This window comes from Capsicum annuum, chromosome 6, assembly GCF_002878395.1.
Source record: "Capsicum annuum cultivar UCD-10X-F1 chromosome 6, UCD10Xv1.1, whole genome shotgun sequence".
Lineage (NCBI taxonomy): Eukaryota > Viridiplantae > Streptophyta > Magnoliopsida > Solanales > Solanaceae > Capsicum > Capsicum annuum.
Window position 1 is genome coordinate 214,384,050 of NC_061116.1, and position 72,089 is coordinate 214,456,138.

Consider the following 72,089-nt stretch of genomic DNA (forward strand, 5'->3'; position numbering starts at 1 on the left):
TGTTTGTGGGAATAAATGTTAGCAAGCTTGATGTGTTGAAATAGTACGTGCTAATGATTTATGATAAGGAAGACCGCAAGGTCAAGGTCGATTATTGTTGTTATGAAGTTCTAGTGTACTAGTGTTTCTTGATGTTTATTTCATGGTTTTCAAGTGAGTATCATGCGTAAGGTTGGGTTGTAAAATTATGTTTAGCACTAAACATTAAGTTTGAACAGTTGAAGTTCATAAAGGTGGATGTCATGATTTCTTGATCAATGATGTTAGTTATATGAAAGTGATCTAATAGGATTGAACGGTGTATGAAATGGATTAAGTTTAAATTGATTCGTAATGAAGTATAATGTTGTAGGTATGGTGTTGAAGTATGCCAAGGTGATATGTGGTTGCGGCATATTTTTCTAAGACTATTACATAATTTGTGTGGCTAGTGGTACTACTGAATTGTTAAGTGGATAAAGACTAGTTAGATGGTATATAGTGGTCTAAATAGTCATGTTAAGTGTTAGAATCTAAGTTTGAGTTTTTAAGGTTGAACCAATAGAAATAATTTTGCAAGCATTATACTATGACTATTGGTGGCTATGGAAAGATACAGTGTATACTAGAAGGTAGTCATTTGGGTTAAGTCTACTATATGCATATATTGTCATTTTTTTTCTTTCAGACCCTAGAGTCCAGTAAGTGTAGTTCAGTTAGAATCTAGTAAGGGACCTCCCAAACTCTAGATGATGACTTGAAGCTAAGGGGGAGATAATATAACGAATGACCAAGTAAGGCTCTCAGATTCTAGTAGTGATGTAGTATGATTTAGAACATCAGAAAGTGAGGGTGAATCTTTACCCAATCCTTCCTTAGTATTTTTTTGGTTATTTGGATGCTTACTCATGCCTTACGATCCAGTTCTGTGATAGTAGTTCATGATTCCTGTATATGATAGAGAGTCACGAACTCTTCCAGTTCTGAGATAATGGTTCTAGTTCATTCAAGTAGTCAGAATCACATTCCTTATGTTGTGAACTCTAGTTGAGGTCATGCAACTCATGACACATGTACTCACTCTTTATAGTATGCTCAGTCCCGTATAAAAATCTTTTCATGTGTCAGGGTCTTATGTTTCAACCTTTTTGTGACCCACCCTATGCAATGATAGTGGTGATGATGTGAATGTTCTTGTTAATGGAAGATCATAGTATGCTTGTTTAGATACGGCCATAAGTATGAAGTAAGATTTGGGGCCAAGTCTTTGATACATGTGATGGTTAGTGGAAAAGTTTGTGTGTGTATGTTTTTAGGATAGCGCGTGAGAGTTATATTGATAATAGTTTTGAAACTATGTGAAGTATGTATTTATGGTTGTTTGCCTTGAAGTTAACAGGTGGTTATAAATTAGGCTTCAATGACATTTCGAGATTGTAGTGGAAGGTCGCCATATGCATTAGTGACTTCATATTAAGAGTTCAGAGTAGTCATTGAAGTGGTAAGGCAAGTTATACTTAGTATGTGATTTCTAAAAGAGGTATAGAAGGAGGCATCATATGGTTTAGAATAATACCGTGGTGGAGCATGTTGTATTTTTGTGATTTAGAGTTAGGCTTGATCGCGGTGTAAGGATTAAGCTATTTTAGACATTAGTAGAAAAAAATATTGTCAATGCTCATATGAGAATTTTAAGCTGAATGGAATGAATATGGTATTTATAGGGAATAATATAGTGAAGGGATATTCGAGAAGTATGGTAAGCTTGAAAGTAAGAAGTTGTATTGCCAAAGGTCTGGTAATTCTATCCTAATTTAGGAGTTATATGTCTATATTCCAGACTACAGAGTGGTGTCATTGTGATGATTCCTTAGTGGGTATCCTGTGTAATCCATACCCAAGATTCATGGCTCCTTATTACCTCTAGAACTTCCTTAGAGAGAGTGTTGAAGAGAATACTCCAGTTAAGTATGAATGTCCATCATAATTCAGTCTGTATAGTCATTAAGTCAGTTTAACAAGCAAATTCGCGTGGCTTGTTTTCTCGTCGTTTCATTTATTCATGCTACCCGAAATATCAGACATGCTACTATTCCAAGATAGAGTATACTAGTAATTGCGAGTATAGATCAGTTCATGTGTCTTGCATTAGATTCAGATTCCAGGGTTCAGTTATGATTCAATTCATAGGTGACCTGTGCATCGCCTCAGTTCACCGAATATCTTACTGAATTGAGCATTCATAGAGGGACATAGGATCCCAAGGGGGAGATACCTCATTCAGTTGCATACATAGATTCTTATTACAAGCCTCGCATTAGTAGTCATTGCGTAATCAGTCATACATTCATAAGTTAGTCCTGTAAGATATGCGTGCATTAGAAATACATGTTCAATAAAAAAAGTTCAGCTTATCCGTGTATTTAATCCTGCGTTCATGGGAGCAACTCACACACAAATCCATGCATCAGATATACATGTTCATTATGAGAATTCAGCTTATTAATAGCTTCAGTCGTGTATTCCATGCATCAGATATGCGTGTCCGATATAAGAATTCAGAATATCAGTAGTTCCAACCATATGGTCATGTTTCAGATCAGTGTATTTTTTTATTAGAGGACATGTCGTGTCCACGTTATTCCATATCTGTAAGGCTTCAACAAGTTGCTACCCATCATTCGGGGACGAATGATCCCAAGGGGGAGATAATGTAATACCCCGTAAAAGTCGTGCATGGATTAGCCTTTAATAGAGTGCCCTTAGACTTAAACACTTGAAAATTTTTCTAAGTGCAATGAGGACTTAGAGTCATTTTAGCTGGCAATCTTAGGGATACAAATTTTCAACCTTCCCAACATCCATTTTTAGATTTTCAAGTTGCGTTACGATCGGTCAAACTCTTAGTACATCTCGAATAAATTTTAGAATTTTTTGGAACACATAAGGCTGCATTTGGATTTCAAAACATATAGGCTTCTTGCCCAGTTTTCAACATTTCAGGGTCAACTTCAAACGATCATAACTCCCTGTATATAATGAACTGTGTGAGATATAATATATCAAACGAAATCTCTTTGAGTCCTCTTTCAAATTCAGTTGGTTTCATCCAATTTGAGTCTATGAGTAAAAAGTTATAATCTATTTACTCCAGCCTACCAAACTATCAACTAAGGGACAGATTTGACCTTAATTGTTCCTTAGGGGTATTTTGGTCATCCTCCACCCCTATATATACCACCAACACGGGATTTAATCCCTCAAACACCAAAATATTATCATATTCATCTAATTATCTCAAGAACACTCCTTAGGGTTTCAAACTAAAAACCCAGTTAACTAAAGATTTAGCCATGGATTTTTGAAACCAATTACATATTTGGAATCCCCAAAACGTAGGCATCAAGAAGCACCTATCATATTCGCATATAGAGGTACGTGGGGTTATCAAAAAATCTCATGGTTCATTAAATTCATGTTTTACAAATGGGGGTTTGGAAACTACGAATATAATTATGTTTTGAACGTTTCTATAATATTGAATTTGGTATTTAGTCCTACTTCCAAACAATTTGACATATTATATATGTATATGCGTGTGTTTCGAAAAGGTGATATTTTGAGAGCATGAATTATATGAAATCCCTCTTTTGATGTGAATTTGTTTTGAATGTGCATCTGATGTAAATTGTTTGAAAACATCTTGAAAAGCATGATATGAAATGTTTGATAATAGATATGATTTTGACTTGAAAACGAGAGGGTTATTTGTGTTGACACATGTTAAATACAATGGTTGAATGAGAAGATTAATGTGATGTTAATGGCTTACAAGTCGGGTATGACGATACCCTACAGAATATGATATGTGATTGAATCAGATGAAATTTGAATGCATTGATTTTACATGAGATAGGTGGATGTCCGAAGAAGGCATTTGAGTGTAAGGGCTCATCGCTGGAAACCGTGTTTTCCGACACGGGAATTTGGTACCAGGCTAAGTGATCTGAGTACTTGACTTTATGTAATTCCCAAATTGGGATTACAGGTACGAGCTCGGGCTAAGTGATCTTGGGCACTACCATTGGGTCGAGACACCATTCTGTGTGATCTTTTGTGTCTTCCCCTCATGTATACTCTAATCTCGGTGGCAACCGGGGTTTGATAGTTGGTGTAAATTTTTTAGGGTATTCCACCTAGCTCAGCAGCATTTCATTATTATTGAAAACAATTACATTATGCCCATGTGTTTTCAAATGATTTGATATGAAACTGCTTTATAATGGCTCTCACCTATATTGTGTAAAAATATTGTACTTCTGTTTTTATTTCTCTGCATACCAGTACTTTTGTATTGACCCTCTTCCCTCCCAGGTTCAGAGGCACAGTATAGGGGTCCAGATAACCAGTAGATTTCTTCCGACAGATCGCAGAATCAAGTGGTGAGCCTTCTATATTTCGGAAGGCCTGACGTCTGCTATTTCATTTATCATTTATTAGTTTTGGGTCTGCTGGGGGCCTTGTCCTAGTTTTCAGATAGACATAGTTTCAGTCATGTAGTAGAGATTTCGCAGATGGTTTTAGAGATGATGATTTAGATTGTGGGACACTATTCCCCATTTTCATTTTTATATGATTCTTGACCATGTTTCCGTTATATTGTGTATCTTCCGCATTTCTTTTGTCATGAATTATGTGCATGATTATCAGACAGATAGGGGTGTTTCAGGCCTTTATGGTTCCGAATGCTCGTCAAGGCCAGGGCCCCGGTTTGAGTCGTGACATAAAGTTACTTTCTTCGTTTCTTCTTACTTGGCCTCTTTATTAAAAGTAGTTGTTTCACTTTACTTGTCCAATTCATTAAATCAAAAGAAGTTTTATTACTTTCTCAGTTTCATTTTAGTTGACCTTCTTTCTAAAAATATTTGTTTCAATTTAGTTGTTCCTTTGATGAAATCAAAAGAATTTTAATATATTCTTTTATTAATACCCTTATCATTAAATGACTGAACAAATTGTATATATTCGAATTTATATTTTCAAAGCATAATTAATGAGGCTAATTTGGTAAAATAGACCTCTAATAAATATTTTTCTTAATAGATGTGCCAAGTCTATAGGATCAACTAATACGAAACGGAGGGAGTATATTCTTTCAATATTATTCCTATTATTTAATGACTGTATAAAGTACTAATAGTTAAATTTATATTTTCAAAGAATAATTAGTATGGTTAGTTTAGTAAAATAACCTCTAATAAATATTTTTTAAAAGAAGTGTCTAGTAAAATGGAATGAAGGGAGTAACCTTAATGATACTCTCTCTGTTTTATTTTACTTGTCTGAAGTAGTTGTTTCAATTTACATGTCCAATTTATGAAATCAAGAGAAATTTGTTGAACTTTTTTTTTATCCTTTGTATTAAATAACTATATAAAATAATAAAATTAAATTTAATGTTTCAAAACTTCATTAATAAGATTAATTTAATAAAACATAATCCTAATCAACACGGGCCAAGTAAAATGAAATGAAAGGGAGTTCAAAAAATCATGCACCTAGGATAACTAAAAGTCATTTGAATCTAGACACTAAAACATTTATGGTTACTATTTTCAACATATAATACGTTATTGCCTCATATCTCATGCATAATTGTGTCTGTGTAGGAAATGTATTAGATGAACAGGATCAAATTAAAGAAGAATGATCGACGGACTCATCTAAGGACCTCGTGAAATGAGATAGATAGATGAGCCAAGAAATAAGAGGAACTTTAGAGCTGACCAAACTCGTCTGCTGTTTGTGCAAAGCGTGAACTTACACAAGTCAGGAAGAATTGATTCTACGAATTTTAATGGACTTATTTGAATTATTCCCACACATCTTAGGTCATTGAAACACACTAGATAACATATTGAGGATATTGGTAGCAAGAAACACGAACATATTCTTTTGGAGGCAAGAACATAATGAAAAGCGGAAGCAATATGGGAATTCGACTTTCACTTTCTTCCCTTCTCTACTTGTTCTTTATGAAATTATTTGACCTAAGATCCTTATCCTAGGTTTGATGGAACCTTTTGTAGTATGAATTCTTGAATCATTTTGGAGTCTAGGTTATAGTTGAACAACGTCATTTTGAAGCATTAAGAGATTAATGACTAAGATTTAAAAGTGGAGGTTAGACATCACAAAACTTTGACGCGATCTAATTAGTGATCTAGATCATTGCATGAATAGACTAATAGGTTAGCTAGTGTAAATTCGAGAGAATTACCACACTTGGTCGAGGATATTTGTAGTAAGAAAAGATTCATGATAGATAAAGATTAATTCGGCTAGATTACAGCTAGCATAACCAGAACGAATATAACAACCCGATAAATCATAATTCTAGGCCTCCTTAATCTTGAAGTCAACCTCATTCTCTAATTAATTGATGTTAGTTTACTGCTTTATTATTTACGAGGTAGTTTAAAAAAAAATCATAATCTGAAAAATAAAATAATTGTTGGAACATATTTTCTTAGCTAGTATATCCAATAACTTAAAAATCAAACTTAAAACAGTCACTTATCGTTTTTAGGACGGATTTTGAGTTAATCAATGCGCAATATCATAACCCAAAAAAAACATAATATGATATTTATTTTTTATCCTCAAAATAGCTGACTTCATCTATAGATTATAAATAGGATAACTGACTTCCATTTGAGTGGGCAATCACTCTTACGTATCCTCTACATGTTGTAGCAGCTATTGTGATTCCATTTGAATCTGCTCCACCCTAATGGCTTTGTGATTCTCTTAGCATTTCATCTTTATGATTAAATATCCTTGACATTGTGCTATATAGATTTTCCAGCTATTCTTCTATGAGGTTAATTTTGAGTCACTTTTAGATTTGACGACCAGACAAGTATTGAGTATCGAAAACTAGGCGGGAGATGCTTCAGTTGTTGCTAATTCTTCTATTACCCTGTCTCAAGAGACATCTCAGGTTAGTGGTTAAAACTTCCCAGGAAATGAGCCGCTTCCTTCCCCTTGTTATTCATGAAAACAAGCTTGACAGCCTTGAAGTAGATTCAGCTACAAATATCCGCAGCAATAATGCGCTGATGTTGGATTGACTATCGAGATCCCCCCGCTTGGCGGAGACCTGGACTCTGGCGTAGAGGGAGGCAACACAAAGTCATTGGCTGAATTACTTCTTTTGGCCTTCTTGCTATCAGCTCACAGACTGATCCATGACATAACTAAAGAAAGTATTTATTAACAGATGTCGGAGGAAAGACAGCGGACTAGAGAATCAATGCCTGCTTCAACACCAGAGATGTCCTCAAAATCTGCAGCATTTAAGGAACAAATTAGTGCTGCAATCATTGATGGACATGAAAGTGAAGTTTCATTTGATAACTTCCCGTATTACTTAAGGTAGGCCACAACACCACATGGCATAATTCAATTACCATTGTATATCTGGAGTTCTACTTAGTTTCCTTTATTTTTTATTCATTTTTTGCTCGTGACTTTTTTGATCTTTTACACATTTCCTGTTTGCTACTACTTATTTCTTATATTCTACTACTAGTTAAGAAGTAAGAAATATTTTCACTATATGCCTTTTTTTGGACATGTTCTAGTTCTGTTTATGTTATTTATTAGTGAATTAATTAATTTTGCATAAAAAATAGTTGGGATATAATTTCTCTGTTGCCAAAAAAAAAAATTAATCCATTGAACTAACGGAGTTAAATTTAAATAGTGGCTTCATAAGAGGAAATATTGCATATAATTTTGTTGGTCTCAACTGTTACGTTGAAGCTAAAATGCAAGGCAAACTTTTATAAATTACTTCAATAATAGTAATGTATATAAGAGCATTAACAAATTCTATACAGTGGTATGAAAAGGTTGACCGGTGCTTTAATCCTGGTCCAAGTGACTACTTCTGTGTTTGTATCCGAGTCAATCTTGATTCTTGTTTCTGTATGATATTTATGTAATTCTCAAAAAAAAAAAAAGTAAGACACTAGTTTTAGGGCATTACTTTCTTTCTACACTTGGAAAACTTGGAAAATTGTGTAGGAGCCAATTATTATACTAAGGTGGTACATTTAGAGAGTTAGGGCATCTCTTGTATAAGCGTGATGATTGGATTGGATTATGAAAGGAACTTTTGAAAGTACAGTTTGGATTCCAGTGGCTACTCCATTCCAAATATGAATTAAATAGTAATGCAAACCTGTTGTATGGTGAAGAGATGAAGAGGAAGGACTTAGTGTTGGGTTCAATGTGTGTGTGAATGGAAGTGGAGGAAAAGTTAGTGAAGGAAAATAGAGTAACCAAAATGAAAAGTGTACTCTTATATTGGAAAGTTCACTAATTCTCTCACATTGGTGGAAGAAGAGAACTTGTAAGTGTTTATAAAGAGGAACACCAACTCCACATGGATAGTGAGGCAAGAACAAGCTGATGCCTCGTGCCATCATCGTTGCTCGCTCGGCTTCGAATTTATATTTGATGGATGAGATCTAACGTTTTAGACGAATTTTATTTGAAACTTGTTTTACAAGTGAAAAATTTAATCCAAAAATCTGATATAATTATTTTTCTTCAAGTGCGGGTGCGCTGCACCTGCTCACTGGAATTCGGACAGTGTCAGCTACTGCCGCAATTCCAGCACAGACTGGGCGCAGGTGATCTGACTATACTGAAAAAGGTGTCTTTCTACTGAACCAATGCATCCTTTCTGAAAGGACACATTAAAGGCTATCAGTACCTGATATATTCCTCAGGTATAGACATGATTTTTGATAGCAAAAACACTCTTCTTCTATATAAAAACTTTGTGATCATTAAGCTATTGAGTGAGTTCGATAAATCCAATAATTTGAGGTACCACTATTGTTCGAATTGAAAGCCATTTTATTCTGGGAGGAAGATTCCATTGCCTCGGGTACAGTGAAGGGAATTATTCCTTAAGGACACTCCGTGAAGTCGGGGTACTTGGCTTTACATTTCTATTTCATCTCATTTCTGAAATATAACACAATTCTTGGATAGATTATTCATAATCTTGTGTTGAAGGTGTTAAGGAACATCATAAGCGTTCTTTTCTTAGACTTGAACTTGTATTAAAATTGTTGTTTCATATATACAGGTTCTTGTACCCAAAAATATTGAAAATAACAATCTTAAGGAATAATCTTTCAGAATCTGTATTGCTTGTTTTCTGAAGTTTAAAGCTTTAAGATTTCTACTCCGTTTGAACTTAACTAGTGATTTGAAAACATGAAATTTTCATCACAAGTCAAAGATAACTCGGTTGACTATTGAAATTCATAATAACTTCATCGTTAAACTAGAAACAACAGGTGTTTAAAGTTGGTGCAACTTTTTAATAAGTATTTAGATATACTAAAGGTACTGTCTTGTGGCGACAGGAAAATGATGACTTATAGTCAAGTGCATGATGCTTCAACGACTGTGGGGGCAACTAGTATTGCCACAACAAGTCTTACGAATGCTTCGCCGACAATGGCACCAGCGGAGAAACCCGAAAAGTTTGCGGGTATTGACTTCAAGAGGTGGCAGCAGAAAATGTTCTTCTACCTCACCACTCTTTGTCTTCAAAGGTTCACATTTGAGGAAGCTTCGGAAGTGCTCGAGGGAACCTCTGAACAAGAGCGATTTGTGATTGTGGATGCTTGGAAACACTCAGATTTCCTTTCCAGGAACTACATCTAGAGTGGTCTCCAAGATGATCTCTATAATGTGTATAGTGTAACAAAGACAACAAAAGAGTTATGGGGAGTGCTAGAACGAAAGTACAAGACATAGGATGCCGGGATAAAAGAAATTCTTCATTACAAGATTCCTGGAGTATAAAATGATAGAAAACAAGCCTTTTATTTCCCAAGTGCAGGAACTGTAAGTGACCAACCATGATCTCCTTGCGGAAGGTATGATTTTTACAAATACCTTTGTTGAACAATTTAAAAATATTCTTAGTATTCACATGAACTTTATTGTAGGTTAAGAGAGAAGTTACCACCTATGTGGAAGGACTTCAAGAACTATATGAAACACAAATATAAGGAGATGTTAGTCAAAGATCTGATTGTAGGACTACACATTGAAGAAGATAATAAGACTGTGAAAAGAAGGTCAAGAGGAAATTCTGCAATGAATGGAGCAAAAATTGTAGAAGATGACCAAAACTACTCTAAAAAGCGAAAGAAAACTTAAAATAAAAGCAATCAGCCCAAGAAGAAATTCAAGGAAAAGAGCTTCAATTGTGGCAAAATTGGATGCAAGTCTACAGATTGTCATGCCCCAAAGAAAGGGAAAAAAAGGACCAAGAAAAACTGGTTTATTCCAAGAAAGAAGCGGATGTTCTATGTGCTATGCTTTTTGAATGTAACTTGATGGAAAAATCCTGCGAATGGTGGATGGATTCCGGTGCCACCCACCATGTTTGTGCTAACAAGGAGTTATTTTTTATGTTCGCTCCAACTCAAGGAGAAGAAAATATATTCATGGAAAACTCTGCTACTGCAAAAGTAGAACGAATAGAAAAAGTGTGCTTCAAAATGACTTCAGGCAAAGTGCTGACACTCAACAATGTCTTGTATGTTTCGGAGTTAGGAAAGATCTTGATTTTTATTTCACTTCTAGAAAAAAATGAATTCAAATGTGTATTTGCTTTCGAAAAAACTGTACTTAGTAAAAGAGAAGTGTATGTAGAAAAAGGCTACCTCAATGAGGGCCTATTCAAAATGAAGGTAATGAATATTGAAATAAATAAAAGTTCAATTTCTTCTTACTTGCTTCAGTCTTACGATTGGTGACATGAACGATTAGGACATGTTAATTGTAAAAGATTATAAAAATTGATTAACTTTGCAATTTTATCAAACTTTGAGAGCAATAAATCAAAGTGTCATACATGTGCGGAATCAAAGTATGCTAAGCATCCGTATAAGTCTGTTGAAAGGAATTTAAAACCCTTAGATTTAATACACATTGACATTTGTGATATGAAGTCAACACTATCACGAGATGGAAAAATGTATTTCATAACTTTTATTGACAATTGCACTAGATATTGTTATGCTTACTTGCTAAATAGTAAGGATGAAGCAATACATGCATTTAGGCAATACAAAACTGAAGTTGAAAATCAGTTGGAGAAAAAGATCAAAACTATATGAAATGATAGGAGCGGAGAATTTAAATCTTCCTTCGTCAAAATATGTGTAGAGAATGGAATTGTCCATCAAACTATGGCCCCGTATTCACCTCAATCTAACAGAATTGCAGAAAGGAATAATCAAACTTTGAAGGAAATGATTAATGTCTTACTTATAAGTCCAGATTTACCGCAAAGCGTGTGGGGGAGGCTATTCTTACAACTAACTGTATATTCAATAGAGTTCCCCATAGTAAGACACAATCAATTTCTTAAAAAAAATGAAAAGAAAATGTCATGACCCAAGCCGAGGCCCTGGCCGCGATGAGCATCCCAAACCATGAAGGCCCGAGCGCCCCTTTCTATCTGGCAATCAGGAACACCATCATATACAATAAGAAAAAAATACAGAAAAAGTATTATAAAAGAATCATGGTAAACTTTTATTTTAAACTACTCAATACTGAAATGAGTTCGTAAAGATCAACGACATATAACTCTAGTCTGCGAAATCTCTACTGACTGAAAATAACCTCTGTCTGAAAACTTAGACAAGGCCCCCAATCGAACCATGAATCAAAATATAATAAAAATAGCAAGTTATAATCCAGACCTTCCGAAGTAAGAGAGGCTCACCAGCTGCAAACTTTTGACAAGTCAACCTACTACTTACTAGAACGCTGGGACTGCGTCTCAGAATTTTGAAATATAGGGGGTCAATATAGATGTACTGGTACGTAGAGCATCCAAAATAATGTAATTTTTTATATAACATAGGTGAGAGCAAGTCATAAAAATATAATACATGCATAGTTTAAAATCTCATGGGCTATCTCAAAAGTTCTTAAAACAATCTTGTCAATGCAACTCTATACTTTGTATTACTTCTGAGCTAGGTGGTATACCCTACATATCTGCTACCCCACCGGCTATATGGGTTCCTTCCTTAACTCGGCGGCCAATCCCTTAACCCAAGTTTGCCGAAAGAGTTAGAGTATCTGAATCTACTACGCCACAGGGTCGTCGCCAGTGTACAATAAAAATATACCCGTATTGGCAAAACACAATTTTAGGCAATGAATTTTATTGATTATGCCTTCTTCAAGTAACCACCTAACATCTGTTAAGTCCATTTTTATTCTGTTCTACACATGCATTCTTTTTAAATCAAATTCTGAAATTCTAAGCAAAAATCTGTATCTGAATTTCGTATTGTCATACCAAGACTTGCAAGTCATGTTTTCTGAGCCATAAAATTAATATCACAGTCTCTTCTTTCAAAATATAAAGTTTTGACCACCATACTTCAAGCAAGAAGATTCAAACGTCAAAATATTTATCAAGTTATGCAAAAATTACTTTTTTCAGCATTATATCAAATATGTGGTGGTCATGAAATTTGTGATAAAACATGCAATCTTCTTAGTAAACATCTTTAACCTTTAACACCAAGTTAAACACCCTGTCTTTGACTTAAATCCATAATCAAGTCATAAGCGAAATCAAGGCATTTATATTATGATCCCAACAATACATTTTGAATAAATCAAATCTTACAGAAAAGATGCTTGTAAACAAGAGAGGGATTTCTAATAGTTCGTGCTCTCAATTCATCATTCAAACTCTTCAAACACATAAATATATATATACATATATACATATATATATATATATATATATATATATATAAGATTCCAAATCAATTTGGGGAAAAGGCCTCAAGACCAAAACACTAATATCATTAAAGAATTCATAATGCAAAATTTTAGTGTAAATTCCAAAACCTATTCAAGAATTCATGATTTCAAAATGTTAAAAGTTGTTGAATAATTTTCTTATGCCTAAGTAGTTTTAGGAAAACCCCACGTACCTTAGATTACTTAGATTAAAGAGTAGAATACGGATCTTGATTTGTTTTTTTGGAAATCTTGGACTTATGAGTTTGATTCTTGATCTTGAAGGAACCCTAGTCTCCATCTTGTTCTTGAGAGTGGAGAGGATTGAGATGCTGAAAACTAATAAAATATGAATTATGATTCTTAGGGTATGATATAATTTAGTTGGGGAGGTTTCTAGGAAGGGAAACTACCAAAATACCTCGTTAAAAACGCACTTTTTGCTTGTTTCAGCCTCAACTGACACCTCTTAGTAAAATGGGCATAACTTCTTACTCCGATATTGGATTAATGCGAAACCAATGGTGTTGGAAAGAAGACTCAAAGACCTTTCATTTGATATATAACAATCCTTCTAATTTGCTATATACAAAAATTTATGGTCGATGGAATTTGACCCTGATCTGTGGCCAATCTGCTCCCAATCGGCTGAAGCAGATGCAACACAGATCAAACCAGTATAGTCTGCTCCTGATCTGCGGCCAATCAGCTCCCAACCTGCTGAACAGTTTAGTCTACTCCTGATCTGCGGCCAATCTACTGAAGCAGATGCAACACAGTTCAAGGCAGATCGGATGGAACACTACACTTTGCAAAGTCATAACTTTTTTCTGGAGTATCGGATTTAGGAAAAATTAGAGGAAAGCTACTTTGGAGACCTTTCATTTGATATGTAGTAGGCCCTCTAATTCATTGTCTAAAAGAAGCTTTGGTTGACGAAAGTTGATCCAAGTTGAAGTGTACACTAAAACTCAAAAATAGAATTGTTTTCAACTCGTCTTAGAGTTAGGGGATTGTTGTGACCTCAATTCATATTCAAAGGTTTTCCCACACTATAGAAGTGATCACCACACATATAAAAACAAGGAATAATTTAGTTTGGGTCTATACGTGTATGAACGATGGTCTAAATTCTATCCCGAAAGTACGGGGTATTACATTATCTCCCCCTTGGGATCATTCCTCCCCGAATGATGAGTAGGGACTTCTTGAATCTCTAAAAGTGTAAACTAAAGAACGTAATATTGATATAAATATTTTTCCTCAACATAAATATGCAAAGTCATCACACGATCTTCATTATAACCCTTAAGGAAATGGGTAATCACAAAACTTGAGATAACGAAACTTGACATCGACATGATCTTGGCATAAATAAGATTGGTACAAGACATAAGATAAGATTCTTGCAGGGCATAAGGATATTAGTATTTCCATATTACAAGATACAACGAAAAAACTTAAACTTAGTGACACCACTTGTCTATACTCCAACATTAAATAGCATACTTCACACTCGCCAACTTACGACTCCCTAATCACACATCTCGCCACAAGAATTTGAGTCCTACTTCTTAGTACAGTGATACGGGACAAATGGCCATCTTATCTTTTGATGACATCTTTAGAGGACAATATATAAAGGATCAAGACTAGGTCACAATGAGAAGAAGAGGGTATGCATCTTCAAAACTGAGGGGTACTCATGTTCTTTACAATGTTGATCCGAGAAGGAGTGTACACTCCGGAAAGGTGACCATTTGTGGGATACCGGGCTGCCTCATTGTGTTAAATGATAGGTACTATAGAAACTACATTGTTCCATCCATGGTTGATTACTTGGGGTTATTGGGTTATTTTGCGAGCCTTTACTTGTTCCATACTTCTTGGACAGGTTTAAGGTTACCGAGAGGCTAAAAGTTGTCTTCTCCCAATTTAATTACCATGAGGAGGTGTGGTATGATGTTTTTCCCATAAGCTATGGTCATGTGAGCTTGGGCGCCGATTGGTTTGCACAACATAATTTCCAAATATGCAAAATTGGCCTAACATTGTACGAGACCAATGGGGAAATTTCCTTGAGACGTACATTCTGCCCTGACCACAAAAAAAAGTTCCTACCTACTCCAATTCGAATTATTATGAGAGACAAAATATTGAGAGGAGTAAGGGAGTGAAAGGTGGTAATCCAAGAGTGGAAAAAGGAGAGATTGTGTTGAGCGAAGTGAGGAGATTACCACCAAACCGTGCTAACTTTTGTTGTCCTTCTATTTCTATGGACATTTCTGTAGGTACCAAAATGGCAAGCAAAGGCGACCAATGTCAAAAGGAAGTTGCTGCCCAAGCTTATGGAGGACCTTCACCTCACGGAAAGAAAGAGTCTTCTCAAGATCTTCAAGGTAAAATAGCTAACTCTTACACTTTAATGCATGTGAATGATAATTGTATGGCTAGTAATCCATTGAGTGTGAATATTAGCTTACTTATTTATCAGTCTAATGATTCCTTGCCTCTTGTTGATGATGTACATATTTTGAGTATGGATACACTAGTTGATCCTATTGATGACGAAATTTACTCCTCATGTGAGATCAATTTATGTCCACCTAGTGTTGAAGCCTATATGTTGAATGGAAGTGCATCATCTTGTGTAATGGGTGTTGATCAACTTGTTTGTGAAAACTATCCTCCACTTGAGTATGTGTGTTGTGCTTAATAGGACTCAAGTGAGTGAAGTATTTGAAAATGTTAGTCAACAAAGTGAGAATGGACCCGAGAGCTCTTCTTGGGTAATATTGTGTTTGAAACATCCTTGAAACTTGATATTGATCCTTTAGAGAGTGAGGAACTTGCTTGTTCCAAATCTGTCCATGAGGTAGATCACTCTCTTTTTAGGTATAATGTCTTATTTGAAATGATTTAAACACTCCTAACGAACCTAGTGGTGAAAATCATGGTATATCTTGCCTTAGAAGCTATAGCCTATATACTAACCCACAATGGTGTGACAACATTCCTCTTAAAGAGGGAAATCTCTTCTTGGAAGATGAGAGTACTCTTAAGGGTAAGGAATGTGTAGTTGCGGAAGCTACTTCTTCTTCTACTTTGTGTGATTTCATTGTTAAGAGTACTCGTGGTGATTATTGGGAAACTAGTAGTGAGTAAACCCATGAGAGCACCTTAGTAGACGTCGATTTGAGTGATGCCTTTCTCTACTCTCTATTTTTTTGGGATGATATATATGTTATTGTAGAGAGTATGTCATTTAGTTTCGGTGTAGACCACGGGAAAGGGAAGTGTTATCGAGACCCGTGTCTATGGCCACTTTTCCCATTTAACCCCGGTGCCAAATTTAGAAATGGTGATATTGATGCACCAATCTTGTTGCTTGGTCTACATGATAAGCAAAGTGTCACTCTTGATATATCCTATAACCAAATCCTTTGTACATCTTTTATTGAGTTTTTAATATTCCTTTCAAAGGATTCTTGGTTATATTGCAAATATGTGCAACCTTGGCGTGTTGAGATGACTTTTTATGTTAACCCTAACCCTCATTTCATGAGGATTTTGTATTTGTTTCTCCTCTCTTCGGTTTTGCAAGGTTTGGATTCGAGGTTGAATCCTTTTCAAGAAGGGGGGATGATATGGGACAAATGACCATCTTATCTTTTGATGACATCTTTGGAGGCCAACATATAGAGGCTCAAGACTTGGTCACCTCGAGAATACCAAAACATGCATGGAGGACCCGTTTTGAGCATAACTTAAAGCAATCTCGTGTGTGGAAGATTGCTTGGAGCATTTAAGATGGAGGACTCATGGTTTTATACCTTAATTAATGGCATTTTGGACATTACACATGGTGTATTTACACACCATGGCCGCACCTATCATTAAAGGCAAAGTGGTCTTTTTGTCTTCTTTTGTAATACACTATAAATAGGTCATTTTAGCTCATTTCTTGAGAGATTTTGAATGATTAATTGAAAGACATATTTTATTTCTTTTGAGAGTGTAACACCCTTAGTTGTAGGGATTGGAAAAGCTATTCTTAGCACAGGGCTTGGAAAATCCAATATTGATCTTTGCTTGGAAACGATAGATCTTGAGGTGAGTTCATTCCCTTGGTGGTCACCGTAAGAGTGTGGTTGTGATTGTTACATTCATTAGGGGTTAGTGTTGAAATACACTTGGTTCTTAATCTTGTCATAATCTTGGTGTGACTATCTATCTTTATTTTCTATGCAATTTCCCTTGTGTTTGGGTTGAATCCGTGACTTGTTTAATTGTATGTCATTGTTTCTATTTTGGTGTTAAAATACACCTTGTATCTTGTAATCCTTGTGTTGTTATTGTTAGCCGAAAGTTGCTCTCAAAGAGGTCCTTGGGTTCTAGTTGATTTGTGGACTGTTTTAAGTAGTTTTTGAGCCTTCTCTTGTCTTTCTCGTGTCATACAGCTATGTTGAAGCCTAACTCAGAGTAAAAAGGTGCTAACTTAAGCTACGGGACCTGTAATTTACATCCCTTTAAGAATATTTCTTCATCTTATCACTACCGTCAAACACACTCAAGATTTATTTTAGAGAGTACCAACCACATAGCACATAGGTTCATGTTTTCAGCAACCACAACATTCAAGCCTAATCATTACTACACCCATTACATGGATCTCTCCCCACTAAGACAAACAATTTCAATCACTCTCACAACTATTTTCATCACATTTCTCCTTTTTAGCTACTTCGCACAACAAAAGTTCATCTCCTTCTTTTCCCTTTCACCCATAACCTCAGCCCGAGAATCACATCAAATTTTTCACCTTCAACAAAATCTACTCCCATACCTAACACACTACTACGCTTCGACAACCACCATCATACTAATACATGGAGGGTCATTAAGGGACCCTAGCACGAGCATCATGAAAGAGAGTAACACTATTCGGCTATAACATATACTTATTGCACTACTCAAGGTAGGACATGAGTTGAAGATATGATACAATCACAGAGTGTTTCATATATGAAGTGTCTGGATCACAAGTGGAGAGTCGTTCTGGCATAAACTCAACATAGCATGAGTTCTTAAGACAACCACGGTGAGAAACATGAGAGCTTACATCACTAATCTTATAACATGAGTGTAGAATTCATGAAGTCGAAGATTTAGGCAAGGACTTCTACTCGAAGCTATCGTTTCTCATCTTCAAAGCTGATATAGTCATGAGTTCACACATCTTTATCATGTTGTCTAATCCTGACATAAAATAAATCATTCACATACAAAAATATAGCTTCTTAGAACCAGTCATGATTTGGGACATAAATTTATTGTTCATGAGCAACATCACATAGAGCTTGGATACTTAGAAAACTGGATCACCGAGGGACATTTATTTCTTCTAGTTTGGAAGTCAGGACATGTCATGAGTTACACAGAATGCTCAAACCTTAGAAATAGGTAGGACTTGGATACATAACATAAGGCATTAGTAAAGTGACCCATTATATTGAAGTAGGAGTAGTTTGCTTGAATAGGAATTGCTTCATCATGGTTCTTACTTGAAACCTGACACAACAAGAAAATTTGAGGACAACTTTAACTCATCATATCCCCCTTAGATCAAAGTTATAATACTAGACTTGTGGACATAACCTCTTATCAAATATATATCCATAACTCTCAACATAAGAGATATACCACCATACCCATAACCATTAAACTATCCCGAATAAACTATACTTTGAAGGTCTTGTTTTTTATAAATACTACTCTTTAACTTTTGCTTGCCTCTATAGACATCACCCTACAACCCATACTCACTTAAGCATACATATCCACATACCTTATCACAAAGGGGTACCAATATACACATGAACACGAATCCCCTCCATAATTTTTTTTTATACAAGGACACTAAATTCACTCTAGGTCATTCCCTTCAGATACACTAATCCAAACATCCTAAAAAACCTAAAGTCATCTATTTATTGCTAAAGTTATCATGTGAATACACATCCACACTTCTAGACACACAACACTTCATCTTTAATTCCTTAGAATACTTAGCATTACACCTCCAATTACGTAACAAGCAACTTAACAAAATTTGTAAAACTATACCAAAGACACATATTGCTCACCCATATTTCCTCAATTCAACTCTAAATAGTGCTATACAATAACTCCCCATACTTCACCATACCCTAAGATTCGAGAATGAAATATAGGTACACGTGACAATCACATCACACCTTATCTAACAACATGCTACCTCGGGGTTCAACTTATTCTTTTATACCTAAGCCCTTATCCATTTAATGATTCAAGCACAATTCATCATATATATATATATATAAGGGCTCATCGCTGGAAAATGTGTTTGCCGACACGAAATATTAGTACCAGGCTAAGTGATTTTGTGTACTTGACTTCATGTCATTCCCAAATTGGGACTATAGGTATGAGCCCGACCTAAGTGATCTTGGGCACTACCATTGGGTCGAGACACCATGCTTTGTGATCTTGTCTGTCTCTCCCTCACTTATACTCTAATCTCGGTGGAAACCGAGGTTAGATAGTTGGTGTAAATTATGTAGGGTATTCCACCTAGCTTAGTTGCATTTCATTGTTATTGAAAAACTATTGCATTATGCCCATGTGTTTTCAAATGATTTGATACAAAATTGATTTATAATGGCTCTCAAATATATTTTGTAAAAATATTATGTTTTGTTTTTATATCTCTGCGTGCTAGTACTTTTGTTCTGACCCCCTCCTCTTTCCAACCTCTCAAGTTCAGAGGCCCAGTCTAGGGGTCAAGAGAATCAGTAGATCATTCAGACAGAGTTGCAGAGATAGGAGGTGAGCCTTCTATGTTTCGGAAGGTCTTATGTCCTAGAGCCTTTTTATCTTATAATTACTTTTGGGGGTCTACTGGGGGCCTTGTCCCAGTTTATATACAGTTACTTGACTCAGTCATTGTTAGATATTTTCGCAGACAGGTTTTTAGAGGTTGATTGATGTTGGGGGAACTTTATTTCCCCGTTATTGTTTCTTTTCATCTTTATGACCACATTTCCAAATTATTTCTTTTCTTCCAAATTACTTTGATCTTACGAATTAGTTGCATAATTACCAAACAAATAGGGGTGTTTCGAGCCTTCATGGTTCGCAACGCTCGTCATGGCCAGGCCCTGCTTCGGGTCATGACAAATATGGTATCAAAGCACGATTCATAGTCCCAGGGTGTCTGTGAAATCGCATCAGGTAGAGTCTTATTTATGGGTGTGTAGCACGCTACACATAAGCAGGGGGCTACTAGGCGTTTAGGAAATATTTCCCTTCTTTGTGATTTAGTTCGTGCTTCAAAATCTGAACTCTCCCATAATCAATGATCACTTGTGTTTCAAAAACACAGTTATACCTCCACAATGTATCATTGATTAGAATGCTCAGGTAGATGAGGTCCGTCCCACCTATGGGATGCGGACCCATAATAGGGCTCACACTCTAAAATTTATCCCTACTCTAGGAGTCCCTCCAGTCCCAACCAGTCTGCCTTGGGCTCACGAACTAATGCCAACCATTCCCCAACTGCTTAGGGAAATATTTCAAATGCAGAATTTAGACGGTCTATTCATACGTTGACACAGTTAGTAGCTAACCAGGCTCAATGATCGGAAGATGTTGGGTCTGCATTTGTTACGTTTGAGGCTACAAGAGTCGGACTTTTAATGAAGATGAACCCACCTAAATTCACTGGCACAAAGGTGGAGGAAGATCCACAGGTGTTTGTGGATGAGATGGAAAAGATATTTAAGGTGATGCATGTGGATAAGGTTGAAGGGGTGGAGCTAGCAACCTATCAGCTTAATGATGTTAAAAATCAGTGGTATGCCCACTGGAAAGATGAAAAAGGTAAAAGTGCTGAGTCCATAGTTTAGGGCGAATTTTTGGAAGCTTTCCTTGATCGATTCTTTCCTTTGGAGTTGAGGGAGACCAAAGCTTAAGATTTTATGAATCTGAAGCAGGGGAGTATGATTGTCCAGGAGTACACTTTGAAGTTTAATAAACTAGCCTAATATGCACTAGAGTTGACTAGTAAAATGAGAGCCTGGATGAGGAAATTTGCATCTGGCCCTGCTGATAACCTGGTACTTGAGTGCCAGTAGGCTATGTTGAATAAGGAGTTAGACTTTGCTCGATTGACCATCTATATACAGCAGGTGGAAGAGAAGAAGAAAAAGATTGTTTAATCTAGAGAGAAAGACAGACAGGCTAAGAGAGCTAGATCTACGGACTAGTAACAGAGTCAGTCCCAGAGTTGTAACTGGGGTAATAAGTGGTTGAAGAATAAGAAGTTTTGGAATAATGCACAATTAGCAGCCAGCGCCCCAGCACCCAGACCACCAACAGACAGACAAACTCAGAGTTTTCAGACTCTTCATGGGTCCAAAGCTCTAGGTACACTGTCTCAGGATAGTGTGGCCCAGCAGCATCGTACTTATCCGCGGTGTGAGGTTTGTGGAAGGAATCATCCAGGGAAGTTCTGGTTTAAGGGGAGAAACTGCTATACTTGAGGCAAAGTGGGTCACCTTTAGAGAGATTATCCTTCTACTGGAGTAAATACGGGCGGGGGGGAGGGGGGTAGGGCTAAGTCCTAAGTTGCCTCCACAGCTCCTTTTCCTAAGGGTGCCCCTTCAGCTGCCGGAAGTGGTCGCAGTCGGTTATATTCTTTGTCTAACCTCCAGGAGGCGGAAGCTTCACCAGATATTGTCACCAGTATGTTACAAATCTTTTCTCATGATGTTTATGTATTGCTTGATCTCGGGTCTAGTTTATCTTATGTGACCCCTTATGTGGCTATCAGTTTCGGGTTTGAGCCCAAAGTTATTGTAGAACCCTTCTCTTTTTCTACTCCTGTAGGTGATTCTATTGTTGCTAGAAGGGTATATAGAAATTGTGTCATGTCTATTCATAGTAGGGAAACTATGGCAACCTTATAGAACTGGATATAATAGATTTTGATGCCATCCTTGGGATGGATTGGCTCTATTTGTGTTATGCCACCCATGATTGCAGAACCCGAAAGGTCACTTTTTCTTTCCCAAATGTGACACCAATTGTATGGGCAGGGAGTTCTGTGGAACCTAGAGGTCACTTTATCTCTTATCTTAGAGCTCGGAAACTTATCTCCAAAGGTTGTATGTATCATCTAATCCGAGTAAAAGATTTAAAAGTTGAAAACCTTCCTCTGCAGTCAGTTTCTGTAGTGAATGAATTCCCAGAAGTCTTTCCTGAAGATCTCCCAGGGATACCCTCGATAGGGAGATAGATTTTGGTATTGATGTATTGCTAGACACTCGTCATATTTCTATTCCGCCATATAGAATGGCTCTCGCTGAACTAAAGGAGTTAAAGGAACAGCTTGTAGACTTTCTAGACAAAGATCTTATTCGTCCTACTATTTCCTTATGGGGTGCACTTGTGCTCCTCGTGCGAAAGAAGGATGGGTCCCTTTGGATGTGCATAGACTACCGTCAATTGAATAATGTCACGATTAAAAATAAAAATCCTCTTCCTAGGATTAACGACCTTTTTGACCAGCTTTGGGGTGCCAAGTGTTTTTCAAAAATAGACCTTCATTCAGGTTACCATCAGTTGAAAGTTAGGGAGTCAGACATACCCAAGACAGCCTTCCGAACTCAATATGGTCAGTACGATTTCTAGTCATGTCCTTTGGGTTGACTAACGCCCCAACAGCCTTCATGGATCTTATGAATAGAGTTTTCTGTCAATTTCTTGACTTGTTTGTCATTGTAATTATTGATGATATTCTGATCTACTCTAAGAGTAAAGAGGATCATGCCAATCACCTCTAAATTATCCTTCAGACCCTGAAGGATCATCAACTGTATGCCAAATTTTCTAAGTGTGAATTCTGGTTAGATGCTATTGCCTTCCTGGGGCATATTGTGTCCAGTGACGGGATAAGAATGGATCCCCAGAAAGTTAAAGCAGTGAGAAAATGGCCCAGACCCACGACTCTAACTGATATTCAGAGCTTCTTGGGTTTGGCAAGGTATTACAGAAGGTTCGTAGAGAGTTTTTCATCCATACCTACTCCACTTACTAAACTGACTCAGAAAAAATGAAGTTTGTATGGTCTGACTTGTATGAAAATAGTTTTGATAAATTGAAGGACAAGCTGACTACTACTCCTGTTTTGACCCTTCCCGAGGGTGTATATGATTTTATGGTTTATTGTGATGCGTCCCGTGTGGGACTTGGTTGTGTATTGATGTAGTTTGGTGAGGTCATAGATTATGCATCTAGGCAGTTAAAGTTGCAGGAACGCAATTACCCCACTCATGACTTGGAGTTAGAAGCCGTGGTGTTTGTACTTAGAATCTAGAGGCACTATCTCTATGGAGTGCATGTCGATATTTATATTGACCATAAGAGTTTACAGTATGTTTTCTCACAGAAAGAATTAAACCTAAGACAGAGGCGTTGGATGGAGCTTTTGAAAGACTATGATATGAGTCTGCATTACCATCCAGGCAAGGAAAATATTGTAGCCGACGCCCTCAGTAGGTTCTCTATGGGCAGCCTTTCTCATGCAGAAGAAGGAAAGGAAGAGATGGTGAAGGATATTCACTGCCTTGCAAATATAGCATTACAACTCTTAGATTCTGAAGATGGAGGGGTGGTTATTCATGAGTTAGCTAAGTCATCTCTTTGTGTTGAAGTTAAGGAGAAGCAGGTTAAAGATCCCATCTTGATGTAAATCAAGAAATATGTGGATCAACAAAAGGTTATGTCGTTTGAAATTGGTGGCAATGGTATACTGAGATTTCAGGGTAGGTTGTGCATTCCGAATGTTGATGGGCTATAGGAAAGAATCCTTAATGAGGTACACACTTCGAGGTATGTCATTCACTTAGGCTTTACTAAGATGTACCATGATCTGAAAACCCTGTATTGGTGGAATAACATGAAATATGATATAGCTGATTTTGTGTCCAAGTGTTTGAACTGTCAACAATTGAAGGTAGAACACATAAGGCCAGGTGGTACTTCCCAAGAGATAGCCCTATCTTTATGCAAGTGGGAGATGATACACATGGACTTCATTACAGGACTTCCGAGATCCCGAAAACAGTATGATTCTATATGGGTGATTGTAGATCGGTTGACCAAGTCAACCCACTTTTTGCTTATGAGGACTAACTATTCGGGAGAGGTTTATGCTAAGATTTACATTGAGGAGATAGTTCGATTGCATGGGGCACCAGTGTCCATTATATTTGATTGGTAGATCCTTTCAGAAAGTTTTAGGTACACAAGTGAATTTGAGCACAGCTCTCTACCCTCAGACGGATAGGCAAGCCGAGCATACCATTCAGACCCTCGAAGATATGTTGAGGGCATGCGTCATTGATTTCAAAGGTAGTTGGGTAGATCACCTGCCACAGATTGAATTTGCTTATAATAATAGTTACCATGCCAGCATCAAAATGGCTCCTTTTGAGACTTTGTATGGGAGGAGATGTAGGTCTCCGATAGGATGGTATGAAGTGGGGGAGACTCAGTTTTATGGGCCTTATCTTGTTCATCAAGCGATGGAGAAAGTGAAGATCATTAGAGAATGACTCAAGACTACTCAGAGTCGTCAAAAGCCCTATGCCGATGTTCGGAGAAGAGAATTAGAGTTTGAAATTAGTGATTGGGTGTTTCTCAAGGTTTCTCCTATGAAAGGAGTTATGCAGTTTGGAAAAAGGGGTAAATTGACCCTTGTTATGTAGAGCCATATCAGATTTCGAAAAAGATTCGTACAACTGCATATGAGTTAGAGTTAGAGATCATTCTATGGTATTGCCAGTAGAAGGTATCAAAGTGACAAACTCCTTGTCTTACAAAGAAGAGCCCGTTGAAATTTTAGATCGCCAAGTTCGAAAGCTGAGGAGAAAAGAGATAGCCTCAATAAAGGTACTGTGGAGGAATCAAAAAGTCGAAAAAACAACTTGGGAGTCAGAAGGTGACATGAGAATTAGATATTCCAATTTATTTATTTTGATGGAGGAGGAGACAGAAGGTACTATTCCTATCTTATCTGTCCTATTCCTTTATTATGCTTGAAATCGTGTCTGTCTGTGTCCCACATCATCATTCGGGGACGAATGATCCTAAAGGGGGGATAATGTAACGCCCCACAATTTGGGCTACAATATAGACCATGATTTTAATGCGTTGTTAATACCAAAGACATAAAATCCTATGCCAATATGGCATGTTAATTATTGCTTAGTATGTGAATCCACTCAAGCTTGAATTTATACCATATAGGTCCTTCAACTCAAGGACGAGTTGAAACTATTTCAATTGATTAAGTTTTAGTGGATGTTGTAAAGTGTGTCAGCTTCCATCGACCATAACTCTCTGTATATATCGAATTAGCAAGCCAACTATGTGTCAAATGATAGGTATTCGATTTAGCTTTCCAACGATACCAATTTGGATAAAATCCGACACCCGAGCAAGAAGTTATGGCCTTTCAAAGTGATAAGCGTCGCCTAACCAATCGCCCATGGCCACTAGAAAGCATAGGCAATAGCCTAGGCGGTGCCTATGTAAATATAGGAGATAGCCTAGGTGCTGCCTATGTGAACATAGGCAATGGGATGGGCGGCGCCTATATAAAGAATTGTAGTGACTTAAACACTCCGTGTTGGGGACAAAATGGTCCTTTTCCACCCTTACTTAGCCCTAAAACACGAAATTTAGTTCCAAGGACACCAAAATACATATTCATTCATCAAAAGTGCTCAAAGATTCTCCTTAGGCTTTCAAAATAAAAACCCAAATAGTTCAAGATTTGACCGTAGGTTTTCAAAGACAATTACATATTTGGAATCACCAATCCGCAAGCTTCAAGAAAAATCTATTATCCTGGAAATAGAGTTACGTGGGGTTATCCAAAAATCTCATGAGTGTAGTTTTTATGAGCATGACTGCTTTTAAATGGGGGTTTTCAATCAAATGCTAATATCTTTCTTTTAATATGATTTCTATGTTATTTACGTTATGTCATGGGAATTATTTGCCTATATACTTCAATGGGTGAAACCATGCATATGTGATTTGAGATTTCCCATGGAAGTTTGATAAATATCAATGATAAATTGCTTTCAAATTCCCATGATGATGTCTTGATACCCCATATCATATTGTGATCAACAAAAAATAGTATGAATTTGAAATAAATATTGTTCACTACTTGTAAATGATGAAGCACCTTGGTTTTTACATGGTTATGCATATGTGGAAGTGATATTGAGGACTTGCAACTTGGGTATGACGATACCCTACAAAACATGATATGTTATTGAATCAGAAGAAATTTGAATGCATTGATTTTACATGAGAAAGATGTATGCATGAAGAAGGCATTTGAGATGTAAGGGCTCATCGCTTGAAAACATGTTTGCTGACATGGAATATTGGTACCAGGCTATGTGATATTGTGTACTTGACTTTATTTCATTCCCAAATTTGGACAACAGGTTGGAGCCCAGGCTAAGTTATCTTGGGCACTACCATTGGGTCGAGACACCATGCTATGTGATCTTCAGTGTCTCTTCCTCACTTATACTGTAATCTCGATGGTGTAGTTGGTGTAAATTATGTAGGGTAGTCCACCTAGCTCAGTTGAATTTCATTGTTGTTGAGAAACTATTGCATTATGCCCATGTGTTTTCAAATGATTTGATATGAAATTGCTTTATAATGGCTCTCAACGATATTTTGTAAAAATATTATGTTTTGTTTTGATATCTGTGTGTGCCAGTACTTTTGTACCGACCCCCTCCCCTTTCCAACCTCTCAGGTTCAAAGGCCCTATCTAGGAGTCAAGAAAATCAGTAGATCGAGTTGCAGAGACAAGTGGTGAGCCTTCTATGTTTCGGAAGGTCTTATGTTCTGCAGTCTTTTTATCTTATAATTAGTTTTGGGGGTCTACTAGGGGCCTTGTCCCAGTTTATATACAATTACTTGACTCTGTCATTGTTAGATATTTTTGCAGACAGTTGTTTAGAGGTTGATTGATGTTGGGGGAACTTTATTTCCCCCTTATCGTTTCGTTTCATATTTATGACAATGTTTCATAATTATTGCGATTCTTCCCCATTACATTTATCTTATGAATTAGGTGCATGATTACTAGACAGATAGGGGTGTTTCGGGTGTTCATGGTTCGAAATGCTCGTCACGGCCAGACCCTGGTTTGGGTCATGACTAGAATCAATACACCTTGAAGCACAAACGGACTCTTCTCCAGTCCTTGCATGATTTATAATCTTTTATGACTCAATCAAGAAAGGACCACATCATGTGGATTATAAGCTTTTGTACTTAATTACTTTGAAAAATGAGGCATATCTAAGAATATCAGAGTAAGAAAAAAATTGAGATAACTTTATTTTCATATGGACGACACCATAGCACAACCTAGAGTATGAAAAAGGAACATTCTGACTCGATAGCACCAACTAGAACATGAATAAAGAGAAACATTCCTAAATGCCTTGTAGACTCCTACTTATAAGTGTGTTGCACTACACACCCATAAACAGGACTCTACCCAATGCGATTTCACAGAAACTCTGGGACCATGAACCATGTTCTGATACCAAGTTTGTCACAATCCGAGCTGGGGCCCTGGATGAGACGAGCATCCCAAACTATGAAGGCCCGGGCGCCCCTTTCTATCTGGCAATCATGAACACATTCATATAAAATAAGAAATAAATATGAAAAAGGTATTATAACGGAATCATGGTCAACTTTTATTTTAAACTACTCAATACTGAAATGAGTTTGTAAAGATCAACAACATCTAACTCAGTCTGCAAAATCTCTACTGACTAAAAATAACCTCGCTCTGAAGACTGGGACAAGGCCCCTAATCGGACCATGAATAAAAATAAATAACAATAGCAAGTTCTTATCTAGGACTTCCGAAGTAAGGGAGGCTCACTAGCTGCAAACTTCTGACAAGTCAACCTACTCTTAATTGAACTCCAGGATTGTGTCTCAAAATCCTAAAATATAGGGGGTCAATAAAGATGTACTGGTACGTAGAGTAAATCAAAATAATGTAATTTTATATATAACATAGGTGAGAGGAAGTCATAAAAATATCATGCATACATAGTTTAAAATCTCATTGGCCATCTCAAAAGATCTTAAAATAGTCTTATCAATGTAACTTTATACTTTGTATTACTTCTAAGCTAGGTGGTATACCCTACATATCTGCTACCCCACGGGCTATATGGGATCTGCCCTTAACTTGGTGGCCAAGTCCCCAACCCAAGTTTTCATCAAGAGTTGGAGTATATGAATCTACTATGCCACAGGGTCGTCGCTAGCGTACAATAATAATATACTCATATTGGCAAAATAAGGTTTCGAGAAATGAGTTTAATGGATCATGCCTTCTTCGGGTAAACACCTAACATCTGTTAGGCCCATTTTTAGTCTGGTCTAACCATGCATTCTTTTTAAATCAAATTCTGAAATTCTAAGCAAAAATCTATATCTTTAGTCTATTCTAAATCAGCCATGGCATTATCTGAATTTGGTATCGTCATATCAAGACTTGTAAGTCATGTTCTATGAGCCATAAAATATCATATCATAATCTTTTTCTTTCAAAATATAAAGTTTGGACCACCATAGTTCAAACAATTCAAGAAGATTCAGACTTCAAAACATTTATCAAGTTATGCAAAGATTACTCTTTTTAGCATTTCAACAAATATGTGGTGGTCATGAAATTTGTGACAAAACATGCAATCTTCTTAGTAAACATCTTTAAACTTTAACACAAAGTAAAACACCCTCTCTTTGAGTCAAATCCATCATCAATCCATAACCAAAATCAAGGCATTTATATTATGATCCCAACGATACATTTCGAATAAATCAAATCTTACGAAAACAAGAGTCTTGTAAACAGGAGAGGGATTTCTAATTGTTCATTCTCTCAATTCATCATTCAAACACACACACATATATATATAAGATTTCAAATCAATTTGGGGAAAAGGCCTCAAGATCAACACACTAATATCATTAAAGAATTCATAATGCAAAATTTTAGTGTAAATTCCAAAACCCCTTCAGAAATTAATGATTTCAAAATGTTAAAAGTTGTTGAATAATTTTCTTATGCACAAGTAGTTTTAGGAAAACCCCACGTACCTTAGATTACTTAGATTAAGGAGTAGAATACGGATCTTGATTTGTTTCTTCGAAATCTTGGACTTATGAGTTTGATTCTTGATCTTGAAGGAACCTTAGTCTCCATCTTGTTCTTGAGAGTGTAGAGGATTGAGATGTTAAAAACTAATAAAATATGGATTATGATGCTTAGGGTATGATATAATTTCGTTTGGGAGATTTTTAGGAAGGTAAAGTACCAAAATACCCCGCTAAAAATGCACTTTTTGCGTGTTTACGCCTCAACTGACACCTCTTAGTAAAATGAGCATAACTTTCTACTCTGATATCAGATTAATGCGATACCTATGGCGTTGAAAAGAAGACTCAAAGAAATTTCATTTGATATATAGAAATCCTCATAATTCTTTATATACACAAAGTTATAGTTGATGGAACTTGATCCTAATCTGTGGCCAATCTGCTCCCAATCTGCTGAAGCAGATGCAACATAGATCAAACCAGTGTAGTCTACTCCTAACCTGTGGCCAATCTATTGAAGAAAACACAACACAGATCAAACCAGTATAGTCTGCTCCTAATCTGCGGCCAATTTTCTGCCTATCTGCTGAAGCAGATGCAACACAGATCAAGGCAGATTAGATGGAACACTCCATTTTGCAAAGTCATAACTTTTCGCTCGGGTATCGGATTTAGGCAAAATTGGTACTGCTGGAAAGCTACTTCGAAGAACTTTCATTTGATATATAGCAGTCCCTATAATTCATTGTATATAATAATCTTTGGTCAATGAAATTGACCCTATTTGAAGTGTCCACTAAAACTTAATCGATAAAATTGTTTTCAACTCGTCTTAGAGTTAGGGGATTCTTGAGACCTCAATTCATATTCAAAGGTTTCCCATACTATAGAAGAGATCACCACACATATACTAACAAGGAATCATTTAGTTCAGGTCTATATGTGTAGGAACGATGGTCTAAATTCTAGCCCAAAAGTATGGGGTGTTATAGGAAAGAAATCCAACTTGAAATATTTTAAAGTGTGGGGGTGTCTAGCGAAGGTCCAAGTTCCTATGCCTAAAACGGTTAAGATAGGACCTAAGAAGGTGGATTGTGTGTTCATAGGATATGCTAAAAGTAGTAAAGCATGTCGATTTTTGGTTCATAAATCCGAACATCCGGATATTAGACATGTACAGTCTAGCGGGTGTGTAAAAGAACTCTAGATGAAACAAGTGAGAATGTACATAATGATGAGAATCCAAGACATAGTACACGTCAAAGAATGTCAACTTCATTTGGATCAGGTTTTATAATATTTCTCTTAGAAAATGAGCCACAAATGCTTAAAAACAGAGATGTCATCATTAGAATCATCCTTTTGGAAAGAGGCATTTAATCATGAGATTGATTTAATATTAAGAAACCATACATGAAAGTTGGTTGATCTTCCTTCAGGAAATAAACCTTTAGGTTCTAAATGGATCTTCAAAAAGAAAATAAAAGCAAATGGTACTATTCACAAGTATAGGGCAAGACTTGTAGTAAAAGGCTTCAAATAAAAAGAAGGCCTTGATTAATTTGATACATACTCACCAGTGACAATACCAACGTCGATTCGAATGTTAATTGCCTTAGCTGCGGTATATGATCTTGGCAAACGGGTTTAAGATAAATGAATGTTATAAGTGTGTCTACATTAAAGACACCCTAAATCAGCAAGTCATTCTTTGTTTATATGTGGATGATATGTTGATCATTAGCAGAGACATTTCTGACATAAATGATATAAAACGAATGGTTGAGAGAAAGTTTGATATGAAAGACCTTAAAGTTGCGGATGTGATTTTAGGAATAAGAATCCATAGAACTCCACAATGGTTGGCATTGTCACAGTCTCATTATATCAAAAAGGTACTTGACAAGTTCAAGTATATAGAATTCAGTAATGCCAAAACTCCATTAGATGTGAGCTTTTCACTTCGAAAGAATGAAGGTGAAAACGACTCACAATTGGAGTACGCAACAGTATTGAGATTTTTAATGTATATAATGAATTGTACCCCACCAAACATAGCATGCGCTATTAGTAAGTTAAGTCAGTACATGAGTAATCCCAATAAAACTCATTGGATGGCAACGCAAAGAGTTTTGGGGTATCTTAAATACCGTTAAGACTATGTTTGCATTATAATAAATATCCCATAGTACTTGAAGAATATTGTGATGCAAATTGGATCACCGGATCGAACAAAGTAAAATCCACAAGTGGATATGTATTTACTATCGATGGAGGAGCGGTCTCTTGAAAATCGTCCAAACGTACATGTATTGCTCACTCTACAATGGAATCTAAATTTATCGCATTGGATAAAGCTGATGAAGAAGAAGAATGGCTTCAGAATTTCTAAGAAGATATTTCTTATTAGCCCAAATCAGTGGCACCAGTATGTATACACTATGATAGCTAAGCGACAATAGGTAGGACCGGGAGCATGTTGTACAATAGTAAATCTCGTCACATAAGATACAGACATAGTACCATTAGAGAACTTCTCTCTAGTGGAATTATCACTATTGACTACGTAAATTCAAAGGATAATGTGTCAGATCCACTTACAAAAGGCCTATCTAGAGAAGAAGTAGAAAGGAATGGGTTTAAGACCTAGGAAAAGTCAACATGGTGGTAACTCTACCTAGCAGATTGGAGATCCCGAGAGCTAGGGTCAAAGTGATCAAACAAAGTTGTGTCTGACAGGTTCAACATTCTCAATACACCAACCCATTTTCATAATGTAGACAATTTATAGTAAACAAGGATAAGACTTAAGGTGAAAAGTCTTTAAATGATTATCTAAATTTGGCAGATTTTACCAAATAGTTTAATCTACAAGATTGAACATTTACAAATCACTTATGTAAGGGAGAAGTGGAAGACGCTTCAAGAAAAATGATAATAAAGGTCTATTCTCTAAGCTCTCATGAAATCAGGATATATTCATGGATGAAAAGAACAAAATCGTGAGAAATATAAACAGTAAAAGGCTGGTTGTGTTACATGTGTTGTATAAGTGTACATTAAAGATCGACGGTTCAAAGATATCAAATTTACCGATTGACCAAGTGCATCTGATGCATGTTCACTACAAAAAGTTCAAAGAGAAACCTACTTTTCCAGATGCAATCAGTCTTTGCTAAATGATCGCATACTTGTCGGTAAGTTCTTCAAAATATAGCCATTCCGCATTCATGTAGGGATCTTTGGGTTCAATTTGTGTGTGTGAATGAAAAATGGAGGAAAAAATAGTGAAGGAAAATAGAGTAACCAAAATGAAAAGTGTACTCTTATATTGGAAAGTTCACTAATTCTCCCACATTGGTGGGAGAAGGGAACTTGTAAGTGTTTATACTGAGGAACACCAACTCTACATGGATAGTAAGGCCAGAACAAGGTTGTGCCTCGCGCTGTCATTCGACTCGTCTTCGGCTTCGGATTTATCAATCGATGAGATCTATCTTTTTAGACGAATTTTATTTGACACTTATTTTACAAGTGAAAAATTTAATCCAAAAATCTGATATAACTATTTTTCTCCAAGTGCGGGTGCATTTTGGCCGCCATGCAAATGTATACGCAACGCATCACGAAGGGATGCGACACTTCAAGGGAAAAGGCACACTATTTTACGCTATTGGACGATCTGCGCACGCAATTCAATGACCTGCGGATGAATGTGTAGCACAGATGCTCACTGGAATTCGGACAATGTCTCCTGCGGCCACAGTTAAGGCACAGTTCCAGCACAGACTGGGTGCAGGTGACGTGACTGTACTAAAAAAGGTGCCTTTCTGCTGAACCAATGCATTCTTTCTGAAAGGACACATTAAAGGCTATAAAAACCTGATATATTACCCAGGTATAAACATGAATTTTGACATCAAAAACACTCTTCTTCTATACAAAAACTCTGCGTGATCATTATGATATTGAGTGAGTTCGATGAATCCAACAATTTGAGGTATCGCTATTGTCAGATTTAAAGTCATTTTATCTTGGGAGGAAGATTTCATAACCTCGGGTACAATGAGGGGAATTATTCCTTAAGGACACTCCATGAAGTCGGGGGACTTGGCTTTACATTTCTAGTTCATTTCATTTTTGAAATATAACAAACTTCTTGGATAGATTATCTTGTGTTGAAGGTGTTAAGGAACTTCATAAGTTCTCTTGTCTTAGACTTGAACTTGTATCAAAGTTGTTGTTGCATATATACTGATTCTTGTACCCGAAAATATTGAAAATAACACTTAGGTCACAGGTTCGAGCCTCGAGCCATGCAAACTAAGCCTTGTATTGGTATTTAAACAGAGAAGGATAGAGGGGCGGACCGATTATTCTCAAATTTTAAAGCTACGGTCGGTTTAAGTGCTGGCCCTAGGGGAATTTCTAAAAATTTCAATTTTTAGGTGAGATAGATTGCACAGTTCAAGTTGGTATGAAAACCATACTCGTTCCCACTCTTGATTTAACCAATGTTAATCCCCCATCCTATATTGTACATGCACCAAATATCCAATTTTGGACGCGCAATAGGGTATTGTATGGGCCACTCTGGTTCATACAATGGGCAAACTACAGTTTTTATCCAATGTACATTGCTCTTTTATTAGTTGTTGCCGTTTACCCAGCATTAGCTATGCCTCTTCTTGTTTTTGATGGTTATAGTAATCTCATAATATGTAGCTACATACTTTAAATAAACCTTGGTTTTGAAGAAGATGTCTATATCTATGAATTTGCAGCGAAACTACAAAAAATGTGCTGATTACCACTTTATATTTACACCTAAAGCATAGAGAGCATGATAGGTATACCTCTAAGCTTCCTGCGTTCAACTCAAGAATTCTGCTTTCTGGTCCTGCAGGTTTGTTGCTTTCTCAGTAATCATTTAACTTATTTTGAATTGTTATTAGTTATTTCATTTCTGTCACTAGAGTGTTTCGTAGATATTAATCTAAGGGTACTGATCAGTTCAGCTTTTGTTTTCCAGGATCGAAAATATATCAAGAGATGCTGATGAAGGCACTTGATCGTTATTATGGGGCTAAACTGATTATTCTTGATAGCCAAGATTATTTGGGTGTAAGATAACATTACTAATTATATTTTTTAAGAACATTACAAAATTACAACTTATTTTTCCTTTTTTGTTGTTCTTGACCCCCCCTTGAAGTACTACTAGTACCCCTAGCATTTATGATGCACTTCTCTATAAGTGCACTTTGGTAGTTATTAAAGGGGCTGCGGAAATTTTCTGCGCCTTTTGAGTTACAAAGGGAAAAGATCTATAGAGGAGCTATGGACTATTGAGGGATGCAAGGGGAATCTTTTTTTCTTGTTTTTTTAGTGTGCGTATTGGCGGCGGTGGGCGTTGCGATGATGATTTTGCATGTCATCTTATTTCTCAGAGTTGCTGTCTTTTCAACTAAATCTAGAATCATTGGACTATTAAAATCTTTCGTATCTGTTTCTGGACTTGGTTATGTCCTTGGTCGTGTACTGTTCTTACATTTTTTATTTATGTGGTTAGATGCAAATCATGGATATATTACCATATCGTTCAGGGGCTATCAGCGAAGGCTGCTGAGACAATGAAAGAGTGATATAGTGCAGACAAAATCGCAAGAAAATTGAAGCAAATTCTTGGGGACCTAGTTGACTTGACCGAAGGCAGTGAACCATCATCTAGCCAAACTGCTAATACTAACTCTTTGGATGGGGCATCGAAAAACACCGTCTTTATGGCAGGTATTGTCGGCCTTTTGGTTAGTCCAATTTGAATAATGAGATAAGCATCCAGTACTCTCCCCACCCCCCCCCACCCCCAACCTATGGCCAATTTTGCTACAATACACTCCAACTTCACAGGAGTCCTATTACCCCCTAAACTCAATTCAGCATATTTTTTGTCACCCTTTTGTGCTGACGTGGAACCTTTATTACATAAAATGGGGCCTACATCAAAGGTGCCACGTCAGCTAAAAAGGTTGAAATGATTATGCTAAAATTTTGTTAGGGGATCCCATGAAGTTGCAGTGTGTCGTTGCAATTTTGGTCATCGTTCAAGGGGTACTAGATGTTTTACTCTTTTTGAATATCAAGGAATTACATTTTTTTCCTTCAGCCTTTTCTTTTTACTAATAACTATTTTTGAAAATGTTTAGGTGTTAGGGCAGGTTTGTTGGTTCTACTTTTGATGCACAACGCTCAACTCCTGTCAGGTAAAATTCTAATTTTCTTAGAAATCCAATACCAACTCTTTTATACTTTTAAATGATCTGTACCTTCTTATGTTTGAACAAATTTCGGATGTTATTTTGTGATAGTCTGTTTGTCATCTTTTCCCTTTCAATTTTGGCTTTCCGGTTTCTCATAAATGTAAATAATCATTCTTGAGGCATATCTCTTAATGTCATCCATGGAACTAAGTTATACAAAAAAAAAAAAAAAAAAGAATCATTCTTGATACATATGCAAGTAACTATATGGTTTAACGATAATTCGAGTAATAGACGGGCATGTGATCTTATTGAAAATGAGTATATATGTTCATATCATCCCCTTTGGGGTGTGGGAGTTGGGGGGAGACATAAAAGATGGAAAATGAGTACAGAGAAAGCTACTAGGTCCGCTAAGAGTCTAAGACATTTGCTCCAATAAACAACGACTTAGCTTGTTTATTCAGTTATTTCCAAGAGTAAATATTTCTCCCTCCGTCTCAATTTATGTGACACTCTTTTCTTTTTAGCTAGACCAAAAAGAATGACACCTTCTATATTTAGTCCTCCCTCCGTTTCGATCTGTTTGCCTTAGTTTCTTTTTTGTTTTGTTTCAAAAAGAATGTGTTTTTCCTAATTTGGCAACTCTTTAATTTAAACATCTCTCATGACGCGTTAAGATCACAAAATTAAAGAGCAATATAAGCAAATTATACATAATTTAGTTTAAGATTACTTTCTTGGATTCTGTGTCAAGTCAAACTATGAAAAAACAAATTTTTGCATTTTCTAGAAAGTGTATTATTCTTCATCTCCAGTACCACATGTTGTTCTGCAGCCCATTCATAAGTTTGTAACAACCTGAGGCTGCAATTTTTAACCTTCTCCATCTTGTTCCATTGTTCCAGGGGACCAACATTTGGTACTAGAGGGAAGGTTGTGTTGACTTTCCATGATAATCCATCTGTAAAGGTTGGCGTAAAATTTGATAGGCCTATCCCTTATGGCATTAAATTCGGTGGACTTTGCGATGGTGATCATGGATACTTCTGCGAAGGTACTTTTTGGAATGCCATGGCCTTAAATTATTGCCGTTCGTTTATTAAGTTAACGACATTCCTAATTGCGCAGTCTTAGTTTACTTTCAATGCTTTTTATCATCTCTTCCTCTCAGTTAGTGAACTGCAGTTAGATGAAGCCACTGACGTGGATGATCTGGAAGACTTACTCAACAACACATTGTTTGAGGTGTGACTTAGCTTCTTTCAATAAATAGGAATAAGTTCATTTGAGAACTAATAGTGCTATGTGGGATTTCTGTTTTCTTGTAAACTTCACTCTTTACATTTCATTCTACTTTAAATTTTCAGGTTGTTTCCAGTGAAAGCAGTAATTCTCCATTCATTTTGTTCATAAAACATGTTGCGAAGTCTGTGGCACGAAATTCAGTATCTTATTCAACATTCCAAAGTCGCCTTGAAGGTACTATTTTAGATCATAATGCCCAAGAATAAATGCCGGTGATTATATCTTTCCTGTTATAATGTGTATACAGTTTATTAAGTGGCCTGTTATGGAAATTTCTTATGGATAAAATTTCATGGCTTTAGTAGTTGCTGGTGGCGTATATTACTTATGGGTGCTGTATTTATGTTATGTAATCTGCTTCTGTGCTTGACTATGTGTTTGTGTGGTATCTCATGCCTTGAGCCGAGGGTCTATCGGAAACAGCCTTTCTACTTTATCAGAGGTAGAGGTATGGACTGCGTACATCTTACCCCCCAGACCCCACTAGGTGGGAATACACTGGGTTTGTTGTTGTTGTTGTTGTTGAGTAGTTGCTGGTGGCAAAACTTTGTGAGACTGATGCTTGATCGAGAGAAATGAGCGGTGACTTATTACAACAAAAATTTCAAAAGACCAACTTCAAAGCACAAAAGAGACATTGGGCTGGCTATAGATATCAATGATAGATATCAATGCCTGCATGCACATGCAGTATACACAGACACACACATACACACACATATGTATATACACACTATAGAGCGGCGTACACCCACACTCTCAAGAACTACAACAACAATGACAAACCCAATGTAGTCCCACAAGTGGAGTATAAGAGGGTAGTATGGACGCAGACCTTACCTGTACAAGGCAAAGAGACTGGTTCTAATAGATCCTCAGCTCAAGTAAAACCTTTACAATGCAATTTGAAAAAATAGATAATGGGAGTGAAGAAGAAAAAACAAAATACTAAAGAAAGAATGACCAGCGTTATTAAAAGCAAGAAACACAAAAAAACTCTAAGGCTCGTAGGGGGTGCTACAGTTTCACATTAGTTGGGTATTGGAGTGGTGATTTGTTCATGGACTTGGGTAAATACTCCCCTCATGAGCTAGCCCTTCTAGTCAAGTTATGCCCAATGCCATATTTTTACACATATGGGTGGGGGAGAGGAAGAGTTATGCCCAATGCTTGACAAAATAAGGTCTAAACACGATTTTCCATTTTACTCTTTGCAGTCAGAGACTTGAGGATCACCCTTCACCAATTTGGGCAGCACTTTATTTGATCCCGCCTTCCCGGTATAAGCCCTTCAAATTTTTTAATAATTTTCAATTAGTGCTGAAAATATCTTGTAAATGAGGATGTCGAATTATAAATAACGGGAAAAGAATCCTACTTTACATTTAGGCCTGTGTTCTTTTTCATCTTTTCTTTTTTTGGTCCTTTTGGGCATTTTGGGGGTATTAATTTTGGAAGTGCGCTATGTCTTTTATATTAATCTAAGGCATTTGGATACAAATTACTACTTTCTATGTTTGGAAACTAGACTTATTTTTGAAAAACAGTCTAAAAGGATTTTCGAAAACCATCAGCATGATCTAGTTTTCTAAAAAGAGATTCTTCTTTGATAAATGTCTCAACAAGTATTCTATAAAACCAAACCACAAAATAATTCTAATTCTAACTAATACCCTTTTGCTTATGGCCGTGAATTAGGCCTTTCAGTTCCTTTACTCTTCATTTTAGGCGCTTTTTCCGCTTTATCAGTGGCTTATAGTACTGAATTTTGATACGTTCAGGATAGTTTTGGGCAGATGCATGACAAGGGGAAACGGTCTGCAAGGAAAAATAAATTTTTGATGAATCTTTTCCCAAATAAAGTGGCTATTCACATGCCACAAGTCTGTTGTTTAAATTCTATTGAATTTTATATGATCTTGTTCTTGCTTTAGCAAATCACTGAGTAGCTTTAAGTATTGCAGGATGAAGAACTTTTATCGACGTGGAAACAACTGGATCAAGATGTTGATACCCTCAAAATGAAAGAAAATTTTAATAGCTTGCAAAGAGTAAGGCTTTCTGACCTTTAAAGTTATGAATGACTAATTTTAATACATTTGTGACTCCCCTCAGAAAGTACTAGATGTTTCCTTGCTGCCGGTCAGGAAAAACAAACAACTTCAAATGGAGCTAGCCTTGACTTCCCAAATATGTTTCCAATGCCAGTTGGAACGCTGTGTAAAAACAATAACTTGACCTTACTGTAAAGATCGTCTTAATGTAGCCTTTCCATGTTAAGTAATCAACACTGTCTGTTGTCCCCTTGAACACCTCCAGCTGCTGCAGAAGTTAGCTCTGAAAATGAAATTCCACCCTTGTTGACTCAATACATCTACTATATATTCCTGATTTCCCCATAAATGCTGTCAACGTATTTCCAGCATTCTAAGACTGGGTTACTGCTCTCTGATATTTTCTATTTTAAAAAAAATTGTGTGAACAAGTTGAATGATTGATTTCGGAATTCAATAGATTAAAAACTTATTTATATATGATTGTCGCTCTTATATAGGTTCTGAGTCGGATTGGATTAGAATGCAGTGGACTAGAGACATTGTGCTTCAAAGACCAAAATTTCTCTGTTAAAAGTAAGCTGCTGCTTTCACTGTTTTTCCTTTTTCTTTATATAGTTGTGAGAAGGGGGTTGAGGGATGCGTGGGATACTTTGGATTCTCAGTATAGTTTTCTCACTATGTCTTTTAGATCCTTCAAAATCCCTACCACATCAGTGTCAATCCAACATGATTTGGGTGTATGTGTAGAATCTATACAGTATTTGGTCGTGCTCTATACAGTATTTGGTCGAGCTAACTTATGTGCTTTGATTATACTAATGGCTTAGAACTATAGGTTGATCGGATATTAAGTGGTATCAAAGAGTTTAAGGATTCTAATTTAATTTAATAACTTATATTAATTGTCGAAAATTTACTTACATGCATGTCACAATATATATTGGTTGTATCTTAATATTTGTACCCATACTCCTATCAGTGTCCTCGAATCCTAAGCTTTAGGTGTTGATGAATCTAAATTTTATATGCATTACATCAATGTGAATACATCCAAGTGTTTTTTGCAAAAAGAGCTAAAGTTAATACTGTTTTTGGGTGCTTGACAGTGCAGAGAAGGTTGTTGGATGGGTGTTGAGCCATCACTTGATGCAGAACACTTGAGAAGATCTTGACATGAGGCTAGTTTTATCTCCTGTTAGGTAATAAAAATAGCAGCACGTATCCATGATTTTCTTTGACTGTAATAATTGTTGAATTGAACAATTGCGGGAATCTTTTGTGATTTAACAGCATTCAGTATAGGTTGGAACTCTTACAAGATAAGCAAAATGACACCACTAGCTTGAAGAAGTTAGTTAAGGTGATTAAAATATTCCTTATCTGATGGTTCGCGAAGTTTGTATAAGAAGCTCCTTTAATTTGATAGGCAAATACTAACTTGTGAACTCATGAACAAATTTGTGTCCAACGCAGGATGTTGAGACAGAAAATGAGTTTGAGAAGGCACTTCTTGCTGATGTTGTTGCCCCCAGTGATATTGGGGTGACATTTTATGATGTCGGTGCACTTGAAAATGTGAAGGATACATTAAAAGAGCTGGTCATGCTTCCCTTACAAAGACCTGAACTTTTCTCTAAGAGTCAACTAACCAAGGTTTACATCTGCAATTTATCCATATTTTGCTCGTCTAATTAGATTAGTTTGTATAAAAGCTTGGAAGTATTTGACATTTTTGTTCAAGGATCAATTACTCCAGCTTTGTTTTTATCCATTTGTTTTTCCCACTAAAACAAGACTATTACCTAATAACATTGGTTTAAGTTTGACCACAATACTTCCACAGTTAACTTGAAGATAAAGATAGTTACTTACATTTCTTACTCTTTGGTTTGCTTCCTGCTCATAATATTTTCTCGACTTCATCTGAAAGGTTTGACAGGAAGTTTGTGCTTAGATGAGAAAAGTTACTTCAACTGTTGTTTCTCCTTTTGGAACTTGAATTTTGAAGCATTATATAGAGATTTGTGGTTACTTAAGAAAATTATTGCTCTTCAATTTTGTCCGCAGCCCTGCAAAGGAATACTTTAGTTTGGTCCTCCTGGAACTGGGAAAACAATGCTGGAAAAATCCATTGCCACTGAAGCGGGAGCAAATTTTATTAATACTTTAATGTCAACTGCCAGTTCAGAGGTTTGTGTGCTTGGAGCCTATTTGTGTTCTATTTAGTATAGGTGATGTTGTTCATAGTAGTTTCTTCGCATTAGAACAACCTTGATCTTTTTCTTTTCCAATGCTGCAGTGGTATGGTCAGAGTGAGAAATGCATAAAAGCTGTCTTCTCGCTGGCTAGTAAAATTGCTCCCAGCATTATTTTGTAGATGAAGTAAGACGTTAGCATATTTCTTTGATCTTTCCTGCTTTAAAATTCTATACTTTTTCTGATCCCTTTTGTCTTCTGTTTGTTTATGTGGGTGGCTTTCTAAAGGTTGATAGTATGCTGGGACGAAGGGAAAATCCAGAAGAACATGAGTCAATGCCCAAATTGAAAAATGAATTCAATGTGCATTGGGATGGGTTGCGCACAAAGGATACAGAACGACTTCTGGTACTTGCAGCAACAAACAGGCCATTTGACCTTGATGAAGCTGTTACAAGGCGACTGCCACACAGGTAAAAGAGGAATGACTAATTTGCAGATATTATTGAAGAAATTATTTTTCACACTTTCTTAATGCCCTTTTCATGTCTTTTCTGTACAGGTTGATGGTCAATTTACCAGATGCTCCAAACAGAACGAAAATTCTAAAAGTGATACTCGCAAAAGAAGACTTGGCTCAGGATGTTGATCTGGAATCAGTTGCAAGTATGACAGATGGATATTCCGGAAGTGACCTTAAGGTGTCTTTGCTATTCATGTTTGCTTGGATAAATGACTATTCCTTGTTTCATCTTTCTGATGTTTGAATTTGCTGTGTTTTTCTAATTTAAATCTTTTATCATGTAAAATCTCTGTGCAACCGCTGCATATCGACCCATTGGAGATGTCCTAGAAAAGGAAAAAAAGGTACTACTTTTTTTATTGTTTGATGTTTGTTCGTTGATTGCTTAACTGAGGTAGAAAATAACATGTTTGGCTGTTCCACTGGGTTTTCTCAGTGGTTCTGTTATGGATGTCTATTTCACTTTGTTTAGATAATTCTTCATGGGCTTTAGTGGATCCTTTTGAAGCGTCTTAATTCAAATGTATGTTGCTATTCCTGGATTTGGTGGAGAGGAACTTTCTTCTAAAAAACCGTGGAGTTAAACTTTAACAACTTGAGTTTATGAAAAGAAAAGGCAGTCTGGTGCATGAAGCATCCACATTCTCGCAAGGTCTAGAGAAGGTCGCACTCCAATGGGGTGTGATGTAGGTAGCCTACACTGGCGCAAGTATCAGTGACTGATTTCACAACTCGGGAGAAACATAAGTTTGAGGGCCAGTTCACTTGGTAATTTAATAACAAAACGTATAAAACATGTAACAATATAGAAGGAAAAGACAATATAGATTCTGTGCTGATTAACTTGGCTATTCTATTCTTCTGATTTGAGCTATACTTGCAAGAATGACATAGAAGGAAATTTAGGAGGCCCTTGTGTGTATATATATGTTTGTGTGCGCATGCCTCCTTTGTATACTTGCTAAAACAGGCATCTAATGCTCACATTTAATTATAGGAACAGACCGCAGCTAGTGCTAATGGTGGACCACCTCCAGCACTAAGCAGCAGTGCAGACTTACGGCCACTGAATATGGGCAACTTCAGATATTCTCATCAGCAGGTGAGTTGAAAAATTCTGGCAGTGTCTTTACACTTTCTAATTATTTAACTGCATAAGGGTGTTGACGATTGGAGAACTGTGATCGGCTGTTCTTGTAGGTTTGCCCAAGTGTTTCATCTGAATCCGCAAATATGAAAGCTCTTTCAAGGGAAGCATTACCAGCTCTTTTAACATATCCTTTACATTTTCAAGTGCACCGATATGATCAAATGTAACCCCAATATCACTGGGGGCAATAACATCAGACAAAAGTTTCTTCTCAAACTCGTCTTCTATCTCCACATCCTGCGTTGGACACTGTTAGCATGATGTAAATATATTAATGTAACCATATATTGTTGTATATTAGTGCAATTACATAAATTTAATTTTGTAGTTAAAGAGAATAATAGTGACTTTAATAGAGCGGATTTGGTGGGATAGAATAGCGGATTTAGAGGGATAGAAAAGTTGAACTTTAGGGATAGGAAGACGGAGCTTTAGGGATGTAATCATTGAATATTTTCTATTTAATGGAAAAACTCTCAATATTGAGAGGCATTCAGCAGAAAATTGACATGGTATCAGAGACTTCTCTTGGTTGTCTAGTTTCATAGAGTTCATTTGTGGTTCCTTACAGTTTTTTTGAAAAATTTTGATTTTTTGTTGATTGTTCCTTGGCAATTAATACCTTGGACTTTGATCTTGGTCATTTTGGTTATTCTTTTTGAGTCAGTTTTTCTAGTTTTCATAAATATGACTCCTTATCTGTTTGAATCATTTAGTGTTTGTTTCCCTGGAAAGAATTTTTCCTCATGGGAGTTTCAGTTTCAGTTATTTGTCACTGGAAAAGAACTATGGGGCCATATAGATGGAGCTGATCATTCTCCTACTGATCCTACAAAATTAGGTGAATTGAAGACTAAAGATGCTAGGGTGATGACATGGCTTTTAGGGTCAATTGAACCTCTTATTGTTCTTAATCTCAGGCCTTACAAGATAGCTAAAGCCATGTGGGATTACTTACAAAGGGTTTACAACCCAGATAATAGTGGCCGACGCTTTCAATTTGGAGTCTGAAATTGCTAATTACTCTCAAGGAAGTCTTTCTGTTTAGGATTTTTTTTCTGTATTTCAGAACTTATGGGCTGAATTTACAGATATTATTTATGCCAAAATACCTGGCAAATCTCTCACTGTAATTCAATAAGTTCATGAGTGAAGCAAGCAAGATCAATTTTTGATGAAGTTTTGATCTGAGTTTAAGAGTGTTCTCTCCCACTTAATGAATCATGACCCGTCTCCCTCCTTGGATGTTTGTTTGAGGGAATTACTCCGTGAAGAGCAGCGCTTTGTCACACAAAATGCTTTCAAGAAAGTTGATTATAGTTTTGCTGCCGTTGCTACTCAAGGTAAAGGAAAGGGTAGGGATATGACTAGAACTCAACTCTACAGTTGCAAGGGATATGGTCATATTGCTAGCAATTGTGGCAGGAAGTTTTATAATTATTGCAAACAACAAGGACATGTTACCATAGAGTGTCTCACACGCCCTCAAAACCGTAAGGTTAATGCTTTTCAAGATGGGAAAAATGATTTCACTACTGAGAACTCATCTTCCGGACAAGTTCTTACTCCTGAAATGGTAAGACAAATGATCATGTCAGCTTTTTCATCTTTAGGTCTACAACGTATTGATCTTGCATCTAATTTTTGGCTTGTTGATTCTAGAGCTTCCAATAATATGGCCAACTCATCTAGTATGCTAAAATATATTTGTTAGTATCATGGTCCATCACAAATTTAAGTTGCCAATGGTAGTAATTTACCCATTACCAAGGTTGGGGATATTACTAAAACTTTCAACAATGTTTTTCTGTCACCAAAACTCTCTACTAGTCTTATTTCAGTTGGAAAATTGGTAGATAATTTGTCTTGTAATAGTTCTCTTGTGCAGGATCAGGTGTCAAGCATGATAATTGCGAAGGAGCCTAAAGTTGGACGACTGTTTCCTATACACTTTTCCATTTCTTGTGTTCTATCATTTGCTTGTAGTTCTACACCTAGTAAGAATAAGGTATGACATAAGCACTTAGGACATCCAAATTCTAATGTGTTATCTCATTTATCAAATTCGGGTTTATTGGGGAACAAAAATCAATTTTCCACTGCTTCCTTTGATTGTTCTTGTCACGACCCGAGCTGGGGCCCTGGCCGTAATGAGCCTTCCAAACCATGAAGGCCCAAGTGCCCTTCTCTATCTAATAATTATGCACAATATTCATATAATATAAGAAAGTTTGCGGAAAAAAATAACAAGACGGAACCATGGTCAATCTCTTAACACTTGAACAATTGGAAAATAAATTCTTAGAATTCAAAACATATGACACCTATCTACGAAATCTCTAACATTACAAAACTGAACATATGTCTAAAACAAAACTGGGACAAGGCCCCCAGTCAAACCGTGAATAAAAACAAATAAAAATGTTTAAATAAGTGTGGCCTTCCAGATTAATAAAGGCTCACCAACTGCACACTTTTGTCTTAAAGTTTATGGCTTAACAGGAGCCCTGAACTGAACCGCATACCCTGAAATATAGGGGGTCAATACAGATGTACTGGTACCAAGAGCAATCTAAAATAATGTATTTATATATAACATAAATGAGAGCATTTCATAAAACATTTTACATATGATGTTTGAAAACACATGGGCACACTTTAAGGACTTTGAAATATTTCTTTGAATCCATGATTCACTCTTAATCTTACTTCTGATCTAGATGGTACACCCTACAATCTGTAGTTCCATGAGCTATATGAAATCCACTCTTGACTTAGCGGCCAAGTCTCCAATCCAAGTTTGCCTCAAGGATTGGAGTATCCATAAGAGGAGACACGCAAAATCACTCAACATGATGCCATGATCCCTGATCAAATCAACATGTCATGGTAGTGCACAAGATCAAAAAGCAGGGTTCCTCACCATAGTCCTAATTTGGGACGACATGAATCAAGGTACACAAGATCACAAAGCAAGGTACCATAATCTCGTGTCGGCAAATCACGGTTTCTAGTATAGATCTTTCAACTCGTACTTTTTTTGGGTAACTATCTAACTCTTTTTAAGTCTATTTTTAAAATTTTATAAACGTGCATCTTTCAAAGTTCAAAATCTGAAAATCTGAATAAAAATCTGCATTCTGTTCTGTTCTGATTTACCATGGCATTTTCTGTATTGGTATCATCATACCAAGACTTGCAAGTTGCATCTCTGATCCATTAATAGCCTTTTTATAATTTCTTATTTTGAAACATAAGGTTTGGTACCACCATATTAATAAATCAATTCATAGAACTCTTTCTTTAAACTCCTGTAAACAGATGCAAGGAACTCTCTATTTTCTTCAACATTCAATAGAATAAGGTGGTCCTGAAAAATTACTCAATCACATAAAATTCTTTCTCTTTAAATAAAGTATATAGTTATATCGATAAAACTCACTCTCATCCTATCTAAATCATGTTCAAATACTATGATATTACGATAACCACCTTCAAACCATAAAACATGCATTTCAAATAATTTCCGAGAAGATCATAAACTTCAATTCATTACAAGAGAGGAATTCATAATTTATGCTCTCAATCAAATCTTCAAAACTCAATTTCATACATATACATATGAGTATAAATCAGTTTAAGTGGAAAGGCCTCAAGGCCAAAACAATAATAGCATTGAAACATTCAAGATGCATAATTTAAAATATAGATTCTAAAACCCCTTTGTAATTTCATGCTTGACAAACATTAAATCATATTTAAGTGTTTCAAAATACCCATGTAGTTTTAGGATAAACCCCATGTACCTTAGTTGCGAAGAATTTGTGAAGAAGTTTTGAAAAGATTGCACCTTTAAGCTAGATTGCTCAAACCCTAGTTGTTTTCTACTCTTGAATTATTGAAGGATGAACTAGGGATATAAGGAGAGTTTACACGTTATTAATAAACTTAAATTCATTTAAGGTTGCTTAGGGACGATTTAGGAGTTCCAAAAGACTTAATTGCCCTCAAAATAACTCAAAAACGGAGTGTTTATGTCGCTTGGGCCATAAGGTATGTGCCGCATTGCCCATCGCCTAAGCTAGGATGGGTGGCACATTACCCATTGCCTAATTTAGGCTGGCAGTGCCTAATCCATTGCCTAAGCTAGGTTGGGCAGAGCCTAACATATGACATAACCATTCCAGTAGACTTAGGCGATTTGCTAGGCGATGCACTCCAATTTGCAAAGTCATAACTTTTTGCTCGATTATTGGATTTAGGCAAAATTAGAATCATTGGAAATCTACTTCAAAAACCTTTCATTTGATATATAGTTGGCCCTCTAGTTCATTATATACAAAAAGTTATGGTCAACGAAATTTGACCCCAGTTAAAACGTCCACTAAAACTTAATCGCTACAAATGTTTATACTCGTCTTAGACTTAGTAGATTTTTGAGGCCTCAATCCATATTCAAAGGTATTTCCACACTATAGGATTGATCATCACACATATATTCACAAGGAATCATCTTTTTTTGGTCTATACGCTTAGGAATGATGGTCTAAATTCTAGCCCAAATGTACGGGGTGTTACAGTTCTACTTGTAAATTAGGCAAGAGTAAAATTCTTCCTTTTCCTAATTTTGGTAGTTGTGCTACAAAATGTTTTGATGTCATTCATAGTGATGTTTGGGGTATTTCACCAATTGTTTCTCATGCTCATTTCAAGTACTTTGTGACATTTATATATGATTATATTCGATTTATGTAGGTATATTTTCTTTGTTCCAAATATGAGGTATTTTCCATATTCAAGACATTTTTGGCCTATATTGAAACTTAATTTTCTAATTGTATCAATTTATTAAGATTTGATTCTGGTGGAGAATATATGTCTTATGAGTTCAAAAATTTTTTGCTTGAAAAAGGAATTGTCTTACAACGCTTCTGTCCATATACACCACAACAAAATGGGGTTGTTGAACATAAAAATTGTCATCTTTTAGATGTCACTCATACTTTATTGATTGAGCTCTCTGTTCTATCTAAGTATTGGGTAGAAACTTTGTCTACTGCTGTTTACTTAATTAATAGACTACCATCTAAAGTCTTAAATCTTGAATCTCCATATTTTCGTCTTTATCACAAAAATTCAAGTTATGATAATTTTCATACATTTGGTTGTATTTGTGTTGTGCATCTTCCTCCTTCTCAGCATGATAAACTTTCTATTCAGTCTACTAAATATGTTTTTTATGGGTTATAGTACTTCATAGAAAGGTTTTGTCTGCCATGATCCATGTTCTAATAAATTTCATATTTCTAGGAATGTTGTTTTCTTTGAGAATCAGTATTTTTTTCCTGCTCAGGTTGAGTCATCTCCTGCTTCCCTTCTTCTTCCTACTTTTGAGGATTTGTTATCTTCTTCTAAGAGGTTCAAACCTGGAACTGCTGCACAACTAGAATCTGAGAATTCTTCAAGGCCTACTCCTCTTGCGCCTAATCGGCGATCTACGAGAGTATCTCATACTCCTAATAGGTATGGGTTTTTATCTACTTTATCCACTATTTCTATTTCAACTTGTTACTCACAATCTTCAAACCATTAATGTTGGCAGAAGGCAATGGAGGAAGAACTTTTGGCTCTTAAGGAAAATGACACATGGGATATTATTTCATGTCCTTCAAATGTCCATCCAATTGGATGTAAGTGGGTTTATTCAATTAAACTTCATTCTGATGGAACTCTTGATTGGTACAAAGCTCGGTAGTTGTTCTTGGTAACAAGCAGTATGGTATGAACTATGAAGAGACTTTTGCACCGGTAGCAAAAATGACGACAATGCAAACTATTATTGCCATTACTTCTTCACAAAATTGGACTCTTCATCAAATGGATGTCAAAAATATTTTTCTTCATGGTGATCTCAAAGAGGATATTTATATGAAACCTCCACCAGGTTTGTTCTCATTGCCTACATCAGATGTATGCAAGTTGTGCGGTCTTTGTATGTATTAAAACAAGATCCCAGAGTTTGGTTTGATAAATTTCGATATTCTTTGATACAATTCTCTTTTGAGCAGAGCAAATATGACTCATCTTTGTTTCTTCAGAAAACATCCATAGGTTGTGTTCTTTTTTGGTATATGTAGATGACATTATTATTGCAGGAACTGATTCTTCACTAATCACTAGCCTACAACAACAAGTTAAGGATTCTTTTCATATGAAAGATCTTGGTACTCTTACATATTTCTTGGGTTTGGAAGTTAATTGTGATTTATCCAGTGTGTTTCTAAATCAACACAAATATACCTAAGATTTAATTTCTTTGGCAGGTCTTCAGGATTCCCCCTCTGTAGATACTCTATTAGAGTTGAATATAAAGTATCGCCGGGAGGAAGGCAACCTTCTACCTGATCCAACTATATTTCGACAATCAGTTGGGAGCCTAAATTACCTTACTATTACAAGGCATGATATCTCTTTTCTAGTTCAACAAGTTAGTCAGTTCATACCAAAACAGCCACAATACACAATGAAAAAGATGAACACAATGATTACAAAATTCAGATTCAACAAACACACAAAACAGTCCACTTCAAATCTGAAATGTAAAGATAGATAGACCAAATGAGGCAATAATATTAACAACCCAACAATTGTTACACTCTTGGACCTTTAATACTATAAACAAAACTAATCTATCTCCTACGTAGGAACAAGAGGGAACTTCATATCTCAATGCACCCAACGTTTCCAAGCATGAATCCAACACGAAAGATTTCACCCTCAAGTTGAAAATCCTAGTTACATGAATTTCGGCTATGGGACCCTTTCTCATAAGAGAAATGTTTCTAAGTGTGATACGACATCAATATTTATCCAATTATAATGAATGAAACCCTAGAAGGTTGTATTTATAGTGTATTATAACAATAGTGTGAAATGTCCAAAATGTCCCCTTAGTCAAAGTCTTCAAGTGGTTCCCTTGAAGTGCATTGTATGGACTGATTTTGGAGCCTATTTAGGACTTCCTTTGCACTTCACGTTTACATTCCAAGTCTTGGGTCAATTCACTCTCGCACTCACCCACCTTCGTGGTCGTACCCGTATCAGAAAGCCTTACTCTTTGCAAGCTATTAAAATTTTCCTTAATTCTGAGGGTATCAACATATTGATCCAATTGTTGTTTCCAAGTCGATAAAAGTTCTTCATCCTACAATACTCAAAGCCACTCCGTGACTTGCTAATGCAAGAACAATATTATATAAAATTCTATAGAATTTAAAAAACAGACCTGCGGCATGTGAATAACCACTTTATTTTGGAAAAGTTTCGTCAGATACTTATTTGTTCTTGCAACCTGTTTCCCCTTGTCTTGCATCTTTCCAAGAGTGCTTTAATTAAGATAAAAAAGAGTAAACTAGAAGAAAAAATTTAAGGAATACCCGGAGCATAGCTCTATCGGAACTTAACTCAGCGACTTCAAAAGGAAAGAAAATGGAAGAGCTCTATGCTCACTCAACCATGGGCTTTTTTCGATTCTAGGGCTATGGGGTGAAGAGAGAAAAGATTGGATTGGAATATCTATGACATTGTTATTATTGATTTGAAAGTGGCAATGAGGGTAGCTTGCTTCTAGTCAGAAGCTTTGCGTCTCACACTTTGCTGAGTGGAACCTCTTGTCCCCTCTAATCCGCTGTGTCCTTAGCGTGCATGATCAAGTTATAGAGCCTATTATGGTTGTCGAATGGGCCTCCTCTCCACCTAGGCGAAAGATAGGCCATCAAGCGAGCGAGATTGGATTTTCCGAACAAGCCTCAAGCTAGAATGAGCTCTCTAACCGGTTAGAAAATTTCTTTCATATTTCCCGAAAGTCTTTTGATTGCTCATGACGGAATAGAGATAGATGGAGGTAGGTACTGAAGATGGTTGGTAAGATGCTAGCAGTCTAACTCGGGTAAATAGATCAGCCGGTTGTAGCAGACTTCTATCCGTCAGGGTTTGATGGCTGCCTTAGGTTGGATAGGAAGAGAGAGCTTTGATGACATTTCTAGTGAACCCAAGAAAGGTCTATGAGGCCAGCATAAAAGAACAGAAAGGGAATCAACTTGTCCACAAGCAACTTCCTTTTTTTTCCTTTTGAAGTCACTGAGGTAAGTTCCGATAGAGCTACGCTCCGGGTATTCCTTAAATTTTTTCTTCTAGGTTACTCTTTTTTTCTCTTAATTAAAGCACTGTTGGGAAGATGCAAGAAAAGGGGAAACAGGTTGCAAGAACAAATAAATATCTGACGAAACTTTTCTCAAATAAAGTGGTTATTCACATGCCGCAGGTCTGTTTTTAAATTCAATAGAATTTTATATGATATTGTTCTTGCATTAGCAAATCGCGGAGTGGCTTTGAGTATTGCAGGATGAAGCACTTTTATCGACTTGGAAACAACAATTGGATCAAGATGTTGATACCTTCAGAATAAAAGAAAATTTTAATAGCTTGCAAAGAGTAAGGCTTTCTGAATAAAATTTTAATAGTTTGCAAAGAGTGATGTTTTCTGACCTTTAAAGTTATGAATGACTGATTTTTCACCTCACATTTGTGATTCCCCTCAGAAAGTACAATATGTTTCGTTGCTACCGGTCAGGAAAAACATACAACTTCAAATGGAGACATGACTTCCCAAATATGATCGTCTTACTTTAGCCTTTCCATGTTAAATAATGTTCACCGTCTGTTATCCCCTGGAACACCTCTAGCTGCTGTAGAAGTTGAGTAACTCCGTCAATTTCTCAGTTACTTAGTATTTTTCCGAAACTGAGATTCCACCCTTGTTGACTCAATACATCTGCTATATATTCCTGATTTCCCCAAAAATGCTGTCAATGCATTTCCAGCATTCTAAGACTAGGTTACTGCTCTCTGATATTCCTTTTCTTTAAAATTGTGTGAACAAGTTGAATTATTGCTTTATGAATTAAATAAATTAACGACATGACTTCTTCCTATAACTACTTATTTCTATATGGCTGTCCCTCTTATATAGGTTCTGAGTCAGATTGGATTAGAATGCAATGGACTAGAGACATTGTGCATCAAAGACCAAAATCTCTCTGTTAAAAGTAAGCTGCTGCTTTCACTGTTTTTCCCTTTTTCTTCACATAGTTGTTGGATACTTTAGATTCTCACTATTATATCGTTCAATGTCTTTTAGATCCTTCAAAATCGCTACCACATCCGTGTCAATCCAACACGGTATCGGGGTGGTGTAGGATCTATACAGTATTTGGTCGAGCTAACTTATGTGCTTTGATTATACTAATGGCTAAGAACTATAGGTCGATTGGATATTAAGTGTTATCAAAGAACTTAACAATTATAATTTTAATTTAATAACTTATATTAACTGCCGAAAATTTACTTATATACATGTTGCAATATATATTTATTGGTTGTATCTTTATACTCATACCCATACTCCTAATAGTGTGCTCGCATCTTAATATTTAGGTGTTGATGAAAATCTGAATTCGAGATGCATTACATCAATGTAAATATCATTTATACCCTTCATTTCCAAAAGGAAGAAAAGACAATTACATCATCCAGGTGTTTTTTTTCTTTCTTTTATTTTCTGTGCAAGAATAGATGAAGATAATACTGTTTCTTGGTTCTTGAAGGTGCAGAGAAGGTTGTTGGATGGGCATTGAGCCATCATTTGATGCGGAACACTCAAGCAGATATTGACCTGAGGCTTGTTTTATCTTCTGATAGGTAATAGAAATAGCAGCATCTGATATTCTCCTACGCATGTTTTTTTTTTAACTGTAATAATTGTTGAATTGAACTTTTGGGGGAATCTTTTGCGATATAACAGCATTCAGTATGGATTAGGACTTTTACGAGCTAATAAAAATGACAACAAGAGTATGTTGTATTAGAAGCTTCTTCATTTGATGTGGCAGATATTGACTTATGAACTCATGAACAAATTTGTGTCCAACACAGGATGTGGAGATAGAAGATGAGTTTGAGAAGAAACTTTTGAAGTATGTTATTGGCCGCAGTGATATTTGGGTGACATTTGATGATATCGGTACACTTCAAAATGTAAAGGATACGTTAAAAGAGCTGGTCATGCTTCCCTTACAAAGACCTGAACTTTTTTCCAAGAGTCGATTAATCAAGGTTTACATCTACACTTTATCCATATTTTTCTCGTCTAATTAGATTAGTTTGTATAAAAGTTTTGAAGTATTTCACCTTTTTATTCAAGGATCTAGCTCTTAGGCTATATATTCTGGATTGATGACTCCAGTTCTGTTTTTCTTCATTAGTTTTCCCACTAAAACAAGACTATTACCTAATAATATTGTTATGAAATTTCTGTTGTGTAGTACACAAACTTTGGTACTCAATCATTATCAGTATGCCTTTCAGGATTCGTCATTCTCGCTGTCTTGCATTTTCTAATGCTCTCCCTCCTATGGGGATCTACTTCTACAATTGTCTTACGAAGGTCCAAAATCTTGAATCTCTTTCACTCACTGATAATGTAAGTAGCCTCCCCTCTTTAAGAGTTCCATGATGAACTTACAGCATCTAGAACGATAGGAGGTGATATAGTTGAGGTTATCGATTTCAAGGTTACACAGTCCTGGTCTGTTAATGTGCGTATTAACTGAGAGATCTAATACGTCTACTAGCAGGAAAGGTCTTGTTTATATTCCTGTAAATAAGTTCCTCTATGTATTGTCTACCTGTACGGAGTCTGATGAATGGGAGTATTTGTAACACCCCGCATTTCGGGCTACAACGAACACCTTCATTTCTATGCGTAGATGATCCAAAAGCCATAAATCCTATACAAATTTTCCATTTTAATCAATTATGTAGTCTGGAAAATTGAATGATCTTTCCGTCGATATAAGATTTGCCCAAAACCGATACTTGGGCAAGATGTTATGGCTAATATAAGTCCTAGTTGTAAAACACCGTCATTTTAGTGCTTGGCGCATCGTGGAGGGGGTCTATTTAACAATTGTCAAATTCCAGTAGCCTAGCGCTATTGTGGCACATCGCTCTGAAGTTCCAAGTCCCAACCTGTGGGACAACGTGATGGCTCCGCATCGCGGTGACCCTAAAAATCCATTCGTCAATTTCTTGGTGTGACGACACCAACTCAGATAATGCCATGTTAATTCAGAACAAAATAGAATGCATGTTTGAAATAAGATTCTCAGATTTTGAAACTAGAATGAGGCATGTTTCAGAATAAACTAAAATTGGGCATAAAGAGAGCTTAGGTGGTTTCCTGAAGAAGGCACGATTTCAGACAACTCATTGCCTAAAACTGTGATTTACCGATCCGGGTATATTCTTATATACTGGCCTAGTGCCCTGTGGCGTATCAGACTCAGACACTCCAACCCTTGCGGTACACTTGGGTTAGGGGCTTACCCGCTGAGTCAATGGCGGATTCCATATAGCCCGTGGAATATCAGACTTGTAGGGGAGTTCCACCTAACTCAGAAGTAATACAAAGATTAGAAATTGGCATTGACCGAAAGGTTTTATGATTATCAAAAATGCTCATGTGTTTTGGAATTTATATCCTATATAATGTTTAATGATTAGTTGTCAATTATCTTATTTATATTAAAAGCTTTATTTTGGATTGCTCTATGTATCAGTACATTTTTATTGACCCCCTACCTTCCAGGTTCTAAGGCATAGTCTAGGGGTCCTGGTAAGCAGTAGATTTCTTTAGAAAGAAGTGCAAAGTCCAGTCGGTGAGCCTTCTATATTTCAGAAGGCCTATTTATTTTCAGACATTTATTATTAGTTATAGTTTTGGTCTACTGGGACCTTGTACTAGTTTTAGACAGTTGTTTTAGTCATGTAGTAGAGATTTCGCAGACGGTTTTTAGGTGTTGCTAGATGGTTTTGGATTCTGTTTTCTATTGTTGAATTTCTATCAGACTTATGACCATGATTCCATTTCGTTATATTTTCCACATCTCCTTATTGTGTATGAATGGTGTATATGATTACAAGTTAGAAGGGCTCTCGGGCCTTGATGGTGTAGGATGTCCGTCACGGTCAGGCCCCCGGTTCGGATCATGACAGTATTATAATCTGATATCCAAAACCACCCTATTATAAAACTTTACGTGCTACTTATCTAGCTGGTGGGAATTTAGGCGTGCCTATGGGTTTGTATATGCTAGAGACTGACTCATGGAGACATTGTGGTAGTAAGGATTCAACCGAACATGGACTTGACAGTGGCATATTTTGGAATGGTACAATTCATTGGATTGGCAAATATTTCTCTATTTACTTTGTTGTTAGTTCAGAGGAAGTTGGTAGGATAGAACGGTCACATGCACCTCGGGGACCATGTAACAAAAAATTTATGTATTTTGGGGAATCAGGTGGTCATTTGCGTCTTATTTGAGTTCAGAGCCTATATGCCAAGAAATTCATTGTGCTCGAATTGGAGAAAGATACCTTGATGTGGTTAATAAAGTATCGTGCTCATCTTGCTAAACTGATTTCAGCATTTCCCGAGATGGCTCAACAGACACCATTTGGCACACAATATGTCACGACCTGAACAGAGGCCCTCGACACGATAGGCATCCCGAAACTCAAAGGCCCGAGAGACTCCTCAGTATACTATCATAAGCACAATCCATAAATAAACCAAAGTATGGAAGATGTAATAATATTTAATGGAGATTCATTATAATACAAACTGTGTCAAGAAAATTATAACAATACAATAGTTGAATCTCGTATACGAAGACTCTAATAAAAACTACTATCTAGACCGGGACAAAGTCCCCTGAAAGACTCAACAAATAAGTAAATGCCTTCTGAAAGATGGATGGCTCACCCATTTTTGTCATACCCCAAGTGTTGCACTGTTGTAATGGACCTAGGACTACACCACAAAACCTAAATTATAGGGGGTCAATACTCTAAAGTACTGGTACGTAGAACAATTCAAAAATAAAATATATTTTTATACAACATAGGTGAGAGCATTTCATAAAAATACGTCAACATAAAACATTTGAAAATATATGGGCATAATTACATAGGCTTCAAAACATTTTCTTGAAATCATGACTCAACTCTTCATTTCTCTGCTAAGCTAGATGTACACCCTATAATCTCTAATTCCACAGGCTATATTAAATCTACCCATGACTCCATGGACAAGCCCCCAATCCAAGTTTGCCGCAAGGATTGGAGTATCAGTAAGAGGGACACGCAAGATCATAAAGCAGGGTGCCATAATCCCCAATCAAGTCAACATGTCATGGTAGTGTACAAGATCATAAAGAAAGGGTCCTAACCATAGTCCCAAATTGGGAAGACATGAATCGAGGTACATAATGTCACAAAGCAGGGTACCATAATCCCGTGTTGGCAAATCACGATTTCCAGCATTGAGTCTTTCAACTTGTACATTCTCCGGGTAACCATCTAACTCTATTTAAGCCTAATTTTAGCCTCTTAAAAATATATTTCATTCTTAGAAACAAATCTTTCTCATTCTGGTAAGGGCGCATCACAATAGGGTATCGCCATACCCAAACTTACAAGTCATTCTGTAATACCACGTACTTCTACCTAGCTTAAACTATTCCAAAAATATCAAAGACTTATTTTAAAGATGAATCCACTTTTACACATGTGGTATTTTCCAGATTTTCACTGTTTTCATATGGGAAATTCAAAATGCTTTTCATCGATACTAAATTCGCCCAAATTCGACACTCGGATGAAGAGTTAGAGCCATATTAGTAAGACAATGTCCCACCTGAGCCATCAGCGTGTTGCAGAGCAGGTTAAAATCCAGTGAGCCTCCGTGATTATGATGTGTCACGCTAGGGCTCAAATTGAGGATTGTCCTTTTTCCAGTGTCTCAGCGCTATACGACCGCGTAGCAGTGAACTTCCAGGTCCCATCCAGTATTGCAACGCGATTTCACTACCTGCACCGTCAGCCCAGTTCCTAGTTGGCAATTTCCAGTGACACAGCGTGATAGCACCGCATCGCACTAGCCTGTCAAATCGGGACTCGGAAATAAAATATGCGCCAAGGATTAAAAGGGTCAATTTCTCAACCATATATAGACCCAATAACACGTGATTCAGCCATATTTTATCCAAAATATAGGGTTTCCCTCAAGTTTTTCTCAATAACAAGCTAGGGTTTTCAATTGGAGATTCCTATTCAAGACTCAAATTCAAGAATCTCTTCGTCAGTCTTCATAGACTCAAGAACTAAGGTATGCACAGTATTCTTTCATGGATTCCTTTCATCCATGAAGCCCAATAATCAAGTTTTAATTCTTGTATTGTGAATATTTTATTGTGGGTTGATTATGTTCATATGATTATGATTGTATGATTCCCAAGTTGAAATCTTTATCTGTTGTTCATGAACCTATGCTAGTATATGATCTGAAACAAGTGAAATTATGTTGAAATATGGAGTTTTGTTGTGTTAATTTGATAGTCATGCCTATGCTCTAAGTCATGCATCCTAGGTGTTTGATAAAATTCTTAAGAAAATAGAAATTATGCACTATAGCTTTATACTGGCCCAAGAGATAAATGCATGTTTTACACTATGATCAAGAATGACTTCCATGATATTGTGTGCATTATTAATGGTTGAGGGAATTTCCATGAGATTAGGTTGATGAAAGTATGACATGTTTATATGAAATTCCATTCATGTACAAGACTATGATAATCATGTGCTTCATTAAATCCCCAAATTAATTTATTATGAATTGTTGATGTTGATCATATGTTCAAGAAGTGTCATGTCCTGTCAGTTTTATGCTATCAATTCCTGGGGGTACTTGTACCCGATAATTTAGTTGTGTGCCTAGAGCCAGTGTCATGTTTTCATGATACTCTCAGTGAAGCTATGATCAGTAGAATTCAGTCAGCCATGTGACTCAGTAAAACTTAGTAAACTCAATATCAGTCCAGTATTATTCAATAACCTCAGTAATCTCAATAGTTGAGTAATTTCAGTGATCTTAGTACTCGGTAATCTCTGTAACCTCATTATTCCCAGAAATCCCAGTAACTTCAGTACTCTCCATCAGTCCTCAGATCTCAGTAGCATTCCGTCAGTTAACAAAACTTAGTGAACGCAGTTTAGCTCTGCTAAATAATACCATTAGTATCAGTTAGTTCAGTAATCCGTGATCAGTGTCTATTCAGATGGGAGTAGGAATTGTAACACCGCTTTTTTAACAAGAAAAACAGAATCGGTTTTATGTTTGAAAGGGTTTTTTATTATTAAGCGACAAAAGAAAATGATTTGTTTCGAAGAAGAATTATTTGTACATTTGAAATCAGAGTCGCCACTTGGCATAATCTGGTGTGCCAAGTCACCATTGAAAAATCCTTTTTCAAAACCATTTGACTCTTTAAACTGGTTTGCGAACAGAGATTCCAGCTAAGGAATTCTGTTGACCGAGGGGAAGGTTTTAGGCACCCCTCGATCCCGTGGTTCGAACACGATCACTTGGTAGAGCGTATCGGCTAATTTTGATACTATGAATGTACAACCCATACAAAACACGTAAAATAATCAAATAAACAAACAAAACAAAAAGAACCAATAGTACAGTGTCCAGTCCAATTGATACAGTCCAAAATAGAAAATGTAAAATAAATCCTATCTAACCTACACTAATACTTACTACGCTCCCGTGCTTTACCCGACGCCTCGGGACTTCATCATGAACGTCCTCCAAGTAAAAAATACCTCAGGGAATTCCCCGGTGAATAAAGATATATAGATACTTCGGGGCATTCCCCGGCCAAATAGTACAATTGATCCAAAAGTGATAAAACAAAACCATTCAACACACATTTCAACATTCACCGCATTGAATCAACACATCACTCCTAAATTTTGCCTACCCATACCTAAATATTATGCCTATCCAATTCGACCTATCAGGATACTATCAAGTTCAATTTCAATGAATCAAAACAATAAAAATCATTTTTGTCAACTTTTAACTTCCGCCCCACAACAATCAATTTTAATTCTCAAACGAGATATCATTTCATCACATAATCCAGAATCAATCCACAATCAACGGAATCAAATACCGAACCAGAAGAACAATGATTCACATCATCATGAATCAACCAACACACAATATTTAAATCAACGCATCGGATACCATCAACAATAAAACAAAAAGAGGTAAAGAATAGAATTGGACCTCGATGACGATTTTATTCCAAATATAAGTCAATCAAAAAGACAGAATGCACACACTGAAGAACCTCAATTCAAACCTCGACTACGAACTTGCCAACTCAATCAAAACCCCCTAAAACAGCGGAGAAAACAACAAAAAATAAAACCCAAAGCTCAAATTTCAAACTCAGTTTGCAATGGGTCTTATCGGATTTGCTATTTTTTGGTGAATTTCAAACTCGTTAAAGTGTCGATGGATCTCGATAGTCAGCAAAATAATGTTTCCCAGTGAGATTTCACCAAAAATTAAAGTGGGTTTTACCGGTAGGCTCGGCTATTGAAATCTGGTGGAGGTGGGTTGTTTAACCATTGATTTACGATGGGTTTGTAGGTGATTTGAGCTAATTTCGACTGGGATCAGTGATGAGGGCCCCTTTCCGGTGAAGGACGTCATATCGATATTCTCTGGCGATTGTGTTGCCGGAACAGTAACCAAACGCGACTCTACCTCCCCTTTCGATCCTTACCTCTACCTCTCACTCGATTTCACTCTCTCCCTCTCTTTTTGGTTTCTCCCAATTTCTCCCCCCCCCCTTTCGTAGTTCTCTCTCTTTTCAATCGTGACTATGTGTGTACGTTGAAGCTGTGTGTAGTGAGGAAGAAGAAAGCTAAAGAAAATGGCGTATCTACTCTTGTCAATTTTTTGGCGTATCTACTCTTATCAATTTTTTGTCCACCCAGAAGAAGAAAAAGAAATGATGGATATATTGAATTTGAGAAAATCCAAGCCTTTTTCCTTCTGTGGGTCCCTCTAAATTGAATGGGAATTACGAATCCTACCTCCGTGGGCCCCTCCTAAGTTGTTGTGTGTGCATGATAAAAATGAAAACAAAAAGAAACAAAATAGTGGGGTCCATGAGTGAGGTGTACATATGGAAGTTTCCTTGAAAGTTCATTTTCTAAATTTTATTAAGGGAATATGCTTGTGGACAAGAAAAGGAAAGGGTGAGGGTGACGTGAGAGGGGTGGGGTAGTAGGTGATTATTATAAAGGGGTGGGGTAGTAGGTGAATATTATAAAGTTTGTTATGATAAGGTTAGGGATTTATTGAATTTTTGTTATTTTTTTGTATTTTTGTGGGATTGTAATGTAGATGAGGATACACGGTAGGATAAAGAAAAAATGGGTAAAAGTGATGTCGGGGAGGAACGAAATTAGGTGTCTACATCATGCCCCCTTTGAATGTAAACACGCAGTGTTTTCAGACAAAGAAGTAGACAACAAAATAGAATTTTTTTCCCGACGAAATATTCAAAGGAAGAAACAGAAGGAAGAAGGACAACCAAGTCCTGACTTAGGAAAACCTACCTATCCAAGTTATGGAGGAATCAAGTGACCGGTATTTCAAAAGATTTGAAAGAGAAGGACTGTACCGAGTTGGAGAGTCAAGTGAGGTTCCATCGTGTTTCTGATTTGCGGCTCTGTTATTACATCAAAAATAAAAATACAAGTTAAAACATAAATGAAATTACAAAATCCTATCTATGTAGCTTCTTTTGGACTCTTGACTTGAGTTTCATCACCCTATTCTTCAGGCGGGCTCCTGACTTTCTATTTCTTTAACTTGTCGCTTGCCTTTCAATTTCTTCACCCTGTTCTCCAGCTTGGTTCCTGGCTTGCTATTTCATCAACTTGTTGCCACACTTTCAACTTCTACACCCTATTCTGCAGGAAGGCTCCAGACTTGCTATTTTTCAATCTATTTAACTTTGAATTTCTTCACCTTGTTGCTTGGTTTCCCATTTATTCGCCCTGTGCTTTGGGCAGGCTCCTGAAATCACATCAAAACTAAAAAGAAAATTATCCCAAACAAATATTATTATAAAGAGGTTTTATTTGCCAGAAAAGTAAAGTTTCAAAAACAGAAATTGAATTTTTTGCCTCAGTTTATCATCAGAAGACTTTTGGAAAAGTCACATCATACCTACTTGCATGTTGTAATGATGAATCAAGAATCTGACTAAGAAATGAATCTCTAAAGAGTAACATTAAATAACCAAGACTAGTAAGTGTATTTCCTAAGAATTAAAGTGAGAGATTCTAACTAGAAAGTGCGTCTTCTAGAGATACAAGTTTAAGCTAAAAAGTGTGCCACCTGACAAATGAAAACTAGCAAGGAAGTGCGTCTCCTTAGGGTTAAGTGTGATAGCTCGACTAGAAAGTGCATATTCTAGGAATCAATACTTAAGTTAGGAAATGCATCACCTAAAAAGCAAAATTCGAATTACCCAATCAAGGAAGTGCATCTCCTTACCAATATTGCTTGAATTATCAAAACAAGGAAGTGCATTTCCTTACCAATGTCGCTTGAATTACAAAAACAAGGAAGTGCGTCTCCTCACAAATGCTTCTCGAATTAACCAAACAAAGAAGTGCATCTCCTTAGAAATGTTTTCATGAATTAACAAAACAAGAAAGTGCTTCTCCTTACAAATGTTGCTCGAATTGCCTAAACAAGGAAGTGCATCTCCTTAAAAATGTTGCTTGAATTAACCGAACAAGGAAGTGCTTCTCCTTACCAACACCACTTGAATTACCAAAACAAAGAAGTGCGTCTCCTAACAAATGTCTCTTGAATTACTCAAATAAGGAAGTGCGTCTTCTGACAAATGTTTCTTGAATTAACCAAATAAGGAAGTTCTTCTCCTTACAAACATTGCTCGAATTGTCTAAAAAAAGAAGTGCATCTCCTTACAAATGTTTCTTGAATTTACCAAAAAAGGAAGTGCATCTCCTTACCAGCACCGCTTGAATTACCAAAATAAGAAAGTGCGTCTCCTAACAAATTTTGCTTGAATTAACCAATCAAGGAAGTGTGTCTCCTTACAAATGCCGATCGAATTATCAAATAAGGAAGTGCATATCCTAACAAATGTGTCTTGAATTACTCAAACAAGGAAGTGCGTCTCCTCACAAATGTTGCTTGAATTGTCCAAACAATGGAAGTGCATCCCCTTACAAATGTTGCTGGAATTACCCAAACAAAGAAGTGTATCTCCTTACAAATATTGCTGGAATTACCCAAACAAGGAAGTGCGTCTCCTTACAAACGCCAATTGAATTACCAAACAAGGAAGTGTGTCTCCTTACAAATGTTGCTTGAATTATCAAACAAGGAAGTGCATCTCCTTACAAATGTTTCTTTAATTTCCCACTCAAGGAAGTGCATCTCCTTACAAATACTGCTTGAATTACCAAAAAAGAAAGTGTGTTTCCTCACAAATGTTGCTGGATTTACCAAATAAGGAAGTGCGTTTCCTTACAAATATTGCTGGAATTACCCGAACAAGGAAGTGCGTTTCTTTGCAAATGTTGCTAGAATTACCAAAACAAGGAAGTGCGTCTCCTTATAAATACCGCTTGAATTACCATGGGTTTGAATACCAAATATGTGCAGCAAAATTGCCTCTTGCTTTTGTAAAAGTGAGAATATTATGGCCTTTGATGTTTAGGCTTTGAAATCCTTGATTCGAAGGTAACATGTGTTCCTGTTTCATAGAAAGAAAACTTGTTAGTTAAAAAACATGGTAGCTGGTTTGTGGCTTTGGATTTCATGGAATTTGCTCTTGCCCCAGTTGTATTTAATCTTGCTTTCAACCATTAGCATGTGTCACTGGTGTGCTGTATCATTGACCCGAACTCAGATTATTAGAAGTGACTCTGAAACAAATACAGTATCCCTGCTTTGTCATGCTTCTAAGATAAACCCTTTAAACCTTGGTATTTCCATGACTTCCCAGACTTGTCGGTTGACAAAACTTTCTGCATGCCTTGTTTTGGCTCACAATCATGTCCCTTTCATGTGCTGGCCTTTTGTCTTGCATTCTGTAATTGAAGAAGTTGTAGCCAGTTTTGAAATCTTTTCTCAGTAGTTTTGACATAGACTTGACTCAACAACAAGAGAAAAATGACAATGACTTTTATTTGGATAACTGACTCAAGAAAGATAGACAAAATAAAGATAAGAAAGAAAAGATAATGAATGTCCTAATTGAAACAAAGAAATTAAAATTTATCTAAAAAAATAGTCAACTCCAAAGATTATGCCATGCATTTTGGGTCAAGTTGCCTGATCTTTCCATCCAAACTTTCTACCAATTGTTGTTGAGTTAATGGCCTTGAAACTGAGTTGTTTCCTTAGGTCAATTGCATTTAAGACCTCATTCGGCTAGTGGCGTCTTGGAGCGTTTTATTTTTCAACAAGCCTCTCTCATTTTTTCTAGCTCACCATTGCCATATGGTGTCCGTGAGGGTTTTTCACCAATGAGACTCTCTTATTTTCATTTGTCTTAACTCACCATCGTCTTACTGTGCCCGTGAGGGTTTTCACCGATAAGACTCTCTCATTGTTATCTCTCTCAGTTTACCATCATCTTACGGTGCCCGTGAGGGTTTTCACCTATAAGACTCTCTTATTTTCGTTTATCTCCTGATGCCTTAGGCCATGGAAGACAAGTAGTTTCCAAAATGTATCATCACATCCATTGCATTCTTAGCCTTAACATTCTCAAAGATTGATCTGAAGGTCTTTCTTTGGTTGTAACTTGACTTTTGGATAAGGTTAGAAAGAAAGGATGATTTGAGGCCCAAACGACATTTGAAGTGGGGTGGGACTTACAACTTTCGGAATTGACTCAAACAGTGAGGATCCACTCATGCCCCAATTTCTTTTAACTGGAAAATACTAAATTGTTTATTTGGTTGGACCGAGCCCAAAGTAGGGCAGCCTACGTATCTCACCCTCGAGAGATGAGAATCAGGTCACGCGTAGTTCTGGCGGCTTGTTTTGCTTGATTCTGACTTTTTTTTTCATTGACTTTTATGGACTTTTTTCTCTTTGGGATTTTTCTGACTCTATTTTCTTGACACTCTTCTCTTTTCTTTCTTCTTCTTTTTCTGACCTATTTTTCTTTTTCTTTTTTTTTCTTTTTTTTTTTGAAATTTTTTCGACTCCGTTGTTTTGCTCGACACTTTTCTTTTGAGCTTTGTTGACTCTATCTTGAATCCAAAAGGGGAGTAAGAAAGGAAATAGAACAAAAGCTTAAATGAGGTAAACAAAGGATGACACGATTTTTGGATAGCAGAATAAAATGCCTTCGTCCTATCAATCCTTGAAAATACAAGTACACATCATGCAATGTGAAAATTAAAGATGGAGATCATTCGTGACATTTCTACAACACTAAATTTAAATGAACATGTGTGTCACTTCTTCTTCTATACTTGTCCAGCATACAACTGCCCCTTTGTTATGCATCCCTCACATCGAATGATTCATGTTTTTATGGAGCTGGTTTCTTTTGGTTCCTCTTGATATAGGATCACGCAGCCATTGTTTAACCTAATTGAGACATGTTTTTCAATTGATGGCCAAGTTATTCTTGTGATTCCTAAAATAATTACCTTAATTTTCAAAAAAATTCTTCAACTTTTCACCAAATGTCTCAGCGCTCTTTCTATTTTCTCAAATGTTTCTTCTAACCTTAGCCCTCTGATTCCATATTTCATGGTTAAATTGGATTTTAAGATCTAGCTGAAAATTCCACAAGCATGTCATATAACTAGAGTCAACATAAAATGTACTGTATAAAGAAAACAAACAAAATATATTTAAAACATAAATGGAAAAGGAAACTTCATTTAGTTGAAAATAAAGATAGAAGGGTTTGAACATAAACAACCAAAGGAAATTCCAAACTACAACCCTGAAATACTTCAGAAAATAGAAAAAGAAAACAAAAAAGACTACCAGACCTCTTCCTAGTAGAGAGAGGGGTGACTTCTCAATTGCTCAACCTGACAACTTAGCCACTGATTTGTATATCAACATAACTGGAGCTTTCCTCACTGTCAATGTTCTGCACCATAATTGATTCATCTTGAGTCATCTTTTCAATTTCTCTTTTAAAATCTTGACAATCTTCAAATCTATGACCCTGAGCATTAGAATGATACGCACATCGTGCATTAGGATTAAAATTTCTTGAACGCCGATTAAGAGTGTGCCCAAGGAGAGGAGTAATCATGCCTCTCTGTCTCAATCTCTGGAATAAGTAGGCATAAGAGTACCCAATAGATGTGAAATTATCATTTTTCTTTCTCATCTTTGCAAACTCTGGTCTCAGATGAAACTTGGATTTAAAGGTTCCTTGGTAAATTTGTGGGGGTCGAGGATGATGTTGAGGGACAGGTGCATGCCATTGTGGATACGAAGTCGGATGGGTAAAAAATTGTACATTGTTCAAAGGACATTGAGGAAGTGGAATGAAACTCCTTGGATTTTGAAAAGAGGCACCTTGTTGCAGATGAGTAAGTGGATTTGATATATAAGCTCGGGATTGAGGCTGACAGTATTGGTGAATTGGACCTCTCAAACTCTGCTTCGGCCCTGGCATGACAATAGGTGTGTTTCCCTTCTTCTTTCCTTCAGTTTTCATGGATTGATTACAAATCATCCCAAATGTTTCAAAGAATCTTTCTACCCATCATGTTCCTCAAATTTTGATATCTCAAAACTTTGAAGAGGCCTGATACTTGAAGACATGCCCCAGTCTTTATATGAAACATCTTCTTTACCCACAAGTCCCAGGAAACTTTCCATATCATTTTCTACATTCTTCACTTTCACCTCCATTTTCTCTGATTTTTCTAGTATACTAGGCTTCTTGGTAAGGAATTTTAGCCTTCCTCTTAACTTAACTGTAGTCTCAAGCATATATCAATGATCATCAAGAGCCTTGAACATGGGTACACTAGCAAATTTGGGCAGCACAATTGTTGGATTGATAGGCAATGTGGAAGCCTCAGTAGAAGGTTGGGCATTAAAAGCACAGACGGTATGTGGTGCTATGATTATGGTAGGCTTATACTAAGGAGCTAAAGAATGAGAGACAGAAGAATTGGGGTGTTTTTGACATAAAATAAATTCTATGGTATGTTGTGATGTATCAACAACAGTAAGAAACTGACTTTGCGATTTTAGTGGAAGACTCAAGGTATTTGCGGGGACAAAAGTGGGGAACGGAGATGGAGGGAGCCCACTAGCCCAAGCTCGATTCATTTCCATCATTTGTTGTCTCAGTCTCAAATTATCTTCCTTTAAACTCTCAATTTTCTGACTCTTTGTTTCATCCATGCTGCCACTCTCTATATCCTTGTTGGACACAACTAACTCTTCCATGGATTTGGTGTGATGTGGAGGACCAGCCAGGAAGCCACAAACCAACTACCTTAAACTAATTGAACAAGAGGTAACAAATATGTTAGTGTTCAACATTTTCTCTTCAAAACCCCTTTTTTTTTAGGAAAGATCACCGAACCCAAGAAGAGCGCCAACGTATCTCACCGCCGAAAAAGGAGAATCAGGTGTGCGTAGTTCGTGAAGTTTTTCCAAAATGGCCAATTAAACTTTTTCCTTTCTCTTTTCTTTTCTTGAAACTTTAAAAAGAGAAGAAAATAACAAATTGTCAAAAGAATAAACTCTTTTGCATTTTTCACGTTTAAAATTCCTATACAAAATGAAACCTATGATTACCAAAGAAACATCTTTTTGGATTTTCAATTTTGAATTTCATATGTAAATGAAACTTGAACCTATTAAAGAAAAATCTTTTTGTAGTTTTCTTTTAAAGATGTATACGAAACACTTACTCTAAATAAAGAGTGAATAAAATCTTTTTGAATTTTTGAAATAAGATCAACCAAAAATGAAACCTATGACTATTGAGGAAAATCTTTTTTTCTTTTTTTTTGTATTTTTCTTTTCAAGATATGTATGAAACACCTACTATAAATAAAGAGTGAAGAAAATCTTTTTTAATTTTTTAAATGAGATCCCCGAACCATCAATAGGCTGCCTACGTATCTCACTCCTGAAAGAGAAGAATCAAGTGTGTGTAGTTCGTCCAGATTGGACAATTAATGATTAAATAACAGGGTACACCATGACTTAAGAGACACGACCAAAGACAGACAATGAACCATGTTAATAAAATCTTTTGAGTTTTCATTTTGATACTTCACAGAAAAATGACATCAACAACTATGTAAGAAAAATCTTTTTGGTATTTTCGTTATACGAAATGTAAAAAATTTCTTACATCTTTTTTTTTTTTGCATTTTTATTTTATAAACACATCCTATGAATTAAAAAATCTTTTTGAAGTTTTTGAATTGTGAATGCATGTTAAACGAGACAAAGGAAAATCTTTTTGATGTTTTTGAGAAAATGAGTGCGAAAGGTAAAAACAAGTCCTTTTGAATTTTGAAATTGTGAAAAATAAAAGCCATAAAAAACTCTAAAAACTACAAAACTCTTTTTTTTTCTTGTTTTTTTTCATTACCCACACACTTTACTTCTAACACATATTTCTCCCAAATCAGTCCATTAAATGACCACATTATCCTCAAAGATGCAACATTTAGCACGTAGAGATGCTTTAGAGGTGAGTCTCCTACAAAGGACCAAGAGGGCCCCAATAGGCCTCAATATGATGCACATAAGCTTGACCTAAAGGCTGACCTACGTTGGGGTTCACTAACAAGGCTGTTCGGGAGAGCGTATAGTCGATAGTGGCTGCTTTGCTTTCCACCTACTCCATAACACCGATGGCTCCCCCCTTAAAATTAAGGTGAATAAACTAGAGGTCGTGTACAACACGTGTACTACGGACTTGTTGCAGAAAGAAGGCCTGGGGTAGACACATGATGTCAGATATAAAAGCGGTAACATATAGGATAAATACTGTACACAAAGAGCACGAAAATGCACAACAGTGATAACAATAACACAAACAATAATCACAAATAATGTTTATAAACCCATAATGCTAAACAAAGCCGATACAACTCCAAAAAATTAGACCGAATTCTGAAAAGATCCCCAGCAGAGTGGCCAAAGCTGTCACACCCCTTTTTTAACCAGAAAAAGAATCAGTTTTAAGTTTGAAAGGGTTTTTATTATTAAGTGACAAAAGAAAATGATTTGTTTTGAAGAAGGATTGTTTTTACATTTGAAATCAGAGTCGCCACTTGGCATAATCTGGTGTGCCAAGTCACCATTGAAAAATCCTTTTAAAAAACATTTGACTCTTTAAACTAGTTTGCAAACAGAGATTCCAGCTAAGAAATTCTGTTGACCAAGGGGAAGGTGTTAGGCACCCCTCCATCCCGTGGTTTGACCACGGTCGCTTGGTAGAGCGTATCGGATAATTTTGATACTATGAATGTACAACCCACACAAAACACGTAAAACAATCAAATAAACAAACAAAACAAAAAGAATCAATAGTACAGTGTCCAGTCCAATTCATATAGTCCAAAATAGAAAATGCAAAAATAAATACTATCTAACCTACACTAATACTAACTACGCTCCCGTGCTTTATACGACGCCTCGGGCCTTCATCACGAATGTCCTCCGAGTACAAAATACCTTAGGGCATTCTCCGGTGTATAAAGATATATAGATACTTTGGGGCATTCCCCAGTCAAATAGTACTATTGATCCAAAAGTGATAAAATAAAACCATTCAACACACATTTCAACATTCACCGCATTGAATCAACACATCACTCCTAACTTTTTCCTACCCACACCTAAATATTTGCCTATCTAATTATACCTATCAGGATACTATCAAGTTCGATATCAATGAATCAAAACAACAAAAATCATTTTTATCAATTTTTAACTTCCGCCCCACAACAATCAATTTTAATTCTCAAACGAGATATCATTTCATCACATAATCCATAATCAATCCATAATCAAGGGATTCAAATACCGAACCAGAACAACAATGATTCACATCATCACGAATCAACCAACACACAATATTTAAATCAACGCATCAGATACCATCAACAATAAAACAAAAAGAGGTAAAGAATAGAATTGGACCTCGATGACGATTTTATTCCAAATATAAGTCAATCAAAAAGACAGAATGCACACACTGAAGAACCTCAATTCGAACCTCGACTACGAACTTGCCAACTCGATCAAAACCCCCTAAAACAGCGGAGAAAACAATAAAAAATAAAACCCAAAGCTCAAATTTCGAACTCAGTTTGCAATGGGTCTCATCGGATTTGCTATTTTTCGGTGAAGTTCGAACTCATCAAAGTTTTGATGGATCTTGATAGTCAGCAAAATAATGTTTTCCAGCGAGATTTCACAAGAAATGGAAGTGGGTTTTACCAGTAGGCTCGGCTATTGATTTCTAGTGGAGGTGGGTTATTTAACCATTGATTTACGATGGGTTTGTGGGTGATTTGAGTTAATTTCGACTGGGATTGGTGATGAGGGCCCCTTTCCAGTGAAGGACATCATATCGATGTTCTCTGGTGATTGTGTCGTTGGAAAAGTAACGAAATGCGACTCTACCTCCCCTTTCTATCCTAACCTCTACCTCTCACTCGATTTCACTCTCTCACTCGCTTTTTCGTTTCTCCTAATTTCTCCCCCTCCCTCTCATAGCTCTCTCTCTTTTCAATCATGACTGTGTGTGTACATTGAAGCTGTGTGTAGTGTATGTGTTGTGAGGAAGAAGAAAGATAAAGAAAATGGTGTATCTGCTCTTGTCAATTTTTTTCCACCCAAAAGAATAAAAAAAATGATGTATATATTGAATTCAAGAAAATCAAAGCTTTTTTCCTTCTGTGGATCCCTCTAAATTGAATGGGAATTGGGTATCCTCCCTTCATGGGTCCCTCCCAAATTGTTGTGTGTGCATGATAAAAATGAAAACAAAAAGAAACAAAATAGTGGGGTCCATGAGTGAGGTGTGCATATGGAAGTTTCATTGAAAGTTCATTTTCTCAATTCTGTTAAGGGAATATGCTTGTGGGCAACAAAAGAAAATGGTGAGGGTCACGTGAGAGGGTTAGGGTAGTAGGTGATTAGGATAAAGTTTGTTATGATAAGGTTAGGGATTTATTAAATTTTTGTTATTTTTTTGTATTTTTGTGGGATTATCATGTAGATGAGGATACACGGTAGGATAAAGAAAAAATTGCTAAAGGTGATGTCGGGGAGGGACGAAATTAGGTGTCGACAGGAATTAGCACCGTGTGAACCCAAGGATGGGAACACACACTAGCAGATGAGGGTGTGAGCCTTAGAAGTCATCCTTGCATTCCAGAACTATGTAGCCAGCATAGGATGAGATATCAACACTAGCAGATGAGGGTTGATGAGGTGGATAAGCACTGTCAGATGAGGGCCCCACCATTCTCTTTTGGGGACATTGTTAGATTAGGGTTACTCACAGCTTGTCCTTTCCAGTGGAACGGTATTGACAACATTCCAATTAGGGTTATAGATTGGACCCCAACTCAGCCATAATTGCTTATTAGGGGCATGTCGATTAGATAACTACCTCCTATAGTCTCAATTTCAGATCCAGTCTCAGTAATAGAACTCAGTTCAGTTCTACAGATTTTAGGACTGTCAGTTATAGTCTCTCAGCTCGATACGAAACTCAGCTAGTTTCATTAGTTTTAGGAATATCAGATACAGTCATTCATGTTATCAGTATTTAGACTCAGAAATCATGTTATCACGAACCCAATTAATAGTATATTAATTTATACAAAATTTATGTTATCAGTATTCAGTTTCAGGACTGTCATATACAGTCAATCAGACCAGTTCTTCATAATCAGAACTGTCAGAAACAGTTATTCCTTTATCCATAATACGACATCAGTTCCTCGGTACTCAATAGAATTAGTCATTCAGTATCCAAACATTAGTACTTATATATCAGTAAATCCACATTTTCAGAATTCATAAGTCAGTGTTATCACAAGCTCAGTGACAGTTATGTATTTATGCATGTATTCTCATGTTCATATTATTCAGTTAGTTAGTACTGTTCATGCATATGAACCATTGCATTTAGCCTACCTCTTTTGCATACCAGAATATTTAACGTACTGGCGTATTTGCGTTATGGTGTTTTATACCATAAGTTTAGGAGCATGAGCTCCCGAGTATCCTTTGTAGATTAGACGTTCAGCATCCAGACTAGCAGTGAGTCCTCATCATTCAAGGATAGCATGATTATTTTATTACTTTAATATTTTAGTAGTTCGAAGTTAGTTGGGGACGTGCCCATCAACTCCACAGTTTTCAGATAGTTTAGAGGCTTTCAGACTACAGCATGTTTCAGACAGTTTATTTTAGTTTTGGATATTGTTATACCCCTTTACAGACATTTTTTTATATTCAATATTCGTTCATTTTTGAACCTTATGGCCTTACAACTTATATTTCTCATATTTACAGTATAGTGTCCAGTGCTCAGTTCAGATATCAGTCATGGCTTTGCTTGTGGTCCTTTGGGGTCGAGCACCGTATAACGTTCTAGGTACCAGATTTGGGGCATTACACATTCAGATCAATCAATTTTCATAGCCCATCTTATTCAAAATACGTATATGACCACCAAAGATTTATCAAGTCACCCGAGGGTTCTCATTATCAAAATCTCATGAAACTTATGCAAATCTATTAGATTTACAAAACATTAGTACGTGATGGCTATTTCATTTATTCAACACATTCATAATGGTTAAAGAGGCATTTAAGACTTAAGAGTTTATCGTCATTCATAAACCAACCCCCGACATTGGTTATTCATAGTCTCATGATCAAAAGAGGGATCTTAATTCATGCTCTCAAAAACAATTCATAATTGATATCATGCAAAGTCCGCATATTTCATCATGGGGAGTGAAATCTCAGAAGTTATATTCATAAATCATCTTTCGAATTCAAATCACATAAGCACGATATTTATAAATCAAACTTATAGATAACTCCATAAGGATTTCACAGTTCCATCGAATTGATTTCATATTGCATGCTCTTAAAACAATTTACCAGACTCATAGCATATACGTGCATATATATCTTCAAGGCTTGTATAAATCATAAAACCTATTACCATGTAATTTAGAATAGCCTCATGTACCTTAAGTTCATTAACTTGGAAGTTGAGACCCTAATCTTGACACTTTCTTGAGATTCTTGAATTTTAAAGGATTGAATTCTAGGTTACTTGGGGGAAAGTATTGAATTTTGTTCTTAGGGAAAGGGGAGGGTTTTTCTTGAGTGTTTATTGGAGAAGAAGGGCAAATAATTCCCTAAATGATGCCCCAAGTCT

General features: G+C 36.4%; 1 pseudogene; it reads left to right on the top strand.

The window, feature by feature from the left end:
- The first annotated feature begins 7,261 nt into the window (after window positions 1-7,261).
- On the top strand, window positions 7,262-52,381 carry LOC107873909 (annotated as a pseudogene).
- Window positions 52,382-72,089: the final 19,708 nt, after the last annotated feature.